The following is a 61,890-nucleotide window of genomic DNA, read 5'->3' as shown; positions in this document are numbered from 1 at the left end:
ACAAGGTATGAGGCTCTGTATGAGAGAGAGAGAAAGAGACAGCGTGCGTGTGTGCGGTGTGTGTGTGGTGTGTGTGTGTGTGTGTGTGTGTGTGTGTGTGTGTGTGTGTGTGTGTGTGTGTGTGTGTGTGAACAAGAGAGGTAGAGGTAGACTTAGCAGAGGCGGTGAGGGTTGTTGGTTGGTTTGTTGGCGCTGACGGTATCTCTCTGCCTTTGTGATCTCTCAAACACTTTGTCATTGTGATTCTGGAAAATGAAATGAAGAGAAGAACGTCGCAAAAGGCAAAGGGCACATAAACTCATGCACAACACACACACGCGCACAACACACACACGCACAACACACACACACACAACACACACACACACAAACATATACACACACATTGCTCCGACCCAGACCTCACTGACATTTTTCACTCTGAGTAATCGCCTGCTCTCATCCACCTCTTTCCTCTTCACCTTCTCAGCAGGCGCTTAATGCTTTTTTCATTCAAGACTCGAGACATAAGAACATGCGTGCACTGTGTCTCACTTTGGTCACACATCCCAAAAGCAGAGCAATTTCACTGAAGCATCTTTTCTCTCAAAGGTTTGATGACTAAATAATCATACCATGAAATTATTTCAAAAGGAATACAAAAAAAAATGAATGAATCACAATAATCCATAATTACAGCAACTGCAAATTATTGTAATGGTAACATCATTAATAACAATGTCAGCAATGTCAGTAATGACAATGACAACAATAATTTCGTCAGTGATAAGAACGATGAAAGCTAGTACTACTGCAATAACAACATAACCATGATGTAGTAGGACTAGATGGTGAGAGCGATAAGTCACATGGGAAGATTGTGGTGATGAAGACTGAAATGTTTGAGGGTTTGTTTGCCTTGGAGACATAAAGGAGATGACGCTGGGGATTGGGTGCTGAACCTTGGCCCGGGCAGGAGGGGGCGTTTGTGGTAGTGAAAGCTGGCGCTGGGGCCACTGGCGATGAGGCCGCTGATAACAGGGGCAGAGGATGAATGTCAGTGTTTTTGACCCAGTAAGACTGAGAGACAGGCATGACTGTGCGCCGCCAAGAGCCCAGTTTCACTTCGGCAGAGGAAGAGAGAGAGAGAGAGAAAGAGAGAGAGAGAGAGAGGAGGAGGAAGGGGGCTGATACTCAATTCACTCCAACATCCTCTGACATCAGGATGGTTTGAACATACAGCAGTGAACACAGAACCCCTAAAGGTGATGAGGTATGGGGCAACATGTTTAGCAATGTTGCCAGTAAGTCCTTAAATGTTCTGATTCAATGATTCATTGCATTATTGCGTTGATTGCTGATGACTTAACAATATCGACCAGTCAATGCCTAAACAATATCGGTCAGTAACATTAACAGTAACAACAAGCAAAACGTCGCACTAAGTATTACCACCTTAAAGACGAGGGAGTGAAGAGGTAAGGTAGAGAGATGGAGGGAGAGAGATGTGCACTCAGATGGAGGAAGAGTGGGAGATAGGGGGATGGGGAAGTGAACGAGCAGGGGGAACCTGATGTCAAAGAAAGGGCTCACATCTGGTATTCTTGATGAATCTGGTGTCATTTTGTTGTCTGTCATTGTTATCTTGCAAGAAATGTTGCATACACACTTAAAATCAATGTGTTAGAAACAACACAAATTGTGTTGTCCCAATCTGGACATAGAGATGTGTTAAAAACAACACAAGTTGTGTTATTTTCAACACTTTAATTTTAAGAGTCCATATTTGACTATTTTTGACTAAGACTAAACAACCTGTCACAAAAACTGACAGGTGTGTTATTGTGTTGTGTTATTTTCAACACTTTCTTTTTAAGAGTGTGGATGCTCAATATGAAACTAAATGACACTGTTACAATGATGTCTAATAACAGAGAGTCTTTTCAGTAAGCGCACAAATGGTTACAGTTATTATGTTTTTTGCAACATTTTGTCTAACACAAACCATTTTTGACACCTTAACATCTCAGAGACAGCAAGTCCATTTTTGACTAAGACTAAACAACCTGTCACAAAAACTATACCAGCTATTCCTAACCCGCATAAAGGTTCATCTAAGACTACTATGTTCTTTACAGTTAACACAGAGGGTCAACAGATTCAAATGAAGCAAGACCTTTTGTAGTCAACTGACAAAATGCAATGTGCCTTTAGCATACAAAACATGAATGTAGGCCATTCTGGGCAGTGCAGAGACCTGGGTGAAGAAAAGATGAAACGCAACTACACTGGAAAATAGATTTTCAGTTGCGTACATTACATCAACAACATCAAAAACATATACTCTTTCACATATAATTAGAAAAAAAATCCCCATTAAATCTTCACAAAAGTGAACATGCATCATTCAAGCACAATATATTTGCACATGATGGTCTTTCAGGTCACAGTGTTATATACATTTTACAGTATTATTCTCCAAATTACTTGCTCTAGCAAATTGGTTTAACACCCCCACTATGTGATTTCAATAAACAAAGCTTTGTTTACACAAGCTTCAACAGCAATGCCACCAATCTGTTTGTGATAAAACAACCATTAAGTCGCTTATGTTTTGATAAAAGGAATTGTGCACATTTCATTTAAAAAAAAAGGTCATTCAGCGATATCAACTACTTCATGTTACTGACATAGTCAAGTCAGAAGAAAATGGCTGACTGTTAACTGCAACTGCTACTATACTGCACACAGCATGGATATCAGTACAAAGAAACTACATGCAGTAACCGTAGGACCAGGCCTCCTTTCTGAAATGAATGGTTTTACATTCTGAACATTGGCATAGACAGACTTCTATGAAATAGCATTGCCCTACAGGACAACATCTGACGTCCCACAACTTCAAAGAAAAAGGTAAAAGAAGTTTTCACCTCATCAAATATATATAATACATATATATATATATATATATATATATATATATATATATGCATGTGTTTGTCTGTGTGTATTTTGCATTTACAAGATACCACCACCTGAGAAAAATGTACTACTGATGCGACAAACAGTTTTAATTCCACAGAATTCTTCAGAAGTCTCTGAGGCTTCATGGCCGTGAACTTGTGGAGAAGATGTGGAGGTTTAAGCAGCCAGAAAGTATTTTAAGAAAAAAAATAGATGGACATTGTTGCTTGTACACTGTAGCCTAACCTCTATGGTGGAAACAGCGCATGCTCGGTCAGGCGAACAAGCAAAGAACAATTCTCTGCCGTCAAAAGGGGCGCAAGTCATACTGAAACACTCACTCCAACACAACACAGAGCGAGAGAGAGCAGGCGCCCGAGAGAGACAGCATGCACCGCGACCACATATTGTCATAGCAAGACTGCGGAACTGTGTTTTACCAGAACCGTACTGTGTACCCCAGAGTGTCAAATATCATCCACCTAGAACATTTTCATCAAAGGTTCATCCGATTACAGAAAAAAAAATGGTGCTTACACATTTGTGGCAGTTTATTTTAATTATATTTTAATTTGCTCATTAGATAGGCTTGCGTAATAGATGCATTCACATACAAAACACAAGCAATAAACTCCAGGAAAATCGTCCAAGAAAAAAAATATCTTGAAAGCTTTCATTATGAAAAAGACTGAGCTGCATTACTGGCAAAAGAAGTTCCAAATAAATATATTCTTTCATACCAATGATATAGCGCGACGATATTGTTTAAATAAATGAGTTAATTTTTCGTGTGTACAGAGGTGACCAAGAAGCTAGCAATTCTTGACCAAAAAGTATTGCTACACCACGATACTCAACATGTTGTCCAACGGTGAGTTAATTTTCCCCATTGCACCGACACTGGATTTTAGGGTTCCCACACCTGCCAAATCCAACTTTAACCACTGTATATATATGCCCACAAATGTTGACTTGTTAGTGATTGTTAAATTTGCAATTTTGTTTTTTGACCATACATAGACCTGGTTGTTCCCCTGAAATTCCCTACCTATAGCACTAGAAATTTCACATCTCTTATATATACATACATATCACACACACACACACACACACACACACACACACACACACACATATATATTTGTCGCCCAGAGGTATATACAGTGCAGGCCAAAAGTTTGGACACACCTTGTCATTCAATGCGTTTCCTTTATTTTCATGACTATTTACATTGTAGATTCATCAAAACTATTAATGAACACATGTGGAATTATGTACTTAAATGTGCTTTTTTTTTTATTTAATACTATATTCAGCAAGCCATAGCTTGACAAATATTCATCTGTGGGCCAAATAACTTTGCATTCATTCATAGTTTTGATGCCTTCAGTGAGAATCTACAATAAAGTATGTATATATATATACCTTTGTACCTTTATACATACAGAGCCAGTATTAATGGTTAAAAGCATAAAAGAAAGTGCAAACATCTCATGCTTAAAATGTAAAATGGAGACTGAATTTTAGATTGATGTAACTTTTACTGACATTCATTTCCACATAAATGTATTTGGCTACTTGTATTTAGTTTAGTCAACATGTGTGGAGAGCTTATAAGGTAATAAATTGTGGGCCTTAGGGATGCAATCAATCGCGGCCCCAAATGAAATCTAATTCAACAAAAGAACATTTTTCATTCTTCCATATAGGCTGACTGGGCAGCCGAGGTACGTGTCATTAAACATCTTAAGTGACTGAATCTGTGCAGTCGATGGGGGGAAAGTGCTGATTTGAAACAGGCTCATCATCGATGACAGCGTTTGTGTGTTTATGAACTCTCATGCAACCTTGTGCAACACCAGTGTGGCACATATATCTACGTTCAATCTGAAGAACTGATAAAGGCACATAAACATGTTTTCAATAGAAGAACCGAAGGAAAATGTTTAGGCAAATTCAAAACATCCTGTTGTCGAAAATCCAAATAAATTGAATTGGGTAGTTCAATCAACACTGATGTCTTAATCTATTCCACTTATAAGCACATCATCTAACCAATCACAGCAATATATGACCTGGGGATAATATTGTAGGACATACAAACATTTTTCTTCTTTGCTTGTCAAAACAATCTTCATAATCGAATAGTCCACAGGAGCTTTGAACTGCATTTTCAGTCATGTGCACATGAGAGACATTTTTAGCGACTCAAGAACAAAAGACATTTCAGGTTATCAAAGGCTCATCTACACTAGTGACGAAACCAACAACCTATTTAGCCCACCCAGCAGAAACACACATAAATAGAGGGTTTGATCTACAATCATTAAGTGGGTCATTAAGAGTTATTCATCCATTTTGCTGTGTGTGTGCACACACAACTTTCTGCAGTATGTATTTTTTAATTAGTCACCATATGCCGTTTACCTCAAATATCACTGATTGTAGGACTAAGGAGCAGTCAGACTTGCATATTAATGAAAAACTTTATCAGTGATCATACACTCACAATAATACACAGTATACATCTGAATCTTCAGGCTTTTTGTTTGTTTTGTTTTTAATCACACATATACTAATAAATCACTCTTGAACCTAATACTTTATATTTTTTGTTTATCGCTTGCACACACACACACACACACACAGACATGTGCGCACGCACACACACACAACACTTTTTGTCACCTCCAGATGTAGTTGGCCCATTAGTGATAAGGGCTCTGTCTACACACAACATTGGGAAAGTTCACACACACACACACACACTTGTTTGTCGCCTCCAGGTGTAATACTGTAAGCCTATGAGGGGCTGATAGGGGCTCTGCCTACACACGACATTGGGAAAGTTCACACACACATAACGTTACTCGACACAGGCAACGAGACACGGGAACGGCATGGGTAGGCGGAGAGCGACGATCTGAAACACACGTGGTAAACACACATGTGCCGGAACTACGGGTCTAGCCTATATGTGTATCATGTGATTTCACAGTTCAATTGTGCTATTAAAATGACCTTCCTATGTGTTCCTATAGGTTTTTCCACTATACTGTGAACCAAAATCTGACATCCCATTGAATAAAAACTAAATTCTTACATTATTAACTTTAGAATGAAAAGGGTGCTTAATACTGAGTAAACAGATGAATAGTTAAGCATAACATTCACTTCAATTAGTGGCTTTTCATATTCTCTATTGCTCCTAGATGCATCAGAATGCTTTCTACTCTATCACAAGCATTTTGCATTAAACTATTTACATAACATGGAAGATGCACATTTCCATAATTCCAGTAGTTCAGATGCGCAACTGTGTCAACTCTTGGTTTGAACACAAAATATTCTGAAGGTTTTATAGTAGGAAAGGTTTGAATCTGATATGCGTGTATGTGTGTGTGTGTGTGTGTTGGCGTATGACACACTTTAACCCACCTGTATACTGTGGCTCAGCTCTTCTCTTCCGGTTCTGGAGGGGATGAGAGATAACGGCACATGGCATTAAGCCAGTACCCACACACACACACACACACACACTCTTATCTCTGTAGGCCCAAAAACGTACTGAACACATGCACAGAGAAACACATATACTGTACACACACGACAAAATCAACAGGATATTAGTGACAAACAATGACAGGAAAACAAGGTGAAAAAAACAACAACAGCGGTATTTTGTGTCAGTGAGGGTGTTTTTATTTCCTTTGGTTCAGCCTGATGACACATAGGCCTTTTCCTGCTAACTTTGTATCAAGGCAAAGTTGAAAGCACAGAGCAGTAAAAAACAAAGTCTGCCGTTCACATTGCCTCACTTTCCCCTTCTATTGTAACTTTTTTTCTTTCTTAAAGGCGGTTAAAATAACTCGGTTTTGAAATTTAAAAATGACCTTTTCGTAGCACTTTCAAACAAATGCTCAAACTCAAACAAATGCTCACCCTCTCAGGAGATATTTCTGAAATTGAACAGGCCCAATGCAGATATGGCTAATAATTGTTCTGCAGATGCTCAATCTTGTATGTGTAAAAGATCCTGTTTGTAGATACCTTTAACTTTTTCAGAATCTACTTGCCCAGTGTGCCTGTGTGTCTCACACAGTTCTAAGCTGCATCTACGTGTATCTGTCTACATGTGCTCGTCTCCTGGACTCTACGCTGAGAACGGGTAGGACAGCAGCAGAGCCTGCCCGGGCCCAAGCTCCAGAGCGTCCAGGTCCACCATGGTGTCCTGTGCGTGCCGTTCCAGGTCAGTGCTGTATCGGACCTGGGCCTGCGCGGGCAGCTCCGGCTGGGTGAGCTGAAGCGTGACGGCGGCCGAGCCCCAGTTGAGCGCGGTCAGGAAGCGCTCGCTCTGGTCCCAGACGCGCACGTACGCCAGGGAGGAGGTGGCGTTGTGCAGGCCCACGTAGTCGCCGTGAGCCAGCGAACGCTCCTTACCACGCAGGTCGCTCAGCGCCCGGAACCAGTCCCGCCGAGACTTCAGCTCTGCTCTTAGCTCCTACAGAGTGCGAAAGAAAGAAAGAAAGAAAGAAAGAAAGAAAGAAAGAAAGAAAAGAGAATGAAAGAATGAAAGAAAGAATGAAAGAAAGAAAGTTACAGAGAAGTGGTTTTCAATATCAGGCCGTAATAGACAGAGAGAAAGCAGAAAAGAGTGAGAGAGAGAGAGAGAGAGAGAGAAAAGAGTGCAAATACGAAGTTAGAAATGTGGTAACAGTGAAAAATGTAACAATCACTAATATTACAGTATTTCAAAATGTGAGTGACAGCAGTTTCTGGTTACTAAGGTGACAAGTACACTTAAAGCACCTTTGCTGTAGTATTTGTTTCATCTTCAGGTCCCTCATAGTCCCACACCATGGCAGGATAAATGGTCTCCTAGAGAAAGAACATCACACCATGACAAGCATGTAAGGAGAAGATAGTGATTTGTAAAAGTGTTCTGTTGTCAATTGAAGACAAAGACTGCAACAGAGCATACACTTTCACGTCACTCATAAACCTCTCAACTTCATGTTTTCGTTTTCGCCCACAACATAATTTCTCACCGTTCATCTCACACCCCCCCCCCCCGAAGCCCCCCACACCATCCCCCTGCTTCGCTTCTCTCCCACATCATACATCACTCAGTTTCACTCAGCCCATCTCTCTCCGTCTGCCTGTAACAACCTTCCCCTCTTTGTCTTTTCTTTTCATCCCCTCTTCTCACATCACCTCCTCAAGGTCAATCGTGTCACTGTAGCTGAATAGAAGTGTGATGGGTGATGTGTGATGCCCCTCTCCTCTCCCCCTCTCGGTTCATCTTGCCTCTCCTCACCTAATCCTCAGGGCCAATCTCATCTCTAGTTGAACACAGATAGGCCACACTCCACACTCCTTGATATCTTTTTCATGCCCCCACCTCTCTCTTTCTCTCCCCTCTGTTCATCTCACCTCTCCTTTCTTAGTCTTTGAAGTCATTGTAGTTGAACACAGATGTACCACTGCACAACTCCCCCAACTCCTAATCTGGTCCTCGAGGTCCCTAATCCTGACTGTAGAAGACAGGCGTGCCTCTCCACATGCCCCCTCTCATCCCCTGCTCTCTCTTTCTCTCTCTCTCTTTCCCCTCTGCACCCCCCAACAGGACGTTTTGAATTTGCCTAAACATTTTCCTTCGGTTCTTCTATTGAAAACATGTTTACGTGCCTTTATCAGATTGGATTCAACGTAGATATATGTGCCACACTGGTGTTGCATGAGAGTTCATAAACTCAAAAATTCAGCACCAGTCTGGTGTTGATTTTAAGGATCTTTTAATGACACTAGTCCTTAAGGAACGTTTAATCGGCTGCCATATGGAACAACGAAAAATGTTCTTTTGTTGAATTAGATTTTATTTCCGAATGTGATTGGTTGCATCCCTAAGGCCCACAATTTATTACCTTATAAGCTCACACACTCTTAAATCAAATGTGTTGTTTTTAACACATCTCTACATGTCCAGATAGGGACAACGCAGTTTGTTTTAAGAGTGCACACTCGTCTCCACCCCTCACCTGGTCCTCGAGTCCGATCTCGTCGCCGTAGTTGAACACGGGCGTGCCGGGCAGCGTGAACAGGAGGAGCTGGTAGAGGCGCAGCAGCTTTGGCGTGACCAGCGAGGCCAGGTGACCCTTGGTGGGCCGGCTCAGGCACCAGCCCTGGCTGGTCTGCAGGTGGCTGGTATGGAGCTGCTCGATGGTGGAGGCCCAGGACTGGCCGCTGGCCGCAGGGTCCAGCTCGGGCAGCAGCAGGTTCATGCCCGTGCTGTTGAGCAACTCCACCGCGTCGGATATCGAGAGTCTGTCCGCCACACCTATCAGAGCTCTAACAGGGTGACGGAAGGGATAGGAAAGTGATAGAAAGGCAGGAAGAGCAAAAGAAGAAAGGTTTTAACACTGTCTTGTATGAGAAATACACTTACATTACACTACTGTACTTATTCTGAATTCTGAATATTCAGTCACATGTAGCACTACTACTGTGTGACCAGCAGAGGTCGCTGTTGACTGTTCATCTTCATTTTATCTAATACACTATTCCATTAGGAACTTTTGTTTACTTAAGGCAAGTAGGGTGCCAAAAAAATGGATATTTGACTCTCTGTGATTTATGTTCATAGAACGTTCCCTGTCAGAAAGGCTGAAGGTCAAGGTGTGGTTCTTTCATGCAAGCCGGACGGCTCGGAACACAGAGACAAGAACACTAGGCCTACCTTTTCTTGGCCCCTTCCACCTCCTCCACCTGCAGAGTAGCCAACAGTGGAGTCCACCGCTCAGGGCTGACGGGGTAAACCCGATCCAGCGAGTACAGCAGGACGCCGTCCAGCCCTTTATCCGCCCAGAACTCCAAGGCCTCCTGCAGCACAAACACACTGGTCAGAAGATGAAGTGACGCTACAGTCTTGACCTATAGCCTGGACTAGCATCTTGTCCTCTGGCTTCACTTTCTGATGTCTATAACTGACCTTGAGTCTCAGGGCCATGTTGCTAAATCCGCTGAACCATTCATTGGCGGCACTTTCGTAGTTAGGTGTCAAGTCCAAAACAATGGAAATACCTGGACCAAAAGAAATGCAACAACATAAATAACGTTGAAATGAATTATAAAGATACGAAGATGGGATAAATGATAAGACAAGAATGATGAAAATTAAATTATATATGGCATCATATCAGTGTCAGTCAATGTGTTTTAAACATGGGATTATATTTCCATTTTAAAAAGGGACAATTTGGATTGGCAGAACCACCATTCTAATCTCAGGTTACTGCCCACAGACTAGACCCAGGCTAATATGCCATGTCACCTCTACACCACTGACTGAAGGGTCTTGTCATATACAGTACATATTACATACAAGGTCGTTGTCCTTGTATTTGAGTATCCATTTTCTGTGGAGCAAGCAATATCTCCCAAACTTTGTACATATGCCAGTGTGTGTGCGTGCGTGTGTGTGTGTGTATGTGTGTGTGTGTGTGTGTGTGTGCTCACCCTTCTTGTGAGCGCGTTCCATCAGACTGACCAACTGCTCCATAGACCCGCCGTGGGGGTCAATGGCCTTCAGGTTCAGCGTAGGTTCCTGGTTGACCTGAACAGTGTGGAGAGGACCGAGGATCAAGCCCTTGACCTTCAGCTGATTCAGCAGATCCAACTTCTCCTCCACTCCTGAGAAAACAACACGGGGAGAGAAGGAAGTGAGCGGACAAAAAGAGAAGAGGAAAAAGAGAAGAGAGGGTAGAGATTGTGTGACGGAGGAGAGACAAAGAGCACACAAGGAACGAGAGAGAGAGAGAGAGAGAGAGAGGAACAATACACCAGCCAATTATTTTCAATCATTAAACCAGGTTAATGGCAAGGTTCCCAAGGACAAATCAGTATTCAGTCACAAAATGGCATTCAGAGCATTTAGTTCCAGCTTCCAATCAGCCATGAACCAATGACTAATACCCCCTACATACATACATACACACACACACACACACACACAGACTGTGGTGTGGTGATGAAATAAGGGAGGAGATGAGCGAGGTCAGCTGTCCACATGGTATGCATAGCAGGAGGTAGTCACAAGACAGGCTTGAAGCGCTGACCAGCCACCCAGCATACTGGCTGGCACACACAGAGACATGCTCAGTAGAGCGTTGTGTGCTTCCCTTTTGCAGTTGGGGAGTATCATTCACTACCCTTCAAATCTGACAAGGGAAATGCTATGGTGTACTGTGAAATGACACAATGTATACTGTTCCAAAGCTGGTCATTTAATTTAAGTCTGGTTTTAATTTCAAAACCTGTCACTATGGACATAACCTCTTCTTCAGATCTTCAGATAACCTCTTCTTCAGTCTGTAGAAGTGTCAAAAGCAGTTTACAGATATCTTTTGATACCATTTCCTCCAGCCCTGTCCATTAGAATATGGTTGAACATTCTGGAAAATTCAGACATGATGGAAAGGCACCAACCTGCCAGGCCCTTGTCGCCAGCAAAGGCCTCTAAATCTCTGATCTGGTACAAAGGCCCTTCATTCCACCAGTTCATCTCGGGCAGAGGCTTGCAGCGTGGGGCCTGGATAATGATCACGATAGCCCCAGCCAACATGCCCACCCAGCCGAGCCAGAATAAAACCAGCAAGAGCCAGCGAGTCCGGACCCATCTATTTCGGGGAGAAAAAAAAAACATTTTCAGGTTTTTGTTGCGTTTTCACAAGACACTGTGATGTACATTTTATTTCTGCTTTAATTTGGCTGCTTTGACCCACCCTGCGGTGCCTGCAACTCGCATAAGTTCTTCTTTTGACAGGCCGGTGAATTTCACCTCTGAGTCCTCTGGGACCTTCACCTTCACGGAGCCGTTTTTCTCGCCCGAACCATCTCCGGTCATCGGCTGCTTCTCGTCCAACTCGTTGAGCTCCACTTCCTTCATCTCGACTTCTTTACTCATGGTAAAAAAAAAAACGCTAAATAATGAAAGCTGATTTAATTTTCGGACAATGCAAAGAAGTGACATTGTATCCCTCTTAATTTTCACCAAAACCTAGCTATAGCGACTGATAAATAGGCTATAACAGATCAGATCAGAGGGTAACGTTAAGTAGCCTATGAATCAGTTTATCCATCACTTTGTAGTATCACCCTACTTAGGCTACATTAACCACAACGCTTATCCCTATAGGCTCGTTAATGTAAAGAAAGTATTGACCGCTGTCCAACTCAGGAAAAAAAAAATGCACATTTTCTGCTCACCTTTTTAAAATTGGAAAATTTGAAGATAGGGTCCCGTGTCGACCGTACGTTCCCTGAACGTTAGTCCTTTACTGCGACCACAAGGTGAAACAACTGTCCAATTTATAAACTTCCAACACACGTTCACTCACGCTCCGCCTACTGCAAAATAGGGGAACATCATGATAACTAGCACTTCGCACTCTTGGCACTTCTGATTAGACTGGAGAACTGTACACGCATAGAGTGTTGGAGATTTTTTTTGTTATCAAAAACTGCGTCGGCAGCTAAGCTCACGAATATAGACGGCTATGCAGCATGCTTCAGATGGGTTCTCTGCGGGTCCCTCCACCCCGGTTTGTTCTCATGAAGAGTTCAGGAATGTCTCAAACAAGCAAAATGCTTGAAACGAGCATTTTTCAAACTGATACTGAAGTGAGAAAAATATCAAGTCAGTGTTAAAAGGGTAGGCTATATGAGCCTCAGTCGAATTGAGCACATCTTAAAACTGAACAGTATGGAGTGGTGAAAAGCTTTTATGATTATTTATGTGCTTTCAAACACAGCTCAGACCTACTTTATGTAACCAGTCATACAATGCTTTTAAACCAAAGTTCAAGAACATCATATCCTGAATCAGCTAACTGTCTTCATGAGATAACCTTATCAACATTTGACAGTACATAACCTTTAACACAAGCACTGTAGTTATATGCATCCAGAATGCGATTGGATGGGCCTGTCCTGTCCAGAAAGGCCTTTACAATAGGCTCATGCAATTGCCTGTTTAATATGAACATTTGCCACAAAAAAATCCCTGTTTTCATAATGAAAATTGCCTATAGAAAAATTGGCTGTTAAGTTCAGAATTTGATCAGAGATGTAGACAACTAGCCTTTTTCTTGTAAACAAAATCAACTTAAGCACACTCAGGTTGAGATGACTATATGTCACTGTTGCTCATCTGTCCATCATTGTATTTAGCCCGCCCATACAATTTGATGGGCCTGAACACATCTTGACTGCATGTGTATATAGACTTCTTAATAGACCAAAAGACTTATGGGGACCAAAGTTTCCCAAACTCAAAGTTTGTGGGCGGGTAAATTCAGGCTTCTCCAAGCTAGTGGAACAGCATGATCTTTTTCATAAACTCAAGATTAAATCATTATAAATTAAGTCAACCATTCACTGAAAAGAAGTTAGACAAGGTGTTCTGCAGGTATATGCTAGGAGTTCCAGAGAAACCTGGCAGCCTGTTTCAAATAAGCCTGTAGTGCTCTGTGCCAGATTTCCAAAACGACCTCCTGAGTTACCATTTGGTTGAAAACACTCACCATTCATTTAGCTGTTTGAGTTCAGATTGCAACAAAGTTAATCATAAAGGCGAAAGCAGTGCTTGATGACTTTATATACTCACCAAAATAGCAACATACCGATGTTTTTTCCAGTTGTTTCCTGCATATCTGTTTAGAAACATATAATTCTGAATGGTCTGAAACAAAATGGCTTCCAGGCATCCTGCTACAACATCCATTGTGAGCCTCTTGGCACTCCAGCTGTATCCATAAAACACCACCTGCACACTGTTTATGCTCTCAGCTTGAGCAGAGTGGAGGATATCTGAAGAATATCTCCCTCACACACACACACACACACACACACTCACCCACTGTGACTGAAGCAGGAGAGAGAGAGACATACAGACAGACAGAGAGAGAAAGAGCCCTGCAAAAACTTCTGGGAGATAGCAGCATCTTCACTATTAATGGCCAACACCCATTAATTTGGTTTCCTCTGTGTACAGTGAAACACTCACTCACAAACACACAGCTATTACACTCTTAAGCTTGATTTATGGATGGTTCTCAAACACAACAGCTCTAATCCTCGAAATCACTCTATATAGTTGGTTTGTCAGTTTGCATGCTATAAGCAGTGTGCACTGCGTGCATTTTGTGTCTGTTTAAATCTAGTTTATGTGTTAAGGAAGCACCTTAACTTGAACAACCATTCTCTCTCTCTGTTTCTCACTCAGTCTGACTCTCCATCACACTCTCTCACACACACACACACACACACATGACCTCTAACCGACTTCCCCCACTTGGCCAAAAGTGAGCAGCAGCAACCGTAACCATCCAGCTTATGAGGAAAAGTCTCTGAGCCGAAGTAGTCCATCCAATCTATTCTTCATCCCCACAGTGCAGGGGTTGTTGGGTTGTCGGGTTTACGTGGAGAGCAGAGCATGCTAAAGGGGTGGTGGGGGATGATCCGCCTCTGCGAACTCGTGTTCAAAGACCACCACATGTATAAAAAAAAAATCACAGAAACAACAAACACTGAAGCAAAGTGGGGGGTAGGAAATATGTCTTTGTGAGAGAGTTTCCGTTCTTTATCTGGAAAGGGGTTTTCATGTTGGCAATGCCCTTTGATGTCGCTATTGCTATTTTGAGTCTAATGATTCAAAAACATTTCATTCTTTTCAAGGTGCAGTTCAGAATAAGTTTAATCCACCACATTTCTGACGGCCTGGTTCTGTGAGCGGGAAACAAAAGTGACTAGAACTGAGTCATATATAAGTAATTCCACCCAATTCAAGACTTTTCTTTAGGACAGGGGTCTCCAACCGGTCGCTTGCAAGCACAGGTACAGCTTCCCACCTGTTTCTGAGTAGCTCTCCAAAAGGTTCAAGGAAAATAATAATAAAATAATAATAAAAAAACTAAATCTGATAACAGTCACTTTGTAAACCTGTTAAATGGGGCCCAGTCTCTAGCCTCACACATTGACCATGAGATACACGCAATTTACAGATCTCACGCTAAAGTTGTTGCTTCCTCACATATGTTATTAATTTGATTATTAAATAAAGTTGAACTGATGACGGAATCCGTTCATTTTGTACAGCAGGGGTTTCCAATAGGTAGCTCGTAAGCTAGTAGCCCCCACTGTTTCTGTGTAGTTCTCTAAAAGGTTCAACGAAAGTGTTCATCTGATAACAGTAACTTGGTAAACCTGTTAAACAGGTATTTTAAGCCTCACACATTGATTATGAGATTATGTAATATACAGTATCTGATCGCTTACTGTCACTCCCATGTCCTTATCCCTTATCTTATAACTTTACCTGTCTAACTGACCATTGCACTTCCAGCATTACAGTTGTAAACTGCACTGTTCTCTTCACAGTGTCCATCTCTCCCCTCTTGCCTCCTGTCCACTCTTGGGTTTAGTCTGTTGTCCTATCCTGGCTGCCCCTTTTAATATTCGTCTCTCATTTCAAGTTGGATCTAGACAGTGGAGCAGTTGCTAATTTCTCTTTCTCTCTCCCTCTCTCTCTCTCTCTCCCTCACACACACACACACACACACACACACACACACACACACACACACACACACACACACACACACACACACATCTCTCTCTGTGCTTCTCTCTCAGGACAGAAACAATGTCGGAGTGTTTTCTCGCGTGACAGAGCACAGAATGTTGGCCCCTGCGGCGACTTCAGTGAGGAGAATTTCAAATAGTCTGAGGGGCACCAGGGCCATGGGGATTACAATCAGTGTCCCTCCATGGGAGACACACCACCCCCAGGCTGCTATTTTAGCATAAAAGGCCCAGAGGAGGGCGGTTTGGTCAACACGTTTAATTCCAAAGTTATTACTTCAGTAGAATTGTTCCTCACAACCCAAATTAAACACAACATATTTCCCCAAAATAGTAATATATATGGAGTACATATACTGGGAGAGACTGGGTGGCTAGACAAGGTGATTATCCTCATATTTGTCACTACTGTTTGTGGGACATCCTTTTCTGTTTTTAAAGTTAAAATGACATCCTCCTGAATTGCTTTCTCTCTTCTCCAGCTCCGGCACTGTAAATAGGCCTACCTTATGATTCTGCAGGGGTCGAGTTAGCAGAGCAGTTTTGGTCTATATGATCAACTGAGAAAGGTGAATGCTACAGTGAGCTCATGAATTGTTGTTTTATCCCCCCTGCTCTTTTGAGCCACATTTGTGTTTGGAGAGCTCCTCTCACCCCCCTCCTCTCACCCTCCTCCTGAAAAGCACATCACTCTCATTCATTATTCTTCCCACGAGCCTACTATAAAGGGGTCCTTGTGTACAGTGTTTGCATGCATGAGGCTGCGGTGCCCTCTATGGCTATTACTAAATACAGCACAATTTGGACAATTCCCTATCAACATTAGGGCTGAGGTGCACAGTCATTTTTTTTTTTTTTTGCGATCAAGTTTTTATTTTAATTCAATAAAGCCATAAACCAAAACACAAAAACCATCATATGGCACTCCTTTTGCAAACACACAATATGCAGTTTTAGTTTGTCATGCCCTGAAAAGTGAACACAAATGGTTACATCAAATCACAGACAGAGGGTTCCACAAGACGGAAGGCCACTGCTGTGCAACGGTCAATCCCAACATACAAATCCACACAAGGGATTTGAATATTGTTTTTTTTAATTGTTAATGTTTGGGTAAATGTATTTTTGTTTCTTGTCCTATTTCAACACTTTCTGTGACCTAGCTTACAAATTGCTGATGCAATACACATTTCATGCATGTCTTTATGACAATAAATCATCATCATCATTCACTTAAACCTACATTTCTAGAAAAGTATTTCTTGTTAAAGATAGAAAAGAACAGAAACAAACTGGGAACCCCTTTGGAGCCTATTCAATGAAGTGAACAGCATTACTTTTATAACTAGAAAGTTAATATCAAGCTCAAGGTGGAAGAGAGAGTAGTTCAACTTGAACGACCTTTATGACTTTATGATCAAGTTCAAGTAGTTTATTGTCATGTAGGCTACTTAAAAGGAATTATAAGCAGGCCAATGGAATTGTGTGCTCAAGAGCCAGCTCAACTTTAAAGAATAGATTAAAAGTTTGTGTGTGGGAGGATAGGTGTGTGGGTATGGTGTGTGTGTTGGGGGGTATGGTGCAATGTGAGAGTGTGGGGGTATGTTGTAATGGTGTGTGAGTGTGTGTGTGTGTGTGTGTCAGGGCCGTAGTCACCATAGACATTGAGGGGGACGTGTCCCCCACAATATTCAAATGTGACAAAAATGTCCCCTCCAATTATACGGACATAGAAAGAAAAAGAAAGAAAGAATAAACGCTATACTACAGGAAAGCAACAAGCACCACCATCTGAAATGGAACCAAACATAAATAACGCACAAATTAGTGACCTTAGGGATGGTTCCTGAGTAGCCTATATCTACCCCTGAGTGGTTTGTCCTGGTGGTTTTCCGTTTTGTTAGTGGCATGCGCTATCAAATTTAGGCCTACTGCACCCTATACGATGAGGTAGGGCTGTCAAGAATATCGCAAAAGCTACCGGTACAATTCCCACAAAACTTGTTGGAAAGGTGTAGCACAGGCTTAGCCTGGCCTTTGCCTGCCTACGTACTTCTGGTCGATTTATTTTCCCTATACAGTACTGCGAAGTCAGAGAGTCTGGTTTCCAGGCTAGCACAGGCTAAGGAAATCCCATACATTTTGAGCCGATCAGACTCAAAGGGAACTTTTAAACATTTTCCATATTGTAGCCTATAAATAATGCATTCATATGCTAGTAGTAATGTCAGAAATGACCCTATTAGGCCTCTTAAATGGTTGTTGCATCTTGCATAGCCTATTATTTAGATGCACACCCAATCGCGCATTCCATGCAGGCAAAACATAGTCAAATGTGGCGACGGCACAAGTTGGGGAAAAACGTTTACAATGCACTGGCGGTGATAGCCTACAGTCATTGTGAATCGCGGACAATAAGCAAAGAAAGGAATGTGCACCTCCATTCACCAATTAGACGCTGTAGTAGGCCTAGTTTTGTACATGTTGGCACAAACCGTCATTTCTGCCAGAAGCCAGCCTATAATGCAGGGGGTAACATGAAGTGAGTCAGACATAAGAGGGGCCTGTCTTTCCTGAATCCTGTCCCTTTCAAACTACTTTAAAATTGTATTAGCCGCCAGCATAATAATATATAAATTAAAACACAAAATCGTAGGCCTATTGGCTAGGTCCAATAAGTCTACGCCTTAGTTAAAAAATCATCAGGTGTAAGTAATAAGTCAAAGAACCACTACATTCTGTGTAATATAGAAGTTAACAAAGATACTCTAGTGTGTAATTTCTTTTAAAATATACATTTTGAAGACAAATGGAGTCACCACAGGTACAGGGATAGATTACTGAATGGGCATAATGCAGGCCCAAGAGCCCAGGAGGCCCTGAAGCCCAAGTCTCTGCATGAAGTTGCTTCTTCTCCACCCTTCTCTTTTCACAAAACTCACCAGAAGCCATCAAAAAAGGGTCATTTTTTTTACAAATCTTCCGTGGGGGAATGCCTTAGAGAATGCATCTGTTCCCAGGGGTTCATAATCCATCCATGCCATGTATGTCCGTCAAAAGTTTGGAATACCCTAATTGACTGACTTAACTAACGATTTATTTGTGATTGTGTGCCCCCCCCAATGTTGGCATAAGCAAAACTTCTGCCACAGCTAAAAAATAATAATACAAATCTAAAACGTATGCTGTATTGTAGACTAGGCCAAAGTCCTTTTAGGCAAGTCCCTCCACTCGGCGGCCATTTGACAACGCTTTTTGGGCACTCGTCGGGCATCCATTTCGAAGAAATGCGCGTGCACAAGGCTTCACGACACCAATCTTGCTCCAGCGGCGAGACAGATGATTGGCAACAGATGATTGGCACGATGTCTTCACAACACACCATATGATTGACTCAATGTATTCACATCACACCACATGATTGGCTCAATGTATTCACATGTCGACGTTTTGCCGAGGAAGGGGTGGGATATGTGTAGACAACGCCATATTGGCGTGACAAACTAGTCTTCCCCATGCATTTCTATGGAGTATTTTTTTGAGTGCTGTGTCTCCACATTAGAAAGTCTCTGACTATATGGCAAGCGATTTTAACATTTACCCACTAGACTCAGGGCCATAGTCACCATAGACATTGAGGGGGACGTGTCCCCCACAATATTCAAATATGAAAAAATGTCCCCCCCAATATAGGACATAGAAAAAAAAGAAAGAAAGAATAAAGCCATATACTAGGCCTACAGGAAACCAACACATACTGTACCATCTGAAATGTAATCAAACGTAAATAACGCACACAAAATTAGTGACCTATGGTTCCAGAGTAGCCTATATCTACCCCTGAGTGGTTTGTCCTGGGTTTTGATTTTCAAATTTAGGCCCTGCACCCTTTACGCATGAGGTAGGGCTGTCAAGAATATCAAAAGCTTCCATTTACTGCACCCACAAAACTTGTTGAGGTAGGGCTTAGTTTTGCCTCGCCAAAAGCTACTGGGTTTATTTTTTATACAAAACTTCTAAGTCAGAGAAAAGGTTTAGCACAGGCTAAGGAAATCCCATACATGTTTGGAGCCGATCAGACTGAAAGGGAACTTTTAAACATTTTCCATATTGTAGCCTATAAATAATGCATTCATATGCTAGTAGTAATGTCAGAAATGACCCTATTAGGCCTCTTAAATGGTTGTTGCATCTTGCATAGCCTATTATTTAGATGCACACCCAATCGCGCATTCCATGCAGGCAAAACATAGTCAAATGTGGCGACGGCACAAGTTGGGGAAAAACGTTTACAATGCACTGGCGGTGATAGCCTACAGTCATTGTGAATCGCGGACAATAAGCAAAGAAAGGAATGTGCACCTCCATTCACCAATGAGACGCTGTAGTAGGCCTAGTTTTGTACATGTTGGCACAAACCGTCATTTCTGCCAGAAGCCAGCCTATAATGCAGGGGGTAACATGAAGTGAGTCAGACATAAGAGGGGCCTGTCTTTCCTGAATCCTGTCCCTTTCAAACTACTTTAAAATTGTATTAGCCGCCAGCATAATAATATATAAATTAAAACACAAAATCGTAGGCCTATTGGCTAGGTCCAATAAGTCTACGCCTTAGTTAAAAAATCATCAGGTGTAAGTAATAAGTCAAAGAACCACTACATTCTGTGTAATATAGAAGTTAACAAAGATACTCTAGTGTGTAATTTCTTTTAAAATATACATTTTGAAGACAAATGGAGTCACCACAGGTACAGGGATAGATTACTGAATGGGCATAATGCAGGCCCAAGAGCCCAGGAGGCCCTGAAGCCCAAGTCTCTGCATGAAGTTGCTTCTTCTCCACCCTTCTCTTTTCACAAAACTCACCAGAAGCCATAAAAAAAGGGTCATTTTTTTTACAAATCTTCCGTGGGAGAATGCCTTAGAGAATGCATCTGTTCCCAGGGGTTCATAATCCATCCATGCCATGTATGTCCGTCAAAAGTTTGGAATACCCTAATTGACTGACTTAACTAACGATTTGTTTGTGATTGTGTGCCCCCCCCAATGTTGGCATAAGCAAAACTTCTGCCACAGCTAAAAATAATAATACAAATCTAAAACATTATGCTGTATTGTAGACTAGGCCAAAAGTCCTTTTAGGCAAGTCCCTCCACTCGGGCGACCATTTGACAACGCTTTTGGGCACTTTCGTCGGGCATCCATTTCGAAGAAATGCGCGTGCACAAGGCTTCCACGACACCAATCTTGCTCCAGCGGAGACAGATGATTGGCAACAGATGATTGGCACGATGTCTTCACAACACACCATATGATTGACTCAATGTATTCACATCACACCACATGATTGGCTCAATGTATTCACATGTCGACGTTTTGCCGAGGAAGGGGTGGGATATGTGTAGACAACGGCCATATTGGCGTGACAAACTAGCCCCATGCATTTCTATGGAGTATTTTTTGAGTGCTGTGTCTCCACATTAGAAAGTCTCTGACTATATGGCAAGCGATTTTAACATTTACCCACTAGACTCAGGGCCATAGTCACCATAGACATTGAGGGGGACGTGTCCCCCCCAATATTCAAATATGACCAAAATGTCCCCCCCAATATTCGGACATAGAAAAATAAAGAAAGAATAAAGCGCTATACTAGGCCTACAGGAAACCAACACATACTGTACCTGAAATGTAATCAAACGTAAATAACGCACAAATTAGTGACCTATGGTTCCAGAGTAGCCTACACCCCTGAGTGGTTTGTCCTGGTGATTTTCCGTTTTTCGTTAGTGGAGGGAGCTATCAAAAGCTTCCATTTACTGCACCCTGCGGTGAGGTAGGGCTGTTAACAATATCGCAAAAGCTACTGGTACAATTTTCACAAAACTTCTTGAAAAGGTGTAGCACAGGCTAAGGAAATCCCATACATGTTTGGAGCCGATCAGACTGAAAGGGAACATTTTCCATATTGTAGCCTATTCTTAACCTGGCAATAGCCAGATGCATTTCGCTCCGCCTAGCTCCACTCATCCATCTGGAACTGATCCATTGAAGTGTTGCTTCAGAAGGCTGGGCCTAATCAAAAAATGCTTGCATATGATTGAATAAGCCACTTGTCCGTCATCTATTGACGTGCTACTTCAACCACTCACATCAAAGCCAACCCGTGACGCTAATAACAGACTCACAGTCGCTTCTACGCTATGTCACATCTATGAAACTCCCGCCCTGCGTCCTGATTGGCTAAACCATAAAGTTGGTTGGAGAAATCACTCTCAATGGAAGAGGTCCCAGATGGATGTGAGTGAAGCTAGGTGGAGCTAAGCGGAACGACATTCATCTGGCTAGGGTCAGGTTAGCCTATTCTCGCAATGATAGCGAAAGTGAAACGTTTTATTTTAAATGATGAATTTGTGCAAGCCTGTGTCATTTCTTTCACGTCTTTCAACATAAATAATGCATTCATATGCTAGTAGTAATGCCAGAAATTACCGTTTATAGGCCTCTTAGAAATTATTGTTGCATCTTGCATATTATTTAGATGCGCACTCAATCGCGCATCCATGCAGGCAAAACGATCAAATGTGGCGACGTTTACAATAGGCCTACGTGATAGCCTACAGTTAATGTGAATCGCGGACAATAACCAAATAAAGGAATTTGCACCTCCATTCACCAATTAAAGGCTGTAGTAGGCCTAGTGTTTCTACATGTTGGCACAAAACGTAATTTCTGTCAGAAGCCAGTCTATAATGCATACAGGGGTAACATGAGGTGGGTCAGACAGAAGAGGGGCCTGTCTTAGTAGCCTATTCCTGAATTCTGTCCCTTTCAAACTATGTTAAAATTGTGTGATTAGCCGCCAGCATAATAAAATCTAAATTAAAAGACAAAATCTTTTCACGTTTGTAAGAGCGAGGGGTTGTCATTCCCAAACAGTCATATCAGGTCCTGTTTCCTTTTAGAATTACCCTGATGGTCGGATAACTTACTTAACATTTCAGGCAGGTTCCCATGTTTATGATCCAGTTAGAGATATCTACAATTTGATTCTGACTAGTCATAACTCCAGTTGAAGATATCTTTAATTCACTTCAATTCAAGATATTTACATGTTCCTTTTCAGATATCTTGAATTAAGTTTTGACTAGGCGAAATGACATTGTAGATATCTGTAAATGGAATTTTGACTAGTCAAAATGACATTGTAGTTATCTCAAACTGGAGTTTAGGGATAGTCATAATTTGATTGTAGATATCTATTATCAAGTTATATCTTGAATGAGTTTTGATTAGAGATATCTGAAATTGGAGATATCTATAACTTTCATTCTGCCTAGTCAAAATGTAATTATAGATATCTTGAATTAGTTTTGACTAGGCGAAATGACGTTAGAGATATCTGTATTGCTATGCAAATTAGGCCCGCATCCCACTTTAGGCGGGAGAAGAGCGTGTTGTTGTTCAAATCATCAAATCACATAGCACCTAACTGTTAACTTTGTAATTAGCACCATGTCAGAGCAGCCAGAGGGCGAAGGAGTTTTTAATCGTCTTTTTAATGCTGCAGCCTATGCAAGACAGGAGCTGGCAGCAAGAATTGATGATTCAATGTTGCTTTGATTTTTTCGATTACAGCCAACACCATTATGAATGGAATTTCCTGTAGATGGTGCTGGTGCATTTAGTAGCCTAGGCCTACTAATTTATGTAGGCTACGAAACAGAGATCAAGCCAGTTGATAACGTGAGAGTCTAATAAACCTGCACGGTGTCCCTGAGTTTTAGTTATTTTAGAGGTCAACAAGACATACAGCCTGCTTATTCTTCTTCCATTAATAGAAATAAGCCCACTTTTTCTTCGATTATGTTGGCGAGGGGAAATTAGCTGACAGAGAATGTCTATTAAGTAGATGGGCTCTGCTACGGAACTAAAGAGCAACGTCTTGCACAATAATTTGCACTAATCATAATGACGTTTGAGATATCTTCACCTTTCATTCTGCCTAGTCAAAACTGAATTAAATATATCTGCAATTGCCATTTAGATGTGTGACGAGTTGAATGTTGTTTTCAATGACGTGATGACAGATATCTGTAATTCAGTTTTGCCTAGTCAAAACTAAATTACAGATATCTCTATCTGACGTTTCGACTAGTCACAATTACGTTACAGATATCCTGAATGACAATTCCAACTATCCAAAATGTAATTGCGAGTAGTCAGAAAGACGTTGTTGATATCTACAATGTTAATTCCAGATAGTCAAACTTAGCAGGTAAATGATAAAATCGCTTGCCATACTGACTAAGCCTACTGTATGATTTGCTGCTGCATCTTTTACCCACCTCCACTGCGGCAGAGAGGGTTAAAAGCGGAGCTAGTAATCAAGGATCTTTGACTGCGGTTCGCCGTCTTCTAAAAGGGGCGTGGACAAACAAGATCTGCGCACGCGTTCCTCCAAGCAGGAAGTAGCAGAGAACCCAAACATTTGACCAGTGACAGTAAGCGACAAAAGCACGCCTGTGTGTAGTTGCTGAACGCATATCCTTAATAATCAAAGATGTCCAGGAAGGTTAAGGAGGAGTATTATCGGTTCTTTTCCGTGACCGATACACGCACCCACGAGAAAGGACATACGGAATACAAAGTTATGGCGAGGGTCAGTCCTGTAAATTAACGTTAACGTTTACCTAGCTATCAACCTACTGCTAACACAACCGATGCCGTTAGCTATTAAGTTGCACATAACTGACGTCTTGACATTATTGGTGTTGCATGACACGTTTGTAAGAGCGAGGGGTTGTCATTCCCAAACAGTCATATCAGGTCCTGTTTCCTTTTAGAATTACCCTGATGGTCGGATAACTTACTTAACATTTCAGGCAGGTTCCCATGTTTATGACCCTGGAACCCGGATACAACACTGATAATTGCATTATCTATATTTCATTTTACATGGTAAATACTAGCCTCACATATAGCCCTAGGTTGAAATCTGAAGTCGGTCTTAACGCATTGTTTTCTGGCCTGATTTGCTGCACCTCGTGATGCCTGCTCGAAGCCTGCCTTCCCCCACTGCTGCTTAGTGGGGGGTGAGTCTGCATCCTTGCACCCAGCAGCAACATTTCTCAAAACTCTTCACCCTCTCTGTTCACAGTTTGTGTCAAAGAGAAGACCTGAAGATGTGAAGGAGGTAAGTTCAAAATGAATTTTTTTTTTTTGTGTTTTGTTAACCAAATGAGTACACAGCCCAGCGTACATAGCAGAGTTATACATAATTTAATAAAAGGGTTTCCCTAAAGAAATGCAAAACTGCTGTCAACACGTTTCACCAGTTTGGCAACCCGAGTAGGCCTACATTTACTTTACCATTCTTATATCTTTCATATCAGTTTATGTTGAGAGAGGTTTTGAATACCACAAAAATAATATCTGATATTGATATTGTATGATACGTCTGAAAAGTGTGTGAAAGGCACCGATATGGCGATTTGTTCCAGAAATATATAAAAAAAGACACTTCCTTTTCTGGACTGTTAAGAGTTTCCATAAAATATGATATCTTGAATGAATCTTTAATAACCTGTTCTTCTGAATATATATAGGCCTACTGATGGTGATGATGAATTGATAAGTACTGGTGTGCTGTTGTTTTGATTGACAGGTGGTGGTGTGGCGTAGGTACTCCGAACTGAAGAAGCTGCACGGGGAGCTAGCCTACACCCATAGGAACCTTTTCCGACGGCAAGAGGAGTTTCCCCCCTTCCCCCGCGCACAAGTTTTTGGTACGTCCCACCAGATGTCTCAGAGAACTGTAACGTGTGTAGAATGTTGAAATGAAAACCTGTTGACTTCAATGTCAGATTCAAACATGTAATGAAGTATAAGAGGATGCTAGAGCTCATCTGTTTTAGAGAGAAACCAGGGATAATACATCTTTTTGATGGTGGTCCCTCAGTATTTCTCTTTAAACTACTTTTTTGAAGTTCAGCAGATAGTAATCCACCGCTGTTGGCCGGTATTCAGTCCTCAGTTTTCCTCCTCCTTATTGGCTTCCATTTGTTCCAGAGGTTTCAAAACAATATGTACACTGTACACATGGTGCAGATGGGTCACATGGGCCTGTATGTGTGCTGTTGGCTGCAGCATGTTTTCATAGAAACCTGAAGGACAAATTGCTATTACTGCTCCATGGTATACAGTGGTTCCTTAAAGGAACCGTATGTAAGAAAAATATTTCAATTAATCATAAAATGGCCCTGATATGTCACAAGACATTAAGAAATCATGTTCATTTCAAATACTTATATCACTGACAACAGTAGTCCGGCCAGGATATTGTCATTTAAAAAGTGAAGTTGCAGCCCTCAACTGATGTTGATGTTGTGTTTTGTAATTGTCATGTTGTGTTTTGGCCTGATGCGCCACCCTCCACCTATCTACTAATCACAAAGTCAGTAGTGTTTCGCCATCCGGGTCGGCAACCTCGAGTCAGGGGGGAGGGGGAGGGGATACATCGCTCTTCAGTATTTTGAAAGTGATTGCAGTACCAGTTTTGGCCACAATCTTACATATGGTTCCTTTAATGTATACAGAAAAACTATTTTATTGGCACAGGGGGAATGTCATGCACTTTGGAGTCGTTTATATTTAAACTGCTGATGCCTTTAGAACTGTGCTTCAGGAATGGCTATGAAAGAAATGGAAGACAATGGAGAGAGGCGATGAAAAGTCTGAGATATAATCGCTAGACCCATAGCTTAGCTTACGGTGTTCCACCATTCCAGAGACAAGCAGCAATAATGACCTGCAGGCATGGAACTTATGTTTCAATAGAACTAGCTGACTGACCTTGCCGCCTCCTCTCTCCCTCTCTCTCCACCTCTCTCTCCCTCTCTCTATACCTCCCTCTCCGTCTCTCTCTACCTCTCTCTCTGTCTCTCAGGGCGGTTTGATGAAGCGGTCATTCAGGAAAGGATGAAGGCTGCTGAGGCCATGCTGCTTTTCACCACCAATATCCCAGCACTGTACAATAGCCCTCAGCTTAAAGAGTTTTTCAGGGTCAGCCTCTCTCTCTCGCTCTCGCTCTCTCAGGAGGACACCAATGAGGTGGAATTCATTCATTCAAGCACAAATGCGTTCTACTTGTCTAATATACTGGATCCCAGCCCACCATTTACTTTTAGTTACTGTTACTGATTTAGTTGTTGTTCAATGAAAGCCGTTTCGAACAATGCTCAAATCCTGTGCAGTGTGATAAACCTGCACACAATATATGACATATGATGATACAATCTCCTCTACAACGCCTCTTTTCTCTCTCTCTCTCTGTCTCTCTCTCTCTCCTGTTACTCAGGGAGGTGAGGTGACCCGGCCGCTGGACCCCCCGGTCGTCTCCTCCACCGATCTCCCTCCCCCTCTCATCCCGCTGCCCAAGGGCTCGTCCACGCTGCAGGCTGAGGAGGAGCAGGGCCGCGAGGCGCCCCTGCTGCCCCAGGAGCTGGACTCAGACGTGGGCTCGGAGGGGGACGAACCCGAGGTCGGGCTGGAGGCCTACGGGGAGATGGAGAGCAGCTCGCTCCCGCCTTCCCCACCTTCCCCGGCCAAGGAGGTGACACAAACGCGCGCAGTGTCACCGGAGAACAACGGAACAGAAGAACCACCACCTGCCAGAGGTAACTCAAGAAAACGATGTGGAACAGCCAACCAAAACAATCAAAAGAGCTTATCACAAGGGAATCAGGTGCTCATTTGTTAACCTGATAACCTGATTTCGTAGCCTGATGTTTTAGTAACGTTAATGTTTGGTAACAGTTAACATAATGTAATGTGATGACCTATGAGCGATATCGATAGTGATGCTCCTTGTTATTCCTTGTAAATGCACGGTAGTTGTCACGTAAGCAAATGTCTCTCTGAAGCAAAAGGAAATGTTGACCAGAAATGTGTCTCATTCTTTATCATTCAATAATGAGGCAACAACCTGTCTGTTTTGTGCAAGGACAAATGCATATGAGTAGTCTATGAGAAGGAGAGAAAAATAGCACAACTTCAGAGACACGTCTTTCAGTAGAACCAAGACCCAGGAAAGACGGTGATGAGGCCATGAATAGTTATAAGTGAAGCAACAGGCAAAGACATTTAACGATGAACTGTTGTTGGAATGGCTGAAAGTTAACTTATGCTGCAGTGTCCGAATATCATATGCCCAGAAAAGGCATGTTATTTAGAAAGTAAACATCAGTCTTGAATACAATAGCAGAACATAAAAAAATGATGCACAGGTGTGCCCTAAAGCGAGGGTTGCTAATATTTACTCACTTGATAAAAGCACGGACATAGGCTGATGTTAAATGCGCAACTAGCTCAGGGTTCTAATGACCGTTTTGAGATAACGGAGGATTTTCCCATCATGCCCTATTGCACTGGCCCCCTATAAGAAGACCTCTGGCCCCCCTATAAGAAGACCTCTTGGCCCCCCTGTAAGAAGACCATTTCAGTCATTTGAGTTTGAGACCTCTTTATAGTGGCTTTATAGTGACCATTAAGCTTATATATAGTTACCATAAGCCTGTGTTCTCTAGAAATGTAAGGGAAACATTTGCAGGGCCATTGTCCACTAATTTACCCACAGAAAAATATTAATCATACTTTTCAGATACCAGAAGAATTATTTAGTGTGTTAAGAGATAAGTAGATAAGAGATATGATATACTGTAATGTAATTTGAAAATGACTCTGACCCTGTATGTCGTCCACTCCAGATACCTCTCCCGCACCCCCGGCCTCCACCACAGAGAAGCCTGATGAATCTCAGGAGGAATTTGATTTGCTCTTTGACACGGCAGGGGAGGGGCCTGTAGACAACGCCCCACCCCCTCCTCTCTCTGACACTGACCTGGCTATCTTTGATCCATGTGCCAAAGAAGGTGTGACTCATCTCATATTTCCTATTGTTGCTCAGGGCCAAATGAAGGTCCCAATCTCTCAAATTACTATATACTTCAATACCAACCAACCAACTAATATTTCTAATCCCCTCAGTTTATTGAATTATCTGAATTGTAAACTGTAACTCCCATCAGTATCTCTTAATGCAGTTCCAACTTTTAGCCAGAAGAGGGGGCAGGTAGGTTATCTGAAATGACCATGAACACATCCATATGATGTTGCCAGCTTGGGGTTGGCATGAGAAGATGGATAGTCAGTTGGAGAGTGCTGTTATTGTGCACTCCGATTGGTCTCTTTCCCTGGCTGTCTGCCGCACTTATCATCATGGCCAAGCTTTGATCTTACCGGAATGGGAAAGGGTGACTGAGGCATGGACACCATGTTTTAAACCTCTTATTGTATATCAATGTTGTTATACAGACAGCAGTGTATTGACGCAAGGCTATTTCTGATAAGATCTCTGACAAAGTGTTTCTTGTCTTGCACAGACCAACCTCACGGCTCGTTTGACAACTCCGAGCTGCTCTCCACAGCTGTTGCCAATGAGAGCGGCAAATCGGCCGGGGAGGCGGGATACCTGGCCCAGGCGGCCAATGAGTTGAACGCTGCCCTGGAGAAGGAGAAGGAAGGGGACTACGGTGCGGCCATCCTTCAATACAGAACAGCGGTCGATATTCTGATCAAAGGTGTACACGGTGAGAGAGAGCACAAACAGATGGAGTAGAATAGAAGTGAGTTTGGAGGGGCCCCTCAAGGGTTCCACCTCGAAGAGCCACTGTGCTGGTGGACAGACATGAGCTCGTTATGCACTTATTCTGCCGGGGGGCAGGGGATAGTTCATTTGTTGAGATTTGAAATAGGATGCCCAGACAAATAAGTCAGTCTATTTTCAGTTCACTCCTTTTCTTCACTTCATTCTTTCCTTCACTGCCCTCACTCTTGATGCCTAAGTCGTTCTAATGGCCTTTCTCCTATTTCAAATATGTCCTTCTTCTGTCTTCTTATTATGCTCCTACTGGACTTCATCTTCATTTTTTGTCTCTCTCTCCTCCCTCTCTCTCTCCCTCTCTCTCAGGAGACCCAGACCCCCAGCGCAGGGACTCTGTGAAAAGGCGAACCGCTCAGTACCTGCAGCACGCAGAGACGTTGCTCAACCTGCACTCCCCCACACACACTCCCACACACACTCAGCACCAGAGCACATAGAGCCGCTCCACACACACACACACACACACACACACACACACACACACACTCAGCAACAGAACACATAGACCCACTTCTCTGCAGACCCCACTTACAACTGTGGCACTTGAACAAACACACACACACACAAACACTATCTCACATGCACCTACAAACAGACAGACACACACACACACTTTCTCACACACAAATACTGTAGATGTTCTATGTGCCGACTCCATTATTTCAAACACAGCCACCTAAATATAGCTTGTAAACACTGTTATGTAGCCACTAATGGGACCATTGGCACACATGTGTTTAGATTTAAACCAAAAAAAAAAACACCCTTTTTTTTTTCTATGAAAACAATTTTCACACACACAAACCACATATGATGGATGGACACAGCTAGATTAATCAACCGCCATTAGATCAAAATTACACACAAACACTAAAACACACACACACACACAGAGAGAGAGAGAGAGAGAAAGCTCACACAACTTAAACGTCTTTACACTCACAAGTCACTGCACACCCTTCAGATTATCCATGGTACGTTGTGCTCCTCCACCGAAGTGCGTCCACCCACACCCGATGACTCCTACTCCCCATGCGCTCAGTGCCTCTTCAACACACCTACGGACACTCACGCCACCTATTCCACGGCATAAATATCACTATGCAGACACTTTAAAGCACAAGTGGGTGGACTCCTTGTGTACAAAGAAGGACTTGACTGGAAAAGAGTATTTTAAAAACTGAAATCTACTGTGACCTACATACTCTAAAAATCAAAAAGCCTTAACGAGTATCCTTTCAGCTTCTGTATTTATCTAAACTTTAATTTATATTCACTTTTGAAATTTTACACGCATGTATGATGGCATTGTAAATAATGTTTTGTTTCTATGTTGTAAGGTATTTTGTACATAAGAGAAATAGACTGGAATGATCAAAGGCTTTGTGCTGGGCTTGTTTTTACCTCAACGCACCACAAGATGTCTCTGTGGAGCAAAAGTGTTTGGTAGGCCAAATTAGTTCACTTGTGATCAAGACATCAAAAATGGATGAATCCTCATTGCCATTCAAACCTATACTTAAAAGAGTACTTAGACACCTAAAGCTACTCTCCCTCTCCCGCTGCCGTGGCGACCCAGAGACAGTGGAAGGATGGATGGAGGGTGTTGATGGGAGAGATAACAGACCAGGCCCAGGGAGGGGGGAAGTGAAAAGAGGTGATTAGAGGATAAGCATGGATGATCTCTTCATTGTCCGCAGATGGAAAAAATCCCCTCCCTTTTTTTCCCCTCTCACCTCCCACTGTTTTTTGTTTTTCATGTATGTGTTTGTGTGTGTTTGTGAGAGAGAGAGAGAGGGAGATGGAAAGAGTGTGGCCACAGGAAGATAAAAGAGTTTGGAAACTGAAAGGGTTGTGTGAGTGTGTGTGAGTGTGTGTGTGTGTGTGTGTGTGTGTGGTTTTGCTGCGTGGGCGTATGTGTGTATTTTTCAACCAGAGAGATGGAGAGTGTGAGACAAAGAGAGAGGGAGGTGGTGGAGGGAGAGTGTTATGGTATTAGCATGCTGAGAGTGTCAGTGCTCAGTGTCCCTCTATCACTCCCTCTCCATCCCTCGTTCCCCCCTCTCTCACTCCCTCTCATCCCTCGTTCCCCCCTCTCACTCCCTCTCCATCCCTCCTATCTCTCCCTCTCGTCGGTGTCCATGGCAATTATGCCATCAAAACACTCCAGTCAAAGAGGATAATTGCAACCTGAGTGCTGTAGAGTGTGTGTGTGTGTGTGTGTGTGTCTGCGTGTCTGCAAGTGAACAGAGAGGGAGAGCACATCATCATATGTATGATGTTGTTAAGGTTCTCCAGACCTGTGTGACAGTCATTTTGGTCAGAGTTCAAAGAAGCTGTTTGCTCTACTGAGAGTGCTCCAGGATCCTCCCTGATAAACCTGCGTGCCACACATCCTTTCTCTCTCTGTCTCTCTCTCTCTCTCTCTCTCTCCCTCTCATTCTTTCCCTGTCTGTCCATCTGCCTCCCTTACACAGTCTTTTCATTTGGAAATGCATAAACACAAGACAGCTGTATTAGTCACATGACATCCATCTAGCCATCTAATATAACACACACCCAAAGGGACACCTTTCTTGTAGCAGCAAACAAAACATCTATAATACATTTATGTGCATAGAACACTGCCTTATGGAGTCATAGAACACTGCCTTACGAAGTCACACCCATAGATATAGACAATCTGTGAGAAAAAAATCACTCAACTAATTGCAACAGAAATTATTTTTGTTGTATTCAGTTCATGAAACCTTCCCATATCACATACCAGAAGCCCATAAAAATCCAAGTGGTGGAACATTGTCAAAATTGGAATTATTTGTGCATAGGTCAATGGCCAAAAGCTGCACCTTTGGCAGCTTTACTGAACTTTCATAGTACAGGGGATATGTGAAAATTAGGTCAAATTATTTCATAAAGGCATGCAACTTATACAACCATTATCAAAAACCCTAATTGTCACCTTGGCAACAATTCAATGTTACAGTATAACTGAATTAAGCCTATATTTGGATCATATCTGCTGAACCAAACATGGTATCTAAGAACAAGTGATGTCTACTCCCAAGGATGGATAGTATTTATGATACATGTATTACATATTTCAAATACAAAATAGTATTTTGTAATTTGTATTTGATTGGGTTGAAGAAAATGGCTTTGTATTTTGTTTCAAAATACTTTATAGGTGTGCATTTTTGCAGATATTGGCAATATATTGGCAAATATTTTTGGTAAAAATCAATACTTTTGGTGATGTGATGACATCATAAAAGTGCAAAACAACGAATGTTCTGACTGGTCCTGACTTGAGTGCCCGCACTTGTGATCAGAATATTGAGATTCAGGAAGACGATCCAGTGCAAGATGAGTGACATAATTCACCCGGCCCACACACACACACACCAACCTCAAATTCCTTCAGAATTTTAATCATCAGTTTCTTGAGAACTTTAACTTTTGCTCAACAAGTTGCCTCATGTATCATCCATATCTATGCCCATTGGCATCAATATAGCCCAATTAAGCGCTTACACAGTAGCCTACCTAAAAAAACAACTAAAAGGGTCATGATCCTACCTGATCAACAGCTTTAAACAGGGCAATATCATTCTGCATTGACAATGTCAGAGACTTCATTCTCTGTATTATATGTCAGTGTACCATGAGTTTGAAGTCGTTATTTTAATAGAACTGCATTGGGTTGCTTTAAGCCCACATTCTCAGTAGGTTTGGTGGTTAGTTTGTACCACTTGACAAGTTCAGTTGTGACTTCTTGAGCTTTCTTTACTTTGAGCCAGCGAGCTACCACTGTTCATTGACCCTCAGTCCTGAATGTGCTTGTCCGAATGCTTGTGCAACTGTCAGACATGTAGCAAACTACCGGTCCCTACGTACCACCGGTGATGGTCTCTCTTCTTGTCATTGCACACTTGCCAATGTTGCACCAATGTTGTTGGTTCTATTGCCATGATATTCCTATATCACTGCAGACTTATCAAACTCTGCTTGTGCTATACTGTTGACTTACTAAGTGGATGTGAATGACAACCAGGGTCGGTTCTAGCCTACTACATTTGGGTGGGCTGGAAGAAAGTTTGGATGGGCAACATAGCAAAGCGGTCATATTGGATCAAAATTGACATAAACACAAACACAAATAAATCAGTATCACCTAGCTCAAGTTGTTGCAGCCAACAGCCAGGAATGGGCAGTATTTCTGATACATGTATTTAAAATAAGTATTTCAAATACAAAATAGTATTTTGTCATTTGTATTTTTGTTTTGTCTTTGTTTTTTGTATAAATACTTTATAGGTGTCTACTTTTGGTGATGTGGTGACATCATAAAAGTGCAAAACAATCAATATAGCCTCTGACTGGTGCTGACTGAAATTTGCCCAGACTTGTTGTGATCATAATATTGAGATTCAGGAAGATGATTCAATGCAAGATAAGCAACTTGTAGGTTGCTCACATACCCACAATACACTCCCTCTCAAACCAACCTCAAGTTTCTTGAAAACTTTAGTCATCTAATAGGAACACATGGAACCGGTTATGTGGTTGGGTTGCAACATTGCTCAATCTGGACATGCATTGACAATGTCAGAGACGTGTCTCCACTTTGTATCGCTTGACAAGTTCAGTTGTAACTTTTAGAGTTTATCTCTGATACAGTATTTAGACGATGAGATGTAACAGGCTGTTTGCAGTTTATGCCATGTCTCGTAGGCAGAGAAAAGCTGTTGCTCTCAAACACTGTCCACTTAATCAACAGAGTTAGTGTACTGATGAAGGAATAGATTAAATAGGCATGGAATGTTGCAAAGGGTCCGTGTACTTTTGCGTTCATTCATTATTCTATTTGGGTAGGGAAATGGAAAATGGAAAAACAAGTGGATGATGTCGTATTATGACCTAGGATTACAACCGTTGCCTTAATGAATGGATAATGTGAAATGCAAAATGCAATAAAGAAAAAAAATGTCATTCTAACATGCTATCTGGACAGTGGAAACAAGACTGTTTTTTTGCTCATTCTTTTTTTGGGGGGGGTCATTATTCCATAACGGTGTAATTGCAGTTGCCATTTTTTGTCTTTTAGCTAGTTTATAGGTAACTGCATCCACATGCAGTAGCTATGAAATGAATGCATTACCATGCTGCATTGATATGGTCCCCAGTGATGTGAGCTAGAAGCACACATGTCCATAGATTCTACATAGATTCATCATTTGGTGACTTGACAGCACCATTCTTTCTTGAAGAGTTAGGTGAACAGAATCTGACTGTCTTATTATATTAGGCCATCTAAACTTGCACCTAGATAATCTAGAAAACCATTATACCAAGGAACTAATTGCATCATTTGATACCTTTTACTAACAAAGCACATACTGGGGCCAACAGACTCTCTTGGGCATACCCTCAACCTTATCATGACAAAGGCTCTCAATGTCTCTACAGCCGTTACAGACTTGGCCTTATCTGATCCTTTCTTAGTGGTCTTTGATGTGTGTATGTCCCCACACATCCATTTTTATCTATAATGATAAGAAAGAGAATCATAAATGATCACACAGTGCTCTCTTTAAGCAAGCACGTTTACAGACCTCAAGTCAACGGTCAGACTCAGCAGATGATTTAATGGATAGAGTTCATTCAAAAATGGCAAATTATGGATGACATTACTCCATTCAAATTCAACACAGTCACTCACTGGCAAATAGAGAGCACCATGGAAACAAAATCCAGCTGTTAAAAAGATCCTAAAAAGAGAGTGTAGGAAGTCTAAAAGAAAATGTCACACATACAAATTTAAGATCCTTTATGAAATCCATCAAAAGATGCTCCACTCACATAACCCTGAAATATGCAGTAAGACAGTCTTTCTTCTCTAACGTTACCATCAGTAGAAGTATAAATAACACTTGTGTGCTATTTTCAGTTAACAATTTTCCCCTCACAATTAGTAACTTCTCATCTATTAAATGCAATGAGTTTGCATCTTTTTAAAATCAGACTGAACATATCTTATCAACCCAACATCTAGAACCTGCATCTATAAAGAGAGGGAACTAAATTATGAGACATGCTGTGATGCACAACTTCTGGACCTCTAAGGTCACAGGGGAAATATTTGTTGTTGGTATCATGGTAGCAGCTAATAATTGCTATGTGGATCAAAATTGGAACCAAATTGCAGATGACATAAAAAATATCCCAACTATTTGTCAGTTTAAATCTACTTAAAACCAAACTGTTCTCAGATGCTTTCTGCTAACTGATCAAATGTACATCCTTTTAATCAGATGCACTCTGTCTTTTTATATTCTACAGTGTTTTATGCACTTTACTTTTTTGTTTACAATTGCCCTTTTATGTTTTTATTTACTATTCTTTGCTTTTGTTTATGTAAAGCACATTGAATTGCCCCTGTGTGTGAAATGCACTATAAATAAACTTGCCTTGCCTTTTTCTGCCATTCTCTTCTCTTCACCCTTTCCCTCAATCACTTTTAATCTCTATAGTTCTCTGCCTCCCTTTCTCTGACTGTCACCTTGCCCAAGGCTGTATGAGTTGCCTGCTCTCGCTCTCTCTCACACACACTCTCTCTTTCTCTCCCTCCCTCCCTGACACACATACACACACACACACACACACACACACACACACACACACACACACACTTTCTCTAACATGAAATCAATGGGCAAACACTTTTGCTGCCCATCGATCCCTTCAACTGTCTCTCCCTCTCTCTCTCTGGCCATTTCTATCCCCCCTTTTATCCTCCTCCTCCCCTACTGTTCTGTCCTTCCCTCTTGGGGGCCACATTTTTATTCCAGCCACATTTTGAATCGCTCAAATATGCTAAATCGTTACACATATAAATGAGACGATTTGTGAAATGTGAAAGTATCATCAGCCTGGAGCTCCATCACACCATGCCAAGGCAACTCAGGCAGATAACTTTGGACACTGAAATCTCATGAAAGCCAATGAAGGATGTAGCATTTAGTTATTTGCTTCACATAATTAGACCTTTATATTCTTAACCGATCCTCAGCTGCTGATCATCTATATCTATGCTGTATATCTATGTTGCTTTTATGAAGGTTCCCAGTTAGGGAGTAGCTTGTAGGCGTCACCTGCACATCGGCTACTTAGTGGTTTTGCTATATGTTGAATTAGAGAACGGGCTACATCCCCAAAATTAACTGAAGTTCCTTTTAACAGTTTCCCTTTACACGAATGAGTGACAACTGGATGGGGAGAGTTACATTTGTATAAGAGGGACAGGCAACATTTTGCAGTGACCGTTCAACCTTCAGACAGTCTCTGTCCATTTACATGTTTGTTTATCCAGATTCCCAGTTGTCAGCCCTCTGTCGCTTTATTAAACAGGCTTTGTTACATCTCTTGTTTCCATAACAACGACGACCTCTTGGCTATCGCAGGTTGGTTGTTTTCCGAGGGGGTAGCTGTTTCAGCGAAGTGGGGGAGAGAGTGAGGTATTGTGCCAGCGCGAGAGAGGGCATTGTGGAGTGGGAGATGGGGCATGCGCGTGCACACGCACGCGCGACGGATGCGCACGGTGCTGAAATTAAAATATCCTGGGTAGGGTCCTATGCCACCTTCAGCTCGCAGGAAGAGCACGTTTACATGAGATCGCATAAACAATTATGACGAAATGTTATCCCCCTGTATTTAGGCCTGTTGAGGGGGAAAGCAAATTATAATTTTGCACAAACATTTTAGTCTTCTCACCTGGCTCACCCCCGCCTAGTTTATGAGGTGGACAGCGGGAGCGTTAAGCGAAATTGGTCTGTTTCCTAAATGCACTGCCAGCGGGGCCACGAAGCGTCCGCTTCGGGCGATTCACTATGACCGGCCGCGCTGTGACGGAGCGGCAGTGGCAAAGCACATTTTTATGAAGTTGATTCTGATTGGAGGAGGCTTCACATTGCCGGGTTGTTACCCCACGTGGAGCGTGTGTGTGTGTGTGTGTGTGAGCGTTATGTGCGTGTGTGTGTGTGTGTGTGTGTGTGTGTTCGTGTTCGGAGGGAGGGTGTTCCTGTGATGTACGGTGTGGGATGGGGCCACACTCAGATACAGACATCCCTTGTCCGCACCTCTACGCATGTTCTCGCCCACTTTGCAGTTACAACGCGATAGTAAACGAGGATGGGAGATGGATAACGAGAGATAGGACAGATAGCAATAACAGGAAACTCGACAGCGCTTTCCGTGTTGATGACCACCAGGGAGAGGAACCAACAGCTAGAGGGTCAGGGTGACAGTACAGGTTAGAAGACTATAAAGCTCATTTAGCTACGCTTTGGATTGTCGGACTTATTGTCGGATTGCTATAGACCACATGTGAGTTTCAAAAATCTACTTTCTAGTTTCTGTGAAGGTTATTTAGCGTTGTTTTGTCTTTGCGCTTAAAACGGGGTTATCTGTCTCTGGCTATCTATCCATCTGCGACATAGGCTGCGCTTTCATTTTATGAATACCCTTGCGTCAGGCATCGGAGTTCCGTCGCAGATGTGACAGCGAGTGAGGAAACATAGGCTAATCTGTTCAAGACAACTTTGTGGTAGCACCTTCCCATGAAAAAAAAATAGTTTAAACTTTTCATATCTCAATTGTATTTTTTATATGGTCGATCGTAATGCGCGTGCATCTGATTATTTTTTTACGTCCGACATTGCTGGTAATCTACTCGTAATCGCACGCCATCTGTGTTGTATTAAATGAGAAGAAGATGATGTTTGAATAATTTATATTAATCTATTTTGGGGGAGGATTATTGAGTTCATTTTGTAACGAAATAATCCCATATGTCTAAATCTCCTCTTTTGCTGAAGTGCCAAAAGAACACACCGTGATTATCTGTGAAGCATTTAACTTACAGCCTGTTTTTTTTTTTTTATCATTTTTGCCTTGTTGAAGTCTATCTGCCTCTGTGTCTGTCCGTCTGTAGTCACCCAGCCATCCTCACCCATTCATGTATCTGAATGACCTACTCAGCCACTCAGCTGTTTGTTTGCATGCAGATGCACAACAGTGTTTAATCGCTGAACTGCTGTTCCTTTTTTCATGGCTGCGCATTTCAGTACTTTTTATCGCCACTTCAGCGATCGGATCATATCATATGGTCACTGCAAATCTGTCGGCTACTTTCATCGGAACGAGTGCAGTGCATACAAACAGTTGTACACTAGTGGTCTGTGTTCTGGGAATACAATAATCTCATTAAAAATATTAACTCTCCTTCCCTCCCTCCATCTGTGTATGTGTGTGTGTGTGTGTGTATGTGTGTGTGTGTGTATGTGTGTGTGTGTGTATGTGTGTGTGTGTGTGTGTGTGTGAGAGAGAGAGGGGGGAGCAGGGGGAGAAGGTGATAAAATAAACAATCTGAATAAACAGTGGACACAGCTGTCTACACTCTGATAACAGGAAAAAAAGATAGAAAGAGGAGATGAGCTTGATAATGCTGAAAAGGTTAGGACAGTGAACTTGAACATGCCTCATGCCATTATTGTCTGTTTTCAACCGTGAAACACAATGTACTTCCCCAGGAATTTGAGAAGTGGAGGGGCAATGGATTCCCCTTCTGATCTGTTCTGTCAGCAGTCGTCCCCGATGTGCCCTTTCGGCCTCTACCGCAGTCCGTCGGGCAGCGCTCCGTCAGCACCTCGCTACCCGGGAGGCAGCCCGCCGACCTACCCCCTCATGTCCCCTCTGCTGCACCCCAGCAGCGCCTCCCAGAGCTGGGGTGGCTACCGGCAGCGGCCGGGCCTCTTCCAGGCTCCGTCCCTGGAGCAGGAGCTGGAGGACGACGGCATGGACGAGCCGGAGCACGAGGACGAGCTGCTGGTCAGGGGCCCGGCGGCGGCGGCCATGGCAGGGGGGCCCACCCTGCTCTCGCACCTCTTCCCCGGGGGGGCGAGGAGAGGGGTGGCCTCGGAGCCGGAAGAGTGGAGCCAGGACGTCCTCCAGGTGAAGAGGCTGCGGATGGAGAGCAGCGGCGTGGGCAAGAGGGACGGAGAGGCGCACGAGGGAGAGGATGAGAGGAGAGGGAGAGCGAGGAACGCGCCGCAGCAGCGGCCGGACGAGGACGAGGGGCGAAGCGGCGGGCCGATGCCGAGGAAAGGCAGCCGAGAGGGGAGGAAGAGGCAGCGGCAGGAGCTGAAGCTTCAGCTGCAGGAGACCAGAGAGAAGCTTCTGGAACTTCAGAAGAGGGTGTGGAAAGCGTACGACAAGCAGCAGACGCAGGAGGACCAAAGGAGAGATAAGGGAAAGGGCGAAGGAGAAAAGGGGAGGATGGAGGCAGAGGAGATGGAGGAGATGTTTTTTGAAGAGGGAGAAGGGGATGATCATTTGTTTAACTCAGAGGACCTTCTTCCCCAAGGCCATCTCTCCTCCAAGAAAAATGCCCAGCAAAATGTGAATGGGACTGGAGATCTCTCCCCAGATGAAACGATGGACTTGGACGTGGATTTGGAGCAGGGCCTGGACAGAGGGAGCGTGTGGGTCGGCTGTGGTTTGATCCACGGGGAGTGGGAAGGTCCGAGCGGCGGGCAGAAGTTTGCCCAGGCCCTCAAACAGGAGCTGGGCAGTGCCGTGGCGCGAGTCATCGACCGGGTGATCCGCCTGTACGCCGACGGCGAAAACTCTGCCCCGGCCGGCCTGGCCGCGCTGGTCGTCCACGACCAGCGCAACGGCGGGCTTGGCTCAGGGTTGCGGAACGCAGACGACGACCAGCGGAGGCCGAGCGGAGTGACCGCGGCTCAAGCTCTCGAGCAGGCCGAGGCCTCCTCGCTGGTCCCCATCAGCAGGCACCAGGAGAAGCGGACCAACGGCTACTCGGGCCTCCCGCCCAGCGGTCACCGAGGACCGCCCCAGTCCAGCCCCAACCTGCCCCACCTCTCTCAGGCCCCCGCCCTCCCAGCTCTACTGCCCCCTCCTCCACGCTCCAAAGACCACTTCCTGTCCTCCTTCCCCTCCGCGCCCCCGGCCGTGCCCTTACCTCTCCTCCACTATACCATGCAGCACCTGTTCGCCCGCTCCCTGTCCAACCTGCCACTGCACAAGGACTCCCTCCCGCCCGAACCCTTCCTGGACTTCCGCTCGCACGGCCCCTCGTTCCCCCCACTGCCGCTGGGGCTGGGGCAGCTTGAGCCCCCTCTCTCCTCCTCCGGCCGCGGGCGAGACGGTGGGATAAGGGGAGGCGGAGGAGGAATGGGAGGGATGGACGGTGGTGACCTCTACCTCGGTGCTGCATCCATATCCTTTTTCGGAAGCGGTTGGGATGGGGTGGGAGGAGACACTGGGATGTACTGATGCATTGAGCGAGGGCTTATTATGATTATAGGATTGGGAGCAAACCGCTTGCCAAACACTAGTCAGAACTCTTTTGTGGAGCTGGCTGGTTTAATCTAGGATCTGGTCCTCCTCAGCCATTGAATAACCAAATTCACCATTAGGCGAAATGCCACGATCATGCTAGATCCAAAATGTTTGTGTCTATGTTAGTAATTGTACTTCTTTCATGAATGCAACTTGCCTGTCTTTGAAAGTCCTTGACTGTCTCCACTCTCAAGAGGGTCTGTCCCCGTGCCACCTGAAGAAAGCGAAGCTTATGTTCTTCTACGCACGTTACCCTAGCTCCAACACACTCAAAACCTACTTTCCAGATGTCAAGGTAGTAAGTTACCTCATGCGAACGCTGCACAGTTTACATACTACGGATAGAAGCTGCCTCTATCGATTTATTAATATCTATTAATGACTGATACACTGGCATGATCTGGCCTACGTGCTGCAAATTAACTTTGAACGAATACACAGCAGCAAGTTTTCTTTTGAACATTTCATAACATGTTTTTTTTATTATGACTGAGCAACATGACAAAACAACATGATCTCTCAGATTTACTATCACAACAAACTTCTCAGATTTAGCTCTGTGATGTTAAATCCATGATCATCTCCCTTTTAGTTTCAAAATGCCACTTTAATAAACCAATACCTATGGGATAACACCTCACATATATAATATATCATGATAAGTGAATTTTGGTCAGTAAGAGGTTAGAAAAATGTAAAATACATATTGAGATAAATTAGTGAATGTTTTTAAATCACAACAAATTTGTCTTACACACCTTTAACACTTTATAATAATGAATAATACTGCCACGTCTCTTTCGAAACTGACCTGTTGTTTTCTTCCTTTTTCCAGTTCAACCGCTGCGTCACCTCCCAGCTCATCAAATGGTTCAGTAACTTCCGGGAGTTCTTCTACATCCAGATGGAGCGCTTCGCCCGCCAGGCGGTCAGAGATGGTGTGGTAGCACCCAGGGAGGGGGGCCTGCGTTTGGGCCGCAACTCCGAGCTCTTCCGCATCCTCAACATGCACTACAACAAGAGCAATGACTATCAGGTATGTGCTTATATGTGAGTGTGTGCAAATTATTACTGAAAATTATTTTGTACTACAGCCAAGGCAACTTTTTACTACAGTTTACTACAGTGTCAAATAACTAGATAAACCCAACTGCTTTTTACTGGTTATAGGTGAGTCAGTATTTAATGTTCAAATTCATGTTCAACGTCATATTCCCATTCATCCACAGGTCCCCGAGCGGTTTGTGGAGGTGTCAGAGCTGGCTCTGAGGGAGTTCTTCAGCGCCATCCAGGGTGGACGTGACACTGACCCCTGCTGGAAGAAATCCATCTATAAGATCATCTGTAAACTGGACAGCCCCATTCCTGACAGCTTCCGCCTGCCTGGCTGCCCAGTAGACACACATCGATCGGTGTGAGGCGTGGGAATGTACACAAACCACGCCTGGCCATGTTAAACGACACACTTGTTTTCTAGGAACAAAAACACTATCGCTCATTCTCTTGAATCATGACACACACACACATATACACACATTGTACAGGCATGCACAGACCTACACACGTACACCTTTTGTCAGATTACATTTTGACTCAGTATCTCTCCAAAATAAGCTTCCGACCATCTTAAATATAAATGAACAAACAAAAAGGAGCTTTATCCTGAAGTCAGTGAAACTTTTTTCCATTTAGCCCTGCTATAAGAACTACAAATGGGGCCCAAGTATTGAATGTTGAGCTATGGTGTTGCTATAATGGTCTTTTATTCATTATGTTGAGTGTTGTGGTCCTCAAAATTTGAGCTTGCACTTTCTATACCTTCAGTGGAAGGAGGGGAAGGAAGTTGTTGTACATGCTGTTTTGCATCACGTCAGCAAAAGATGCCTGTCTGATAGTTTGTATATATTAAGGGCAGTTTGTGATTTGGCAGGCTTTGTATGTTTCAAAAAAGCACATTTTGTCATATTTGTCAAAAAATGTTTGGGTGTTTCTATTCCAAGTTTTTGAGCCTTGATTTATTTCTGTGAACTTTGATGTGATATGTCTGTGTATTAAACATACATTTTAAAGTGTATGGCTTTTATGAAAATTTTTGTGTGCAATCATGTAACCTAATACTCCTTTTAAGGTAGAATTTAATGTAGTCATTTATTTCAATTTATTTTCACACTTAAATATTTATATGACCATGTAGGCGTAAGCATGTAGCCTCTTATAATGTCAGTACAGCCAATAACTTATCCACAACCACAGGTCATAAATAATAGGTTATTCATGGTCTTACTTTAATGGAACATGATCTCAAGTTTCACTATGACTAATGAGACTAGACCCCTTATGAATAAACTCCTTATGGTGATCAGTAAAGAGAAGCCAAATCAGGGCACCTGACACAGCTATAATCCGTGACAGGGGCAGAGTGAACTAAGTCTAACCACCTGACAGTGAACACGAGTTGACAGTGCATAGCCTATATCAGATGTCAGCTGAATGACCAGCCTCACATTGAGGCAGCCCAAAGTCTGATAAATGAAAGTTTAAAATTGTCCTTGACTGGAGATTTAAGTTAATACTGCACAACCAATTTGATAAACAAATTAAAACAAATGACTTCTAGGCCTACTTAATAGGCTACAGAGTAGGTCTATCTGAAGTCAGTACGCACAAAATAACCAAAGGAATTAAAAACCTGAAGAAGCCTAGCCTAGAAATCTAGACGCACCCTAGCGGCAGCAAATTACATTTGCCTACATCTTGATGTGGGTCTAGCTCGTTAGGCTAGAAGAAGCCTATAACACGAGTTATTTAGCCGTCTCGACAACAGAAGGGTTTTGGAGGGTTAACTCATCCACGCAAACTGTGTCGAAAGCGCGCTACCGCGACTGTTTATGGTGTGAATAAGAGAAAGTGCGCGCATAAGTGACCCACTGTCCTGCAATGGCGCTTCCGCTGTTACTACTACTGGAGCTCGCGCTGTACGCCAGCTGCTTCATTTGCGGGATTGTTACAGCAGCTTTGGTAACAATTGTGCAGGTAGGCAAAAGGATTCCTGTTTGTTGTATTTTTATTTAGGCCGACATCCTTTTACATTTGCACTTCCTTTTTGAAAGTTGGTCAACGCATTGGTGTGACTTGCTATGACGAAAGCTTTCAACTTCTACACATGATCATGACCGTCCAGTTGGCGAAATTTGAACGGTTTTGCAATGTCACGTCAAGTTATATATATTACTCAAATCAGAGCTTTTCACTTGTACAGCCTAAGCCAAGTTAACTTTGTTGCCATGTTTACGCGCTTAATAACGTCAGGAGCTTGGTTGGCCAAAACTTCATCTGGGAATACAAGGAACTTAGAAGGTACTCGAGGTAGAATAAAGATGACAGTAAATACAGATATGAGCCTCACTATCTGATGTGCTCGATTTGATGAGATACTTGCTACTGAGGGAGAGGAGATACTCTAGCGACGCTGTCAATCACCGAGGACAGTTCGGACCATCATTCGTCCAGCCCCGGTAGGCTACTCGGTTAAAGCAACGTGATCTCACGTTTAAAAAGGTCGGTATGCTACAATAAAAAGGGCCTGTCTAAACAATCGTTACCTGATTTATATTCAGGCGGTTTTTTTTTTACAAGTTTGAGAGTGAGGGAAACAAATGTGGAACTAACTCTTTCTTCCTTCCCCGATGTGACTCCGCGCTCATGTTCGGTCATGTGACCAGATACCTCCTCGTGCCCAATTAGCTTTTCTTATTGGAGTCAGATGAGACAGGAGCGGGGAAAGTAGTGAAAGTGTAAAGGATGATATGCTAGTGGCAGCAGCGTCGCAGGGGATTACCGAAAAAAAAAATTCCTTTTGTCTACCAGTTCAGTTTTCTTTTCGGAATGGTCTGGGGCGTATTTATCCACTGTTAAGCACAGAGGGAAGGACATTATCAAAGCAATAATAGGTATTTTCCCCAAATGTAGATAAGCATTAAAGTTTACCTTCCTCATAAGTCACGTTTGTAGTAGGTCAGTCTGAAATAACTCAAATAGCTTTTCTTTTTTTCTGCCATTTTATGTTCTCTACAAACATGGCCTGGGCCTAGATACTTGAGCCGATTTGCTCTACATTAATTGAGCCCTAGTCCTGGACTAAAAGTAAACTTTAAATGAGATCTCCACAGTGGGAAAAAGCTTTGAGTGTTGGAATAAGCTTAATCCACGTACAGGAAAGCACCTCGCTGAAACAGGGGGCTTATGAAACAAATAAACTGGGGTGCTGCATCACGGTGGAGGTAAAGGGAGGCCTTCAAAGTGTTGTGGGTGCCCTTACAGAAATGTGAGTGTCTAGGTTGGCAGTAGTATTTTCTTTCATAGGGCCCAAAATCTTTATCTAGTGGCACCCTTTCAAATGAGCAAAGCAACTGTTTGTCAAGGCAAAAGCAGACAAGCAGTTTTACAGCTTATTTCCTTCATGTTGAATGTTTTGAATACTAAGCTATAATGAATTTACAACCCTCTTATCTTTCTCTGTAGGGCCACAGCGGGGGAAAGTGCTTGCTGTATGGTGTGCTACAGTACAATGCATCTAGCAAGGTTATCGATGTGACTTCCTCTAGTCTCCCATCTCTCTGTTACTTTGTGTCGGCCATTTCTGTGTGTGTGGCCATCTTTTGTTTCTCCCTCACCCTCTACTGGGTCTACTCCAGCTGTGTGGATGGAGAAGTCAGGAGGTGAGCGCGCTTCCCCCCGTCAAACTCAGACATGTGTGCTTATGTCTATGTGTCCTCAATTATGTCAGATGTACCTACAGTACAGTCTTTGCAAAAAAAGCTGGACTACACCGCTGGCCCTTGTATTGTCTGCTACTTTACACATTGCCCACTATTTAAATTAGGGCCCACTAACTATAATCTGCAGACAGTATACATTTGTAGTTTTAGGGATATAGATAGTGAGTAATACATTTACATGCAAAAGTATTTTTTTAAATACATGAAGTTTTGTTGAATCCTTGTGCCTAACCCTTACATTTTGGGACGTAAAGCACAGTCAAGGTCTGAAGTCAGTCAATTCACAAGTGGTATTGTTCAGTACAGAAGAAGTGGATGTCTGTCTATCTAACCTTTCTCTAACCTGTGTGGCAGCCGAGAGAGGCTGTGGTTAAACGTGACACTGGGGATGTGCGGAGTCTTCCTGTTCTTCCTGCTCATCAGCGGATGCGTCCTGAAGATTGGAAGAGATAAGCTATGCGAATCTCTGCCAAAGTCCACCTTTAACAGGTGAACTTGGACTCCATCGGAGTGGTTTTGGAACTTTGTTCGGACAGTTGTGTGGAATGTAGGGTTTGATTGAAACACTGTTTGTTACTATAGGGACGGTTTCTAGTTTATTTTATTTGTGCCGTCTTTTTGGCAAGAGGGTCAGAATTAATAACGTTAATTAATAATAAAGTTATGAGCAATGAATTAATATCCAAAGGTTTACCCCCTTGACAGTTGACAAAGAAGACATTAACCATATCTTTAACTGTTATCTCTTACTCATATGATGATGTGTGCTGTTAAACAGAAAACGGTTAAGTAAAAAAAAAAAGATGTGTCCTATCTCTGCAAAGATGAGATATCAAAACGGGTGTATTGGCATGTATCGTTATTGATTCATTCCAAAGTCCTTTTAGGCAAGTCCTCCACTCGGCAGCCATATACCAACGTTTTATGGGCACTCATCGGGCACAGTCTTGGGTCGAACTGCGCGTGCGCAAGGCTTCACGACACCAATCTTGCTCCAGCGGCGAGATCACAACACATGATTGGCACGATGTCTTCACAACACACCATATGATTGACTCAATGTATTCACATCACACCACATGATTGGCTCAATGTATTCACATGTCAACGTTTTGCCGAGGAAGGGGTGGGATATGTGTAGACAACGGCCATATTGGCGTGACAAACTAGCCCCATGCATTTCTATGGAGTATTTTTTGAGTGCTGTGTCTCCACATTAGAAAGTCTCTGTTCATTCTCAGCATTTATCTGGTGTCCAATATCTAGGAAACAGTTTTTGAGCATACAGAACTAATCTTATTTTAGGGCTATTGGGTTTAAATGTTATGCCATATCAGGACTCTGGCTTTATTGATGCAGTATAGTTTATGGTGTTGTTGGAGGAGAGATTTATTCACTGCTTAACTACTGTTCCCACAGGCAGTATGCATGCACCCTGTGTATGTTAGGCTGTTCTAAGCTATTACCGTAGTTAAACTTTTCATGGATAGAAAAATGTTCAACAGATGCATTTAGAATTCCATTATCTTGGAGAAATACCCATTTAAAACAAAAACAACCACATGTTGAGCATAATGTTCAAAAATCTATCTATAGTGGTGCAATTATGTAGAATCTACACTTATCACTTTCTTTAATTGTTAAGCCGTAAATGAGCATGTGCTTGTTTTACAGGTGTGATGAGGCTCAGAACTACACCTGGGCCAAGCCCTACAGTGGCAGCAAGTTCTACAGCAGTCTGCAGAGTGCAGAGGTACAGCACACACACACTATCTACATCTCTCGGCCTCTTGTGCCCACACTCACCCTGCTGCCAGAGCAAGAACTGTGTTTCATGTGTGGGTATGGTATGCCACAATAAACACGTAGCGACTTAAAAAAAGCGGGATAGGCAGCATGATGACTGTACAGGAAACAACAGGGCTAGCTGAAGTTGTGCTGATCTTGCCCAATAAGAGTAAGAGTAAGCAAAAGACTAGTTTAAAGTCAAGGAACGTATAACATAGTAAATATTGAACTGAAGCTTGACTTTAAAAAAAATGATACTGCAAATCTATGTCAGAATATAAAGATATTTTCCCTAAATTCTGTCTTAGTATTTGGGGATGCCACATTTGAGTTCTTTCTGTCTGTTGACCGTTCACTAACCCCGTCAGACAGGAACTTTAATGCTATGCTATGGCAGGGCACAGTTCTTTCTCTGGTGGATGGCCCTCGACTCACCCTAGCCTAGCAGGAACTAAGCTTAAGATCATATATATGCACCTCACCGGCCTGACATTTATTTCTTTTTATCTTTCAACCACTCTGCCTGTCTCTTCCTTCCTGTTCTACTGCTTTTTGTCTCTTCCTCCTGTGCCAAGTTAGTATTTCCTTAGTTTCTTTCTTCCTTCCTGCCTTTCTTCTGCAGTTTCTCTTTCTGAGTTTATCCTCTATCCCTCTAGCTTCCTATTATGTCATTAAATGCTAGATGTGTCTGAATGTGTACTGTTCATTTACGCTCAATTTGACAGATATTAGTAATGGTCATATCTGTTGGTTACATTGGTTAATTTTATATAGATAATTTTAAATTAGGTGTTGCCTGAGGAAATAATGGATCACTACATAACCTTGATTCAATTACACCTGATTTCACATGAATATGAGCAACTATAAACTGTGTATGAAGTAAAATTTTTGTGCTCCCCCCTCCCCCCTCCTCCTGTCCTGGCATTACGTCAGACATCGGTCTGGGTGAACTTCTTCTTCTGGCTCATCATCGGAGGCCTGACGTTTTTCCAGCTGAGGAAAGGCAGCACCGAGTACCGCGGTGGCGGAGAGGATGCCGGGGCGAGCCCCTCCGAGACCGAGCCCTTCCTGGCTCGCCCTGGGCGACCCTAGTGACCCCCAGTACCCCCACCTGAGCCTCATTCACTGACATTTCCTCCTCGCCCCCCCAAACCCCACCCCCTCCTCGTAAGCACAAAACTGCTCTTCATCGTCGTACTCGCCGACGCTCGCACAGATACTCTACAGTGGTGGGGGTCTCCGCAGGCTCAGCTTGAAGGGGGTTAATGTGACACAGGCCGCGGCTGAATCACAGCCGACATCTCTCTGGTTTTCACCCCCGCTGTCGCTGCCAAACTAGGGCCTGTTGCCATAGTTACTGATCTAGGGCTGGCAGTGTGCATAGCTGGCGGCATCAGTGCACCTTAGCTGAGTGCCAGCCCTCTGTCTCTCCACTGACCCAAGCTCACTGGAAACCCTGCACAATTTCAGAGCTCTTTTTGAAAAACACCACATCATTGATATACTACTAGTGATTTTTAAAAGGGCCATTCCATTGAAACGTGGCAGCTTGTAATCATCTGTTTATTTTAATAACAATTTAAAATTGAAAATGGTACTTGGTCAACATTTTCTGACGTCGGCAGATTTCCATATGACCCAAAATAAGGTCCGATAGTCATTAATCAGTTCTTTTTTTTTTTTTTGTCAAAATAAACCAACTATCACCTCATATGGTCAGTCTGGGTTTACGTTCTGCACAATGACCTACAACTGAGTATACACCGATTAACTCTGGGTGGTCAGATACACGCATGTTCTGATTCACATAACCTTGAATTTGACATGGTTTGAAGATAGGACTCGATTACCAATTATATAGGACAGTGCACCAATTATTTTTTCCCTTGTGCTTTTCATGTTAACGTCAGCCTGCCATGCCATAATGTTTTTGTACATTCAATATTTCATATAGACTGATTAACATCTCCCCCTGCTGTCCAGTCTAGCAACAGTCCAGTAGTGTGGTCAGGATTTTTTTCCCCCTATCTTTTTCTTGAGTTAGCTTCACATACACTTCTCTTGATGCCAAGGCAGTCTTACATTCATGCAATGTGTGTGAAGACTCTTCATTTCATGAGATGGGAAAAGAAGATAAACTAAGATTATTATAACTAAATATAATATAATATATAAACTAACATTATTATTCATATTTGTTTTCTCTCTTAAAAAATATGGTTTGAGATCAGGTTTGTTGATTGTGTTCAATTGGAAACTTAAGTTTCCTTCCAGGTGTGATATGCTTTCAGCCCAAACTTGTAGTACCGAAGCAATGACAAACAATTTCCTCCTTTGATGCCTTCATTGATTCTCTGACGACTGTGTGTTCCGTCTCCTTCGTCTGTTCCTGAGACCAGACGGGTGTGTATTACAAAATGACATTAGTGCTATGTAGAGCCTAAAGCCAAAGGTGCATTCAAATTTGGTAGTGTTTTCTCTTTGAACTTTTTACATTTGAACATTTGTGTATATAAACATTTCAAATGTTCTGCTTAAAAAAAAAATGCTAAGTAATAATGCAATCATCACAAACACACCTTTATATTTGGGCTTAACATAGCACTAATGTTGCTTCATAGTATACCCAGCAGGGTCTAATTGTTTTCTTAGCTTGCAACCTGTTACAACATTTGTTTTCATATGGTTATTTTTGGATAAACAATGTTTTCTTTCTTGCACTGACATTTTGTATTTAAAGCCTACAGTAGATTTTACTTGGGTGGTTTTGATACAACCACATTTTTTTTGTATGGCTGTATATTACAATATTGATGCAAAAAAGCTTGCCAAATAAATTTTCATATAGTTTCATTTGGATGTCATGCTTCTATGTGCAATTGTAGTTCCTACACCACACAGCATAGAGCCTCCATAAACAGTATTTTATTTTCTTTGACCAAGTCGCACACAAATCTAAGTTAGCACAGAAGTAACAACCCCACACAAGCCAATATATGCTGTGCTTTCCACACCCAGTGAGTGTTTGTGATTTGTGTGTGATGTTGATAAATGAGGTGAATTGTCTTGAGGTGCAGGAGCTGGCTTGTGTACAGCATGTAGGGCCGCATACTGAGACACCAGCTGCTGTGGGCTTCCAAAAAAAAAAAAAAATATGGGAAGAACCTCGAGTCAGCATTTGGGTTCTCCAAAGGCCTCGTTGTACAGGGGCAGGTCAAGGCCAAGGGAAGTACTGTACTGGTACATATCAGAGGATCATTTCCAGGATGGGATCTGAGCATGTGGGAGTCAAAATAACAATAGCTGCCTAATTACCGCTGTCCCCTGGCATGATCTAGCGGTTATGGTACAAAAATGCCACTTTTACTCAAATCTCTCAAATAAAAAAAAACAGTTCTGAATGTTTTGTTGGTTTGTTTTGTTTGTTTTCCTTCCTTGAGGTTTAAAACAATACAATAAAATAAAACAATACTATAAAACAACTGACCTTACTAAAAATGTAGCATTGTTGAGCTAGTTAAGAACTTAGAAAAAGCTGGATCTGAACATGTAACATAATCATAAATGCAAAACATTAACATGGTCCTCTTACACATTGTGAAAAGCAAGTTATAGAAAGCGACATCCTCCTCCTACATACGAAAGATGGAAAACAGGTCAGCGTTTGAAGCCATCCACCAGCTGTTTGGAGTTCCATGGTCCGGCGTCATTTGTACGGAACTGCTGGCTGACCACAGCTTTGGCCTCCTGGTATAACTGAGCAGCCATCTAAAAATACCACCTCTGCATTACTTCCACATGCATACACCCAGGGCTCAAGTTAACACTGGTGCAAGCCACACACACACCTATACAGTAAACCTTCATTTACGACATTACACACAAAACAATAACAACATTTCCAATCCTGAGTTGTACAGCTTACCCCGAATTGATTCAAAAAACATCTTTACTCAACAATAATCTGCTCCATCATCCTTATCGAACCTGATCATATCTAGAACACTAGCATGATAGCATGACTGCTGTGCTTTATGATTAAAAAAACACACACACACACACACACACCTTGGCATTGCTGTAGGAGGCGAATGCTAGCAGGTCCTGCTGGCCTGCCTGGGAGGCCACTTTGCGGAAGCTGTAGTACAAGGCTCTCTTGCACAGTCGGCTTGTGAGGCCGGCGCCGCTCACATACGGAGAGCTGGCGGACCACACAGGGAAATCGAAGAGAGAGAATGAGAAAGAGAGAATGAGGGATATAGAGATCAAAAACAGAGCGCTGACAAATCAGACAGGGCCCTGCAGGTCCTTTTTCACTTCTGAGGAAAAAGCTCAATTTGATGATTTTTCATCCCATCTCTCTTTGTACCTGACCCACTTTCTAAAAGCTGTTTGAATGTGGCGAGTCACATCGCAATATAATAGACACAGTACAACCGATCTGGCAGCCTGTGGTTAATAGTTATGGAAATGTTGACCTTGAAAAGTATGGGTCTTTATCATCAGGTGGTAAACACTGGCCTGTTTTGTTACTTTTTAGAAAGAAAATACTCATATTTCTTTTTCCATAAAACATTTTTAGACTGAGAGAGGGTAGAGAAACGCTGCACACTTCAGCCATTTTTAGACTACCATACTGTAGCCTGAACCGTAATGTCATGTATCGGAAATCTGGTGTCAGATCAGTATTTGTAAAATGTAGACGATACTTATTTAAGTCAAAAAGCCACAAACTTTGGGTTACATCTTTTTGAGTAAACCATTGGAGTAACTCCTCCCAAGACCATTTGATACACACCAGGTATTTAGTATTCGGTGTCCTGGGAAAGGTCAAAAGCAGAGTTCCGCCAGACACCCTTCAGAAGCAGCCCGGTCACTCACCAGTCAATGATGTGCCCGATGGTGCCGTCCACAATCTCGATGCTGCTGTCGCCACGGCTCCAGTTGATGCTGAGGTCCTTGCATCTGTCCGAGGGCAGCAGAGGCCCAATGTTGTCTCCAGGCAGGAAGAAGATGCTGCTGGCCTTGTAGGGGTGCTGCAGTGTGTCCTGCCAGTTGTCGCCCAGACGCTTGTTGATGGTGTCCGACACATGCTCATAGTAGCTGCTGGATGCCCCCGCTGAGCAAATGATGACGAGGTCCAGGTTAAGACATTGTAAATCTAATGTAAATCAGGTTTATAGGCAGGGTTCTAAATTAACACCCGCCAACCCGCCAAATGCGGGTTAAAAATTAATTTTGGCGGGTGTTAATAAAAACTTACTAGCCAGTTTGGCCGGTGATGCATAAGGCATTACATGCATGATACATAAGGCTCTGTTCTCGGTCATTTATCCCCCTGGCAGTACTTACTACATTTCCCATGAACACTGTGCTGTAATGCTATGTGATGACTTTTTATACGCCCATTGGCTGCGTGCAGTTTCCAGTGAAACCAGTGCAATGGAAACGAACAGAGCGTCTACCAGAAAACACAAGGAGGAAGAAGAACGGACAGAGCCAGAGCAGGGAGCGTAGACTGAAAGAGGAGGGAGTTAGAAAAAGTGAAAAGTAGTGCTGTCAAAATTAACGCGATTTTGACAGTGCGATTTTGCACTGTGCATAGGGCACCAACAGACAACATTTAGCTAATAAATAGTAGCTTTATTGCAAACTGTTTTTCACTCGTTAGAGAAAGTTTACAATGTCAACATGCACCAACAGCATGTTACATAAAGATGATACTTTTCGGGTCCTCTCCATTAAGATCCAACTTGAACATATGCTACTCCATTTAATTGAGAACCCGTCTGAGCGGGCACAAGAGGGAAAATGAGTGGCAGATTCCAGCTGGCTTGTCATTGTTGATGATAATTGATATCTTCTTTTTAATATAAGAAACTTATAAAACCGAAATACTGAAAGCAACAAAGACGAGGTTAGAGGAGATTGCGAATTTATCCGGTTCCCATAGTGACCAGTTAAACGGTGCAGAGCCAGGGCATGTTGACATAGGCTGCACTCTGTGATTTGTATAATGGACAAGAATATAAAGAGTTGTCTTTGCCTTTGTGTAATGGAACTGGTAAGTCTAGAAGTCTTCAATAATTTGTTTATATGAAGCACATGATATGCCGATTGAAACGCATTCCACTCAGCTAACTAGGTGGCTGGCTACCAAGCTCATAATCTCACTTTTAATTGCAAAATGAACATGTCTAGCTAGTGTGCTATACATGCTACACAATGTTTGTGGACTAGCCATAGGCTATATTTTCATGGAGCTGGTAAAAAAAAAAGATCATTATGAGAATGTGTGAACACAATGGGTTTAAAGTGGCAGTGCACTATTTACAAAACAGCATCAAATGAGTTAAACAGCATCTAATGAGTAATATTTATCAAGAAATGTATAATTTAAAACAAAATTACTGTGTCACTATTGTCATTTAAATAATAGAAAAGTGTTTTACTTTTACCTTTGTGGTTACTCATTAATTTTGTGATTTATGTTGTATTTAATATGCCACTTAAGAGGCTTTAGTCTTTAGGGAGAAAATTGTACTTTTTAATCATGATTAATCTAGAATAATTAATTTCAAAATATGAGATTAATAAATTCATTGTTTTTAATCGTTTGACAGCCCTAGTAAAAAGTTAAGATTAAACTAAATGTGGCGGTGGTTGGGACAGACTTCTGGGGGCGAAAAGAGAAATGAAGCAGGGGATGAGGATATTGACAGATAGATAGATAGATAGATAGATAGGTAGATCCAAACTTGAAATGAAGTGTTTGCACCTTCTGTGTATATTTTGTTATGTATTCATGCCAACAATGTTAATAAACCATCAAATACATTCAGTGGCACTCATAATTTCTCTTATTTTCACCGGAAGAAATTCGGCTAGTAGAAATTCTGATTGGCTAGTAACTTTAGAAAGTTACCAGCCACATTGGCTGGTGATCAAAAAAGTTAATTTAGAACCCTGTTTATAGGCCAAGTATACTTGCATATACAAGTATATGCACATTTAGTGAATTAGTGAAACACACAGAGCAGACAGTGAACACAGAGTGAGGTGAAGCACACAATGAGCACACAGTGAAGTGAAGCACACACTAACCCGGAGCAGTGAGCTGACTTGCTACAGTGGCGCTCGGGGAGCAGTGAGGGGTTAGGTGCCTTGCTCAAGGGCACTTCAGCCGTGGATGTGGGCACAGGAGAGAAGTACTCAACCACTTCCCCCGCCCACATTTTTCCTACTGGTCGGGGATCGAACCAGCAACCCGTCGGTTTCAAGCCCAAGCCCTAAACAGTTGGCCACGGCTGTCCCACCAAAGGATTCTTTGAATCGGACAGGATAGCAGAGAGAGTTACAGGAAGCCAGCGGGAGGGAGAGAGGGGATGGGACTGGGAAATGACCCAGGGCAGAATCGTACCCGGGTCCTCATTCCCTTTATTCATCCAGCGGCCATTGTCAGCCAGAATGAGGCTACTGGGTACACTTGCCATCACACCTGAGTCAAGCAGATGGTGGTAATTCACTCCGTTTGCAAACTGCCGGAAAAAAAAACTCACAGAAGAAGAAGAAGGTTACTCTGGTAGGCCAGCGAGCCCTTCTTCTGTGAGGTTTTTTTTTTTTGGCAGTTTGCAAATGGAGTGTATGTCTAGCTGGCTCTCACAAACCTATCCCAAATCTGCAGGCCACACTAAGGCCTATGGCTGAGTGAAGGGTTGGTCTTACCAAGGGTCACACTGGTAATGTAGAGTGGCTGGATGAAGTGGCTCAAGAGCGCCCCCTGCACTCCCGTGACGGTCCAGCGGGTCAGCTTGTCGCTGTCGGCCATGCAGCAGATGCGGGCCGCCCACACGCTGATGGGCACCAGCGACGCCGGCACCAGGGAGCCTTTGGCAAAGCAGTTCAGCTTGAGGGACTCGTAGTTGCCACTCTTCAGTTTTCTGTGGAGCGGACCAATGACACATTACTGTTGATGCGAAAAGGCCCAGAGTAACCGACCCCTGCAGGCATCTCATTGAGAGAAAACATATTCAAGGTCAAAACAGATTGATTTGTGTTACAGCTACAGATGATATCTTTATAAAAAAATAACATTACCCTTTTCAATAGATCCAAATAGCCATATATTAAATTTTTTATTAAAGTTTTAAGAAATACATCCCCTTGGCTTCTAAATTAGAATCTAAAACTATGTGTTCGTGGAAAATATATCAACACATTCTGAAATAACAGAGACATTTTTAAATACTTTATAAGAGCCCAGCATCTTTGTATGCCAATAACTTCCCATGTGCATAATACTATAGAGGATGGACTCTTGGATGACTGACTTATGGAAGTTTACAGGAACTGTTAACAGCATGGATCTATGGTAGCTATCTATGATGGCTAGCAGCAGCATCTACAGTATAACCGTATTGTATCAGAGACTTTGAGTATAGTTGTATTGCATAAATTGGGGCCTTACATTAAAGGGCACTGGGCGGCTCCTTTAGGGGTCTGGTTGGTGTAGAGGTGCAGGTAGATCTTTGGCTTCAGCTGAAGAGGTTTTCCATTGGTTGACCTCTCGAATATGGAATGCCGACTCACATGTGGATCGGAACTGTGGAACAGCAGAAGCTGTTTATATATATATCTGGAAACAAATCAATAAATAAATCATGTTCAATTCAGTGTTCAATCACCTCAACACTCATTCATCTCTCGTTTTCCACTTTAGGCTCATGACTTGATCTGGCTGCTGCTTTGCTCCCTCGAGACAAGTGATTTTAATGACACTCTGAAAAGCTGTAATTACTTGGCGTTGTGACAAGAGTTTTAAAAAAGGAAAGAAAACGAGATTGTAAAGAGGAGCTACCTTTTGAGAGCTCGGCGTGCGATGATGGTGGCGTGGCAGTCGTGCACCACGGCGCCAGTGAAGGACAGCCAGCCAGAGCAGCAGCTCTGCCCAGTACCCAAGGCCACCACCTCATACAACTCACTGTGGTGACCTGCTGCGTCAGTCACCACTGCACACACACATACACAAACACAATAAACTTACAGATACTTTATTTATACACACACATACATACAGACACAAACTTACAGATACTTTAAATCACACACACACACACACCATCTACTCACACAATCTTTGCACACATCAGTGCACCGGCCTCTTGCATCAGTAACCTCTACATCACACACACACACAGACACACACACACCTTTATCTCTGTCACCAACACCCCCCCTCCATACACACATACACACACAGCTTACAACTCAATGCATATTTTCACCCATTTTCTCTCGTCCTCTATTTCTCTCTCACTGAGGCATAGACACCCAAAAAGACACACACACATTTCACAGTTCATTGCCTACACATTCTGCATCAGTAACCTCTAAAACACACACGAACACACACATCATGACCCCCGATACACACATTCACTCTAAAAGCCAGCTGCACTGACTTCATGCATCACTAACTTCTACTAGAAAAACACACACAGATTTCCCCCTCACACTGGACTCTGCACTGGTGCCCTGCTGGACTTAACTCTATACGTAACAGCCATAGCAAACACATACACTCTCATTCTAACACACTCACAAATCTACATCGATCTACTGTATATACATCCTCACTCTCAGGGGTGCTGCTTGAATCGTTGCGCCCTATAGAATAATCCCCCCCCCCCCTCACACCCCCAAAAATAATGTTGGTCAATATGTTCTATGCGGGCCCTAGGAATTGTTCTAGCTTTTCCTGCCTTTTTGGCGCCCCTGTGTCATGATATGCAATGCAATAGACAATGGAATGACAAGTGAGCATTGACTGACGTTTCTCTAGTACGAAGGCGGCCACGCAACTCTTTGCGCTCTTGTACTCCGGGTAGTTCTTCAGAAGCTGGTCAAAGCACACGCTGCTCACCGCTGCCATGCGGCTCTTGTGCCAGTCAGCCACATTCACTGGGGACAAAAAAAACTAAAGAATGAGACGTCCCTAAAATTCAACAAAAACCAAGAATACAGAATAGGGAATTATCCCCAAACATCAACACACATGACAGGTGGCAAATATGTGCTTTAATACACAGATAGTCATTTTTCCCTCACAGGATCAAAAGAATATATATACTTATACTGGTTATCTCCAGTGTTAGATTCTGTGACTATAACATTGAGCTACAGAGGTGATGCATACCTCTGTTGCAAAGCTGAAATTCTGATATGTTGAGCTTCATCCCTTTTTTAACACATCCAAGTTAAGAAAAAAAAAAAAATGACCGGCTCACCTTCACTTATCTGGTCCCTCTTCGGAACCTGCTCAGAGCAATCATCCCGCTCATACACTCTCACAGGAGATGAGGGGGATGGGAGAGAGTAATTGTCCCCGGAGTCTTCGTCTGAGTCCTCACCCTCCTCCAGCCAGACCGGGCAATGAGGGGCTTTGGGGCTCCCCTCCAAAGAGACCAGGCCCGGCAGCTCTGGGAGGCCGGGCAGCTCTGGGCTCTTGACACTAGCCGTGTCCGAACACTGCCCTGTGGAGTCTGACTCCTCCTCCATGACCAGTGGTACTTCTGGCTCCAGGAGGTCCAGGGTTGGTGTCCTGGACATGGGTCCTGGGCAGTCTGCTCCACTGAATGCGTTGTACTCCTCCCTGCTCTCGCTGGCAGGTTGCCTGGCGGAGGTGGCAGAGGTGTGGACCACTGACAGGGCCCCACGGCCAATCAGTTGCCTGGGCTGGTGTTCTGAGGAGCCGCGCATCAACAGAGTGGCAGCAATCCTCCTCTTGGTGCAACTGTCTCCACTGCCGTCTTTGAGATCTGACATTCTGATTTCTGCAGGAGTATGACATGAAAGTCAAAGCTTGTCACTGTACCTGTGTTCAACTACTCCTGATGCACTTTTATGGCGTCTACATAGTCTCTCACTATTAGAGGGTATAACATCTCTGCTTTCCTTTCCCCAATACAAACTTAGTCTGCCAACATAAAGACCGCTGGACCTCAGCCGAAGAGCATCACTCATTGGTAAAATATTTAAAAACACCAAATATGCTAATTAACTGTCGCGTTAATAAGATTGTTGTCACTGCAAAGTGGTAACGTCACTAGTGCATCAATCTTACTGAAGCATGGGCTAAGTTAGTTAGCTAGTAACGCCATTACCATATGGCTGCAAAGTGGCCAGGATATTTTAGGACTTTAGTCGGGTATTCATTTTTTAGATAAGCTTTTTATGTCACAACTACTTCTTAAAGTTGTCGATAATTGTGATGATCTTATTTATTAACGTTAGCTGTAATATGCTAGCTAAAATGGCATCGAAAAAAGGCAATGCTAAAACATGACTGCGCGCTAATGTGACTTGCGTTAACTATCCAGTAATTATCTGATGTGATGACCTTTAGTCTGGCAGAACTTTTCATTCAAAAAAAAAATCAGCTGTTATAGCTATTTCTTTACCTTAACCGATATTTCTCTGAAATGAAGGAGAAAGTGCAACTTGCCGGGTCAAACACACCCTACCGTCTTCTTCTCTGCAAGCTTAACGTTAATTGAATGGCATTGGCTTAGGACTAGAGAGATGTTTGTGAGAGAAAGGGAAATTCGTTTAGGCAGCGTGGCCTGCCCTACATTTCTCCTATGCCAGCCATTCAATGGAAAGTGCACATTCCAGGAATATTTCTTAAAATATCTTCCTAATGATATAGAATATGGAATTCCTTGTTAACGAGATAGACTTGTGTTTTATTTAATTGATTCTACAATTTCTGATAAGATAGGTTGTTTAACTTAATAAATATCATTACAAGTAGCCTACAACTTGTGATCACATTGAAGCCCCTCGTACATAGATAGCGGAATTGTTTGTTTGTAGGCTACAGGGCTCTCTCAAGTTTTGAGGACAGGCAAGAGTGACATTTCCCGACATTCCCCCCCCCAACACACACTGGCATGAGAGTCGAGCGCTCTAACCACTGAGCTAAAAGCCCAGGCTTCCAACTCAGCGGTTAGAAGCGTTCTTAAGGTTAGGGGTGTGAGGATTTACACGTGCAACTAGCATCACCAGCTAGCATACACCAGCCCCAGGTCAGTTACCAGTTGATCCAATATTAGTTGTGCAGAAATATAGCCCGTCATACACACCAATTGAACTGAAATAGAAATTGTAAAGATTTGTATTTTTTGTAATTATTCAATATTTAGTGTAGTCATATCAGAACCTGAAGTAGCCTACAATCCAAATGCAAGCATGAAACTTCAGAGTATTACCTTTCATTTGAGGCCAAGATTATGCTTATGCAGTAAGCATTTGATTGCCAGTATGCATTTTGGATAACCCAAAGTCCTATGGGGAGTGGCAAATTATGGCAAATAATGGTCTAAAGTACTCATGGTCATTCTATATTGATCTACTTTTGCACACAGCATGACAAGACCTAATGCTAGGAATCAAGTCAAGACCTAGAGGGCTGAAATGTGGTCAGTTCAAAGATGCTTGTTATCCGGTAGAAAAATAAAAGAATAATCTAGCCTTTGTAGCTTTGTGACAGTACATCACACAGTTATTCTAATTGTTTTCCAACAGTGTCTCAGCTTTCCAAAAGAGAGCAGACGTTTGATTATTGGCTAAAGTAGGCCTATTTAGGAGCAATGCCCTCCTAAGTCAAAATGGGGCAAAAGTATAATTTATAATTGCTCAGATTTGCAAAATAAATGATTTGACACATGATAGCACTGACAATTCAATAATGGGCCTTTTCACCACCTCTGAGCATCCTCTAACCTGGACCTTTTAGGGGGCTTTCCTCTCAGGGTGAATGAGAGGATGCTTAATTGCTTTTTACCCGACATTTTTGAATACAGATGCAATGATTAATGCATCCATGGCCAGGATATAATTATATAATATGACGTGATTTTAAAAGTGACCTATAGGCTATGCAATACACTTTAATTTGTTTAGTGCTAATAAAATGATTAAGCCTATTTGGAGAGAGAGATGTTTAGAATGTGACAATATGTCAGTCATCGTGTGAACGAAGTATGACTAGGCATAGGCTACTTGTTCTGAGCAAGTGTTGTCAATGAACAGGCTGTGAAACTGTTGGCTAAGTTACAGATAGTCATGAACAACTGATGCTAATTATCTGGGAAACATTCTCTATAGCAGCAGTCACGTTGTCATTGTGTCAAACAAGTTGTGGATTTGTTGTAGGCTAACATTAAAATATGACTTATACTCTGTGCTGAAACCAGTGAGAGCGGCGCGGCCAGAGACATTTTGGGCGCTGCCGCAGCATATATATTAAATATATAAATAGTTTTTCTGCCTGAGAAATACAATGTGTGGCGGGAGAGCGTGACAAAAGACTGAAATGAGTGACTGTCACGCTCAATGCGTGACACTTGAGAGCCCTGAGGCTAAACCCTCAAAAGATCATTCAATGTATTTTGTTCTTTCACTGCATGCTATTGATAGATCATGCTACTGATCAGTCCATCTATCTCCATAGGGCCGCAACTACGATTATTTTACATAGTCCATCAATCTGTAGGCCTAGATTATTTTCTAAATTAATACAAGTTGTTTTGATAAGTTAAATGACCCAAAATGTTGGGAAAATGTAAGTGTCGCCCAAAGCCCAAGATTACGTCCAATGCCTTTTTGTCCACGCACTAAAGATATGCAGTTTAGCTGTAAAAAAGGAGCAAGTTAAATGACAATGTTCAAGTTTAAGCACATAACAGGGTAACTGAGGGGACATTAGTCTGAGAGCACTTATGACTGCATTAAGTCTCAGTTTAGTATCTTGGTATACAGCGGGGAAAATAAGTATTGAACACGTCAACATTTTTTTCAGTTGTATACTTCCAATGAGGCTATATTTGCATGACATTTTCACCAGACATTAGTATTAACTAAGATAATCCACCCATTAAAGTCCATAGGTAGAGTTATGTGTAATAAAGTGGAACACAGGAAAAAAGTATTGAACACGCTTGCTGAAATTTCTTAAATACTTTGTGGAAAGGCTTTTATCAAGGCATTTCCTGTATGACGAAACTAATCAGTCTAGGTATTCTGGTGTGAGTTGGGCCCATTCTTTTAAACAGATAGTCCTTTAATATTGAAGATTCCAGGGGTCCCTCTGTTGAATCCTGATCTTTGGATAACTTCCAAAACTGTTCAATGGTTTGGATTATTGCTGGAAGGTCTAGCCATGTCTCATCCTCATCATCCTGGTAGATGTAAAGATTCTCCCGGAACAAAATGACTCCATTCATCATTTCAACTGTATGAAGTCTGCTAGTACCATGAGATGAAAAACAGCCCACACCATGATGCCACCATCTCCAAACCTCACTGTTGGTAGGGTATTTTTAGTCCAGTCATTTTAAGCCAAAATAGGGGTTAAGGTTGAACAAATTGCAACACAAGCAAACTTAACTGATTTTGAATCCTCAATATGTCCTGAGTAAGGGAAAAAAAAATCAAGAATCCCGATAGGGGAAAGTTTCAAAAAAGACCCAAATATACCCTATTCATAAGCCTATACAGTATTTTTCTCACGTGAATAGGGGGAAAAAATAACCT

General features: G+C 42.6%; 5 protein-coding genes across 10 annotated transcripts; 3 read left to right on the top strand and 2 right to left on the bottom strand.

Annotated features, from left to right (window-relative positions):
* Positions 1-6,622: 6,622 nt before the first annotated feature.
* On the bottom strand, positions 6,623-12,515 carry slc3a2a (solute carrier family 3 member 2a). 3 transcript variants are annotated; one of them, XM_048236955.1, is made up of 10 exons: positions 12,208-12,515; positions 11,724-11,921; positions 11,428-11,618; positions 10,459-10,632; positions 9,932-10,023; positions 9,680-9,822; positions 8,982-9,291; positions 7,753-7,821; positions 7,332-7,444; positions 6,623-7,265 (listed from the first exon to the last, which is right to left on the bottom strand). In XM_048236955.1, exons 2-10 carry the CDS (start codon positions 11,903-11,905, stop codon positions 7,097-7,099), a joined length of 1,443 nt encoding a protein of 480 aa, XP_048092912.1. In that variant the 5' UTR covers positions 11,906-11,921; positions 12,208-12,515; the 3' UTR covers positions 6,623-7,096. The 3 variants fall into 3 exon arrangements, with proteins under 3 accessions (XP_048092912.1, XP_048092910.1, XP_048092911.1); XM_048236953.1 differs by having other exon boundaries at positions 6,623-7,444; positions 12,208-12,514; XM_048236954.1 differs by having other exon boundaries at positions 6,623-7,444; positions 11,724-11,895; positions 12,208-12,513.
* Positions 12,516-24,035: 11,520 nt separating this feature from the next.
* snx15 (sorting nexin 15) lies at positions 24,036-30,685 on the top strand. Of its 2 annotated transcripts, none has more exons than XM_048236254.1 (8): positions 24,036-24,244; positions 24,743-24,778; positions 25,250-25,370; positions 26,531-26,694; positions 26,942-27,260; positions 28,350-28,514; positions 29,025-29,231; positions 29,612-30,685. In XM_048236254.1, the coding sequence occupies exons 1-8, from the start codon at positions 24,146-24,148 to the stop codon at positions 29,740-29,742; spliced, it is 1,242 nt and encodes a 413-aa protein (XP_048092211.1). In that variant the 5' UTR covers positions 24,036-24,145; the 3' UTR covers positions 29,743-30,685. The 2 variants fall into 2 exon arrangements, with proteins under 2 accessions (XP_048092211.1, XP_048092212.1); XM_048236255.1 differs by having other exon boundaries at positions 24,037-24,244; positions 26,531-26,646.
* A 6,688-nt stretch (positions 30,686-37,373) lies between these two features.
* On the top strand, positions 37,374-42,798 carry prox3 (prospero homeobox 3). Of its 2 annotated transcripts, none has more exons than XM_048236904.1 (5): positions 37,374-37,690; positions 38,896-40,603; positions 40,914-41,024; positions 41,562-41,762; positions 41,956-42,798. In XM_048236904.1, coding segments are annotated over exons 1-5 (2,211 nt in total). In that variant the 5' UTR covers positions 37,374-37,688; the 3' UTR covers positions 42,145-42,798. The 2 variants fall into 2 exon arrangements, with proteins under 2 accessions (XP_048092861.1, XP_048092862.1); XM_048236905.1 differs by having other exon boundaries at positions 37,375-37,690; positions 40,914-41,021.
* A 500-nt stretch (positions 42,799-43,298) lies between these two features.
* Positions 43,299-50,148, top strand: tmem179ba (transmembrane protein 179Ba). Its single transcript, XM_048236750.1, has 5 exons — positions 43,299-43,759; positions 45,248-45,444; positions 45,859-45,993; positions 47,179-47,257; positions 48,229-50,148. Exons 1-5 carry the CDS (start codon positions 43,664-43,666, stop codon positions 48,385-48,387), a joined length of 666 nt encoding a protein of 221 aa, XP_048092707.1. The 5' UTR covers positions 43,299-43,663; the 3' UTR covers positions 48,388-50,148.
* Positions 50,149-50,452: 304 nt separating this feature from the next.
* On the bottom strand, positions 50,453-58,862 carry adad2 (adenosine deaminase domain containing 2). 2 transcript variants are annotated; one of them, XR_007192696.1, is made up of 10 exons: positions 58,755-58,862; positions 57,582-58,127; positions 57,127-57,255; positions 56,153-56,303; positions 55,763-55,930; positions 55,021-55,235; positions 52,177-52,414; positions 51,364-51,496; positions 50,888-51,063; positions 50,453-50,568 (listed from the first exon to the last, which is right to left on the bottom strand). XR_007192696.1 is itself a non-coding variant. In XM_048236749.1 (9 exons), the coding sequence occupies exons 2-9, from the start codon at positions 58,117-58,119 to the stop codon at positions 50,953-50,955; spliced, it is 1,683 nt and encodes a 560-aa protein (XP_048092706.1). In that variant the 5' UTR covers positions 58,120-58,127; positions 58,755-58,862; the 3' UTR covers positions 50,453-50,952. The 2 variants fall into 2 exon arrangements, 1 of the variants encoding a protein (XP_048092706.1); XM_048236749.1 differs by having other exon boundaries at positions 50,453-51,063.
* Positions 58,863-61,890: the final 3,028 nt, after the last annotated feature.

This window comes from Alosa alosa, chromosome 24 (genome assembly GCF_017589495.1).
Source record: "Alosa alosa isolate M-15738 ecotype Scorff River chromosome 24, AALO_Geno_1.1, whole genome shotgun sequence".
NCBI lineage: Eukaryota > Metazoa > Chordata > Actinopteri > Clupeiformes > Clupeidae > Alosa > Alosa alosa.
Note: the sequence above shows the minus strand (reverse complement) of the source record. Positions and strands in the feature narration are given on the sequence as shown.

Excerpts from the sequence above, each read along its gene's own strand:
- tmem179ba (XM_048236750.1), top strand. The coding sequence starts at position 43,664 with ATGGCGCTTCCGCTGTTACTACTACTGGAGCTCGCGCTGTACGCCAGC. Across the intron at positions 43,760-45,247 it reads CTTTGGTAACAATTGTGCAG|GGCCACAGCGGGGGAAAGTG; the intron begins GTAGGCAAAAGG and ends CTTTCTCTGTAG. Across the intron at positions 45,445-45,858 it reads GTGGATGGAGAAGTCAGGAG|CCGAGAGAGGCTGTGGTTAA; the intron begins GTGAGCGCGCTT and ends CCTGTGTGGCAG.
- slc3a2a (XM_048236953.1), bottom strand. The coding sequence starts at position 11,905 with ATGAGTAAAGAAGTCGAGATGAAGGAAGTGGAGCTCAACGAGTTGGAC. Across the intron at positions 10,633-11,427 it reads TGGCGACAAGGGCCTGGCAG|GAGTGGAGGAGAAGTTGGAT; the intron begins GTTGGTGCCTTT and ends TTGTTTTCTCAG. Across the intron at positions 10,024-10,458 it reads GGAACGCGCTCACAAGAAGG|GTATTTCCATTGTTTTGGAC; the intron begins GTGAGCACACAC and ends CTTTTGGTCCAG.
- adad2 (XM_048236749.1), bottom strand. The coding sequence starts at position 58,119 with ATGTCAGATCTCAAAGACGGCAGTGGAGACAGTTGCACCAAGAGGAGG. Across the intron at positions 55,931-56,152 it reads GCACGCCGAGCTCTCAAAAG|ATATATATATAAACAGCTTC; the intron begins GTAGCTCCTCTT and ends ATTTGTTTCCAG. Across the intron at positions 51,497-52,176 it reads ATCGGGCACATCATTGACTG|CTCTCCGTATGTGAGCGGCG; the intron begins GTGAGTGACCGG and ends GTGGTCCGCCAG.
- snx15 (XM_048236254.1), top strand. The coding sequence starts at position 24,146 with ATGTCCAGGAAGGTTAAGGAGGAGTATTATCGGTTCTTTTCCGTGACC. Across the intron at positions 24,779-25,249 it reads GACCTGAAGATGTGAAGGAG|GTGGTGGTGTGGCGTAGGTA; the intron begins GTAAGTTCAAAA and ends TTTGATTGACAG. Across the intron at positions 25,371-26,530 it reads CCCCCGCGCACAAGTTTTTG|GGCGGTTTGATGAAGCGGTC; the intron begins GTACGTCCCACC and ends TCTGTCTCTCAG.
- prox3 (XM_048236904.1), top strand. Across the intron at positions 40,604-40,913 it reads TCTACCTCGGTGCTGCATCC|TCTCAAGAGGGTCTGTCCCC; the intron begins ATATCCTTTTTC and ends GACTGTCTCCAC. Across the intron at positions 41,025-41,561 it reads ACTTTCCAGATGTCAAGGTA|TTCAACCGCTGCGTCACCTC; the intron begins GTAAGTTACCTC and ends TCCTTTTTCCAG.